This window comes from Topomyia yanbarensis, chromosome 1 (assembly GCF_030247195.1).
Source record: "Topomyia yanbarensis strain Yona2022 chromosome 1, ASM3024719v1, whole genome shotgun sequence".
In the NCBI taxonomy this organism is placed as follows: Eukaryota; Metazoa; Arthropoda; class Insecta; order Diptera; family Culicidae; genus Topomyia; species Topomyia yanbarensis.
This window is the reverse complement of record NC_080670.1, coordinates 799,496-871,584: the sequence shown is the minus strand read 5'-3', so window position 1 is coordinate 871,584 and position 72,089 is coordinate 799,496. Positions and strand designations below refer to the sequence as shown.

General features: G+C 32.5%; 6 protein-coding genes and 1 long non-coding RNA gene across 11 annotated transcripts in view; 5 read left to right on the top strand and 2 right to left on the bottom strand.

The window, feature by feature from the left end:
* Positions 1–1,986, top strand: part of LOC131676529 (dopamine receptor 2) — a 66,049-nt gene extending 64,063 nt beyond the window's left edge. For all 3 annotated transcript variants that reach the window (XM_058955610.1, XM_058955608.1, XM_058955609.1), the window contains exon 4: positions 1–1,986. This exon is cut by the window's left edge and continues 2,956 nt beyond it. The gene's annotated coding sequence lies outside the window, so the exon portion shown is untranslated.
* Positions 1,987–2,571: 585 nt separating this feature from the next.
* On the bottom strand, positions 2,572–4,239 carry LOC131676528 (palmitoyl-protein thioesterase 1). Its single transcript, XM_058955607.1, has 5 exons — positions 3,997–4,239; positions 3,780–3,925; positions 3,518–3,606; positions 3,016–3,451; positions 2,572–2,956 (listed from the first exon to the last, which is right to left on the bottom strand). Exons 1-5 carry the CDS (start codon positions 4,097–4,099, stop codon positions 2,837–2,839), a joined length of 894 nt encoding a protein of 297 aa, XP_058811590.1. The 5' UTR covers positions 4,100–4,239; the 3' UTR covers positions 2,572–2,836.
* A 25,767-nt stretch (positions 4,240–30,006) lies between these two features.
* Positions 30,007–37,789, top strand: LOC131676527 (retinal homeobox protein Rx-A). 2 transcript variants are annotated; one of them, XM_058955606.1, is made up of 3 exons: positions 30,007–30,375; positions 37,083–37,194; positions 37,259–37,789. In XM_058955606.1, the coding sequence occupies exons 1-3, from the start codon at positions 30,169–30,171 to the stop codon at positions 37,645–37,647; spliced, it is 708 nt and encodes a 235-aa protein (XP_058811589.1). In that variant the 5' UTR covers positions 30,007–30,168; the 3' UTR covers positions 37,648–37,789. The 2 variants fall into 2 exon arrangements, with proteins under 2 accessions (XP_058811589.1, XP_058811588.1); XM_058955605.1 differs by having other exon boundaries at positions 30,007–30,390.
* A 530-nt stretch (positions 37,790–38,319) lies between these two features.
* LOC131676525 (chitooligosaccharidolytic beta-N-acetylglucosaminidase) lies at positions 38,320–40,448 on the top strand. Its single transcript, XM_058955603.1, has 3 exons — positions 38,320–39,263; positions 39,322–39,993; positions 40,065–40,448. Exons 1-3 carry the CDS (start codon positions 38,321–38,323, stop codon positions 40,244–40,246), a joined length of 1,797 nt encoding a protein of 598 aa, XP_058811586.1. The 5' UTR covers position 38,320; the 3' UTR covers positions 40,247–40,448.
* On the top strand, positions 40,361–43,073 carry LOC131676524 (serine/threonine-protein kinase fused). Of its 2 annotated transcripts, XM_058955602.1 has the most exons (4): positions 40,361–40,591; positions 40,651–42,731; positions 42,786–42,915; positions 42,983–43,073. In XM_058955602.1, the coding sequence occupies exons 1-4, from the start codon at positions 40,481–40,483 to the stop codon at positions 43,046–43,048; spliced, it is 2,388 nt and encodes a 795-aa protein (XP_058811585.1). In that variant the 5' UTR covers positions 40,361–40,480; the 3' UTR covers positions 43,049–43,073. The 2 variants fall into 2 exon arrangements, with proteins under 2 accessions (XP_058811585.1, XP_058811584.1); XM_058955601.1 differs by having other exon boundaries at positions 42,786–43,073.
* On the bottom strand, positions 42,966–44,931 carry LOC131676526 (uncharacterized). Its single transcript, XR_009303200.1, has 3 exons — positions 44,611–44,931; positions 44,144–44,539; positions 42,966–43,041 (listed from the first exon to the last, which is right to left on the bottom strand). It is a non-coding gene; the product is annotated as an uncharacterized LOC131676526 (long non-coding RNA).
* Positions 44,932–68,852: 23,921 nt separating this feature from the next.
* LOC131676523 (cytochrome P450 306a1) overlaps positions 68,853–72,089 on the top strand; it is a 6,994-nt gene continuing 3,757 nt past the window's right edge. Inside the window, exon 1 of the mRNA XM_058955600.1 lies at positions 68,853–69,013. The gene's annotated coding sequence lies outside the window, so the exon portion shown is untranslated. The remainder of the gene's footprint in view (positions 69,014–72,089) is intronic.

Genomic DNA, 72,089 nt, shown 5'->3' with positions numbered 1-72,089 from the left:
CTGGATAATAAACGCTGTTAAAAATGTGCACGAACTGCCTAATTTCCATTTTTTCATATTCCTATTTTGTAACCATTAACAGAAGATAGAATAGCTCTTTATCGATCAAGTTGTTTTTAAATGATTCAAACAATATATTTAATAATTTTCTATCAATCAAGAATATTTGAATTAGTTTTAGTTTTGCGAACTATTAAAGAGCACGAACCACTCAAACAAAATCACACCATGGCCATACTGTACCGTTGTTAGGTTCTTTTAGACTGATACTAAAAGATAAAAGGTGTTTCGCTAAACAAATAATAAAGGCACGAAACTGTCATGTAAACTTCTTTTTTGAACTGAGCCCCTTAGAGGAACTTTGCATGATACGATTCGAGTTTATTTGCCTTTGTCGTTTATTCGCGAAACGTTGAATCAAATTTTTATTTCGATATTCATGGTAATCTAATTCACCTTCCCCCATGACTTCGAAAATATTTAAATACTCAAAATGAACGAAAAATCTCAAATTATTACCAAGGCAAGGTAATTTAAGGTATTTGATATGTTTCGCATAGAAATAGAAGTGATTTCGAATTCTTGTTGGTTATGTTTGATAGAAAAGCTGTTATGTTTGATGGAAAATTTTTATGTTTAAAATTTCTTTTATCTGAGATATTTTAAAACAGTTTGGGTTATTAGTTAAATTAAATTTTAATGACGATAACTGCTCAAATCGATTGCAGTTCTCTTTTTAGACCGACAGTACGACACATACCGATAAAAGAAAATCAATTATAGCAAACTCTATAAAACGAAACAAATCCTACAACTTAAAATAAGATCGAATTAGGATGTATTGATAGATTTACATTTAAGATACAAAAATAACAAAAAAAGACAATACGAGGTTAATTTGGATATCAATGTACACGGAGAAAATAACTCGATAAACGTCTTATTGGAGCGATAGAAAAGGAAGCCGAAAAAATAGAGGGTGTTCAACTATAAACCCAGCCTATTGCATCAAGAACCTTTGAAACTGGTACGAAAGGTTTTGCATAATGTAGAAAAGCGGTAATTCACAAAGATGTCAATTTTATGACTTCTCGACAGTCGCTCGTTTCCACACCACAATCGTCGCTTAGTATGTTTAAGACAAAACATCTATTCTTCCGCAATCACTATCACTAATCCCAACCTTTTAAATATTAGTTGACCTTTACATTAAACTATTTGGGACGGCACTCGAGGATATGAAAAAAATGTCGGTTTGAATTGTATGTTAGAGAGTATGATCGGCTAGGGGCACGCCTAGCGTAGTTGGTAAATCGATTGCCTTATATGCAGCTCGCCTGGGCGCGATTCCCAACTCCGCGCATAAGGTTAGAGATTTTTCCAAAGAAATTCATCTAACTCAAAAAAGTGGCGAATGACCCTAAAATTAAAATGGATCTATTATCGAAAAAAGAGAAGGCTATGCCAAATGAAAGGAAAAGTAAACAGAAACAAGAAAACCATCTATCTGTGAGTCCCAGCATACTACCAGAAGACGTTTTTAATTGCAAAACCGAGTCATTTTTATTTAAATATATACACGATCAACAAGAGAAGAGGAAACAAAGCGGAAACAATCTCTAATCATAAACCAACTCTCCAACTGCAATTATGATCAATACATTCGAAAAGGTTCCATTTATTTTGGATACCTCTGATATCATATATTTTCCTACGCAATGATTGGCCGAAGATAAATTATTTGAAATCAGTATGAAAAAAAATTGGTGATAGCTTCGAATGAATCAAAAAATCAAAAAAATGTTCAGTATTAAAAAGCTACATGGTAAATGCTTATAGCAAACTATTTTAAGGACTATAGTTGTATCAAGCCAAAGTTATAACATGGAATGAATGTGTATTAAAATAGCCCTGTCGATAATAGTATGAGGACGTCAGCAGATACTACTATTAGAAATTATAAGAAATAAAAATTATTCAATTTAAGACTTTGTTTTAATTTTAAACTTGAACGAGAACCTGCGACCCTTTGCTTTTAGATTGACCTGATTGCTGTATCTGATCGTAGATTCGGAAATAACTTGATTGATATGCCATATCGTTTCCTATCACGGAAAATAGTTTGCTGGATGTACTAATCGTTTCTGTCACGCGGTTTCGTTTCTTAAACACATCAATACACATGCTTCAATATTTTCCGTCCCGAAGGAATTAACCAACCAATCACTGTGCGAATACGCACGGTTGCTGGATCGTTTTGTAACATTAGATTTGTGGAAAAGGTTGTCAACAATTTTTTTATGCGAGATTTTTTCGAGCCGCTATGAGATTGTAGAATATTTCACTCAATTCTGAATGAATTGTGGGAAACGTGCAAAATCTTGTCTGAGTTTTTCTTACTAAGTCGTTACTAGATGTCACTAGTAGCATGAATTACGACCTCTACATTTTGATTCATTAACCAAGGAAGCGCTTTTTCTTATTGCAGTGATGGATGATCATTCTGTACTGTTACTAATAATTTATCTATTTATAATACAATGATACATTACACATTAAAGGAAAATTAGATTGGAAATGTACAATATCATTTTATTGTATTTATCTAAATAACTTCGTTTTAGGTGCACAGCATAATAAATTTCAAGATTAAATTATATTCGATCATAGTTAAAAATTAAAAGATTGCCCATTAGATAGACTAGTTTTTTCCGAAATTTCAACTGATTTTTCTCAGTCTTGATGTTTGGAAACACTACCTGCACCCGTACTTTAGGCTATATATTTGGGTGAAATTATATATTGCCCCTTCATTTTATATAGGAGGTCCTACGGTTTACAAGTAAGGATATACATTCTTTTTAAACCAATCTTTCGTGAAATGTAGATGGTTGCCTTCACATTCCAGGAAAACAAGTTTGTTAAGTTTGTGCATTTCCTGAAGTCCAAGCCGGTTCTGAAAGAATTCAATGAAACAGACTTAAACACTACTCAATAACTTCAGCAATCACCTACCTTCAGAAACAGCTCTGATTCTTCTAGCTTTTCGATTTCTTTATCCTGACCCGGTTTGTAGTACCCAAACCATTGAGATTCGATTGGTTGAACAATTTTATCTTTAGTAAATTTGACCATCACGAATCTGTTCAACTTCTGCAAATTGTCAATATACGTTTGATTGACTATTCGTTCATTATTAATATCGGCCAGGAAAGTGCTGGACTCTTTGTATACGAGCTCGTTTAGTGGATCGTGCCAATAGGTAGCCTGCACTAAATAATCCTGCAGCCACCGGGCATAGGCGGCATAGTTGAGCATCTGTCGAAAATATTCGCACGTCTTACTACTCAGCGAGGGACAATCTGGCAATCCAAATACGCCTTGATGCTGTCCTCCAAGTGTGATCAAGTTGTTCATTCTAGGTGTCGGGCAACGCTGAGCAACTGCTCGACTGAAATGGCAAAAAGTAAGCCAGTTAGGATGGTTGCCATGAAAGGATAACTCCTCATTAACATACAGAAACTGTCCCCCTTGCGAGAAACCAATTGCGTTGTACCCGTTGACCAGCTGAACATCATTACTAAGCTGCTGACAAACCTCATCAACCTAATCGGATATAGAATATTATTTTATGGTTAACGACACGAATACTAAAAAGTTGTGAATACAATACATAGTTTGACTTATAGTTGTAACGAAAATTAAACGTGAACGCGATAATCCATTGGTCATTGCACTTTTCTGCATTCATTAGGCTAAACATGCATGAAAATATTTACCTGTGTGTTTGGATGAATTAGATAACCACTTTTGTAGTCCGTTACGATCGAGTTTCCAATCTCGATCGACTTAACATACACACCGAGGTCGGATTCCAAAAAGGTTTTAAATCCACCCAGGCTGAATGGAAAACAGCAAGTATCACCTGGAATTGTTATAAATATTAAAAATTGTTCCGATATTTGTACGGTTTGAGCTCAGATATGTCGTGCTTACCCATTCCATGCCATAAAACAATAGGAAGAGATGCTGTTGAATTTGTTCCTACTACCTTACAAACTAAAACTGCGATTAGTACACTTAGGTTAATAAGGTACATTATGTGCAATTAGAAAAAATGTTCTATTATTTCAATCACGAACTTTCCACACTATTTGACCTGCACTCGACTTTACTGGTTGATTGCTTGAAGAAGTATAACAAAACAACCAATCGATTAACAGTGCATTTCTGCATTATTTATGTTTGAACTCAAACATGACTTTCTTTTTGTCAAATTTACGCTGCAATCTCACGAAGCATAAAAATGACAATACTAGCAAGAACAAGTGGTTGAAGGATAACAAAAAAATAACTCGAATGCGTTTCTGATTGCGTTTTTCGAACACGTTGTCTCAAGTTTCCAACAGGTGGCAGTAAAATTAAAAGCTCTTTAATGACTTGTTATATGTCAAACTTATTTAACAATTTGAAATTTTAAATTTTTTATATCATGCTACAAATAAGAAATAAAAAAAAATTAAAAAATATTTAATTTGCATTTTATACTATCAATTTCTTTCAAAAAATCTGAAAATATATTCATTTTACGCAAACCAAGTATGAAATCGATTTGTCGAATCTTTGATTTCGATTGTTTACCCGATCCCGTTATAAAAAGGCATATAAATCATAAAACAAATTCTAATTTGCAAAGGCGCATATTTATGTTATTTGTTCAAAACTGCAGCTCACACTAATAATTTGATCACCATTACAACCTAGAAGCTATTGTTGGATAGTAACAGCACTTTATCAAAAAAGAAAATACTGAAAATAAAAATTACTAAATTTATTACCAAACAAAAAAATCTTCGCATTTAATTCTTCGTTTTTGTGATTCAAGCGGACATTGTGTCCTGACCTGGCTATCCAATAAAAGAGGTAAGTTTTTTACAGGTTATAAAAAAGTTTTACACCAAATACAATTTTTTAGGGTAAATTAACATCTAAATGCGTTTTTTCTCGAGTTAAATAGTGAGATAAAATCAGGAAATTAGGAATTCAAATATTTAGGTTATTTTATATTATTTTGCTTCGATTGCAGACGTTTTAATCGTTATGGTGACTTTATGTGCGGGGTTTGGCAATCAAACACAGGTGAGCCGCTTACAGCCCATTCGACTTCGAACTCATTCATAAATCATGTCACCCAAAAAAAAGGCCAAAATTGAGATTACTTCACGTTCTAACTTATTCCCCCTACCCAATAGGCCACGAAATGTCATAATTTTCCCAAACCCCTCTACCCTTCCTCCAACAGCGCAATATCTTTTTTATTTTTTTGCGATGCAGAATTAGAATTTTTCTTCAATTTCCATCCAATAATGCAACAATTGAACAATATAAATAAATTTTCATTGCAAAATTTTAAAAATTGCGCGACCAACAGTGTATATCCGAAGACGACTCGAGCGAATCGTGTTTTGCGGGGTATATCATTTTGGGGTACTTGGGGTAGGTGGCGGTGTTATTAGTTTTCATTTTTTACCGCTTAGATTTTGGTAGATCTTGCAAAATAGAACACGTTGCATGAAAGGGCAGACTGTTGGCAACATCTTTGAATTTTGTTGGAATGTTTGATACATTGTCTCCATTTCAATATGTGATTCGGAAAAACCGCCAACTTACCGTAGTCCCGCGATAAGTTGGTGGTATGTATGGGGTGAGCTAGCGGAATGCCTTAAAACAAGCAATCAAATTGAAATTTAATTACATCAGTGGTCCTTAAGAAATATGTCGATTTTCTTTTGATTCAAACTGTATATTATTCCACATTTTGCATTATATTTCAGTCTCAATACCCCGGAATTTTGACTTCGGCGCATACTCCATATTCAAAAGAAAATTTTCAAAATTCTTCAGGCGATTGACCGAAGTAAATGTCCCCTGCATTAACAAAAGACATAAAACATAAAACATAAAACATAAAACATAAAACATAAAACATAAAACATAAAACATAAAACATAAAACATAAAACATAAAACATAAAACATAAAACATAAAACATAAAACATAAAACATAAAACATAAAACATAAAACATAAAACATAAAACATAAAACATAAAACATAAAACATAAAACATAAAACATAAAACATAAAACATAAAACATAAAACATAAAACATAAAACATAAAACATAAAACATAAAACATAAAACATAAAACATAAAACATAAAACATAAAACATAAAACATAAAACATAAAACATAAAACATAAAACATAAAACATAAAACATAAAACATAAAACATAAAACATAAAACATAAAACATAAAACATAAAACATAAAACATAAAACATAAAACATAAAACATAAAACATAAAACATAAAACATAAAACATAAAACATAAAACATAAAACATAAAACATAAAACATAAAACATAAAACATAAAACATAAAACATAAAACATAAAACATAAAACATAAAACATAAAACATAAAACATAAAACATAAAACATAAAACATAAAACATAAAACATAAAACATAAAACATAAAACATAAAACATAAAACATAAAACATAAAACATAAAACATAAAACATAAAACATAAAACATAAAACATAAAACATAAAACATAAAACATAAAACATAAAACATAAAACATAAAACATAAAACATAAAACATAAAACATAAAACATAAAACATAAAACATAAAACATAAAACATAAAACATAAAACATAAAACATAAAACATAAAACATAAAACATAAAACATAAAACATAAAACATAAAACATAAAACATAAAACATAAAACATAAAACATAAAACATAAAACATAAAACATAAAACATAAAACATAAAACATAAAACATAAAACATAAAACATAAAACATAAAACATAAAACATAAAACATAAAACATAAAACATAAAACATAAAACATAAAACATAAAACATAAAACATAAAACATAAAACATAAAACATAAAACATAAAACATAAAACATAAAACATAAAACATAAAACATAAAACATAAAACATAAAACATAAAACATAAAACATAAAACATAAAACATAAAACATAAAACATAAAACATAAAACATAAAACATAAAACATAAAACATAAAACATAAAACATAAAACATAAAACATAAAACATAAAACATAAAACATAAAACATAAAACATAAAACATAAAACATAAAACATAAAACATAAAACATAAAACATAAAACATAAAACATAAAACATAAAACATAAAACATAAAACATAAAACATAAAACATAAAACATAAAACATAAAACATAAAACATAAAACATAAAACATAAAACATAAAACATAAAACATAAAACATAAAACATAAAACATAAAACATAAAACATAAAACATAAAACATAAAACATAAAACATAAAACATAAAACATAAAACATAAAACATAAAACATAAAACATAAAACATAAAACATAAAACATAAAACATAAAACATAAAACATAAAACATAAAACATAAAACATAAAACATAAAACATAAAACATAAAACATAAAACATAAAACATAAAACATAAAACATAAAACATAAAACATAAAACATAAAACATAAAACATAAAACATAAAACATAAAACATAAAACATAAAACATAAAACATAAAACATAAAACATAAAACATAAAACATAAAACATAAAACATAAAACATAAAACATAAAACATAAAACATAAAACATAAAACATAAAACATAAAACATAAAACATAAAACATAAAACATAAAACATAAAACATAAAACATAAAACATAAAACATAAAACATAAAACATAAAACATAAAACATAAAACATAAAACATAAAACATAAAACATAAAACATAAAACATAAAACATAAAACATAAAACATAAAACATAAAACATAAAACATAAAACATAAAACATAAAACATAAAACATAAAACATAAAACATAAAACATAAAACATAAAACATAAAACATAAAACATAAAACATAAAACATAAAACATAAAACATAAAACATAAAACATAAAACATAAAACATAAAACATAAAACATAAAACATAAAACATAAAACATAAAACATAAAACATAAAACATAAAACATAAAACATAAAACATAAAACATAAAACATAAAACATAAAACATAAAACATAAAACATAAAACATAAAACATAAAACATAAAACATAAAACATAAAACATAAAACATAAAACATAAAACATAAAACATAAAACATAAAACATAAAACATAAAACATAAAACATAAAACATAAAACATAAAACATAAAACATAAAACATAAAACATAAAACATAAAACATAAAACATAAAACATAAAACATAAAACATAAAACATAAAACATAAAACATAAAACATAAAACATAAAACATAAAACATAAAACATAAAACATAAAACATAAAACATAAAACATAAAACATAAAACATAAAACATAAAACATAAAACATAAAACATAAAACATAAAACATAAAACATAAAACATAAAACATAAAACATAAAACATAAAACATAAAACATAAAACATAAAACATAAAACATAAAACATAAAACATAAAACATAAAACATAAAACATAAAACATAAAACATAAAACATAAAACATAAAACATAAAACATAAAACATAAAACATAAAACATAAAACATAAAACATAAAACATAAAACATAAAACATAAAACATAAAACATAAAACATAAAACATAAAACATAAAACATAAAACATAAAACATAAAACATAAAACATAAAACATAAAACATAAAACATAAAACATAAAACATAAAACATAAAACATAAAACATAAAACATAAAACATAAAACATAAAACATAAAACATAAAACATAAAACATAAAACATAAAACATAAAACATAAAACATAAAACATAAAACATAAAACATAAAACATAAAACATAAAACATAAAACATAAAACATAAAACATAAAACATAAAACATAAAACATAAAACATAAAACATAAAACATAAAACATAAAACATAAAACATAAAACATAAAACATAAAACATAAAACATAAAACATAAAACATAAAACATAAAACATAAAACATAAAACATAAAACATAAAACATAAAACATAAAACATAAAACATAAAACATAAAACATAAAACATAAAACATAAAACATAAAACATAAAACATAAAACATAAAACATAAAACATAAAACATAAAACATAAAACATAAAACATAAAACATAAAACATAAAACATAAAACATAAAACATAAAACATAAAACATAAAACATAAAACATAAAACATAAAACATAAAACATAAAACATAAAACATAAAACATAAAACATAAAACATAAAACATAAAACATAAAACATAAAACATAAAACATAAAACATAAAACATAAAACATAAAACATAAAACATAAAACATAAAACATAAAACATAAAACATAAAACATAAAACATAAAACATAAAACATAAAACATAAAACATAAAACATAAAACATAAAACATAAAACATAAAACATAAAACATAAAACATAAAACATAAAACATAAAACATAAAACATAAAACATAAAACATAAAACATAAAACATAAAACATAAAACATAAAACATAAAACATAAAACATAAAACATAAAACATAAAACATAAAACATAAAACATAAAACATAAAACATAAAACATAAAACATAAAACATAAAACATAAAACATAAAACATAAAACATAAAACATAAAACATAAAACATAAAACATAAAACATAAAACATAAAACATAAAACATAAAACATAAAACATAAAACATAAAACATAAAACATAAAACATAAAACATAAAACATAAAACATAAAACATAAAACATAAAACATAAAACATAAAACATAAAACATAAAACATAAAACATAAAACATAAAACATAAAACATAAAACATAAAACATAAAACATAAAACATAAAACATAAAACATAAAACATAAAACATAAAACATAAAACATAAAACATAAAACATAAAACATAAAACATAAAACATAAAACATAAAACATAAAACATAAAACATAAAACATAAAACATAAAACATAAAACATAAAACATAAAACATAAAACATAAAACATAAAACATAAAACATAAAACATAAAACATAAAACATAAAACATAAAACATAAAACATAAAACATAAAACATAAAACATAAAACATAAAACATAAAACATAAAACATAAAACATAAAACATAAAACATAAAACATAAAACATAAAACATAAAACATAAAACATAAAACATAAAACATAAAACATAAAACATAAAACATAAAACATAAAACATAAAACATAAAACATAAAACATAAAACATAAAACATAAAACATAAAACATAAAACATAAAACATAAAACATAAAACATAAAACATAAAACATAAAACATAAAACATAAAACATAAAACATAAAACATAAAACATAAAACATAAAACATAAAACATAAAACATAAAACATAAAACATAAAACATAAAACATAAAACATAAAACATAAAACATAAAACATAAAACATAAAACATAAAACATAAAACATAAAACATAAAACATAAAACATAAAACATAAAACATAAAACATAAAACATAAAACATAAAACATAAAACATAAAACATAAAACATAAAACATAAAACATAAAACATAAAACATAAAACATAAAACATAAAACATAAAACATAAAACATAAAACATAAAACATAAAACATAAAACATAAAACATAAAACATAAAACATAAAACATAAAACATAAAACATAAAACATAAAACATAAAACATAAAACATAAAACATAAAACATAAAACATAAAACATAAAACATAAAACATAAAACATAAAACATAAAACATAAAACATAAAACATAAAACATAAAACATAAAACATAAAACATAAAACATAAAACATAAAACATAAAACATAAAACATAAAACATAAAACATAAAACATAAAACATAAAACATAAAACATAAAACATAAAACATAAAACATAAAACATAAAACATAAAACATAAAACATAAAACATAAAACATAAAACATAAAACATAAAACATAAAACATAAAACATAAAACATAAAACATAAAACATAAAACATAAAACATAAAACATAAAACATAAAACATAAAACATAAAACATAAAACATAAAACATAAAACATAAAACATAAAACATAAAACATAAAACATAAAACATAAAACATAAAACATAAAACATAAAACATAAAACATAAAACATAAAACATAAAACATAAAACATAAAACATAAAACATAAAACATAAAACATAAAACATAAAACATAAAACATAAAACATAAAACATAAAACATAAAACATAAAACATAAAACATAAAACATAAAACATAAAACATAAAACATAAAACATAAAACATAAAACATAAAACATAAAACATAAAACATAAAACATAAAACATAAAACATAAAACATAAAACATAAAACATAAAACATAAAACATAAAACATAAAACATAAAACATAAAACATAAAACATAAAACATAAAACATAAAACATAAAACATAAAACATAAAACATAAAACATAAAACATAAAACATAAAACATAAAACATAAAACATAAAACATAAAACATAAAACATAAAACATAAAACATAAAACATAAAACATAAAACATAAAACATAAAACATAAAACATAAAACATAAAACATAAAACATAAAACATAAAACATAAAACATAAAACATAAAACATAAAACATAAAACATAAAACATAAAACATAAAACATAAAACATAAAACATAAAACATAAAACATAAAACATAAAACATAAAACATAAAACATAAAACATAAAACATAAAACATAAAACATAAAACATAAAACATAAAACATAAAACATAAAACATAAAACATAAAACATAAAACATAAAACATAAAACATAAAACATAAAACATAAAACATAAAACATAAAACATAAAACATAAAACATAAAACATAAAACATAAAACATAAAACATAAAACATAAAACATAAAACATAAAACATAAAACATAAAACATAAAACATAAAACATAAAACATAAAACATAAAACATAAAACATAAAACATAAAACATAAAACATAAAACATAAAACATAAAACATAAAACATAAAACATAAAACATAAAACATAAAACATAAAACATAAAACATAAAACATAAAACATAAAACATAAAACATAAAACATAAAACATAAAACATAAAACATAAAACATAAAACATAAAACATAAAACATAAAACATAAAACATAAAACATAAAACATAAAACATAAAACATAAAACATAAAACATAAAACATAAAACATAAAACATAAAACATAAAACATAAAACATAAAACATAAAACATAAAACATAAAACATAAAACATAAAACATAAAACATAAAACATAAAACATAAAACATAAAACATAAAACATAAAACATAAAACATAAAACATAAAACATAAAACATAAAACATAAAACATAAAACATAAAACATAAAACATAAAACATAAAACATAAAACATAAAACATAAAACATAAAACATAAAACATAAAACATAAAACATAAAACATAAAACATAAAACATAAAACATAAAACATAAAACATAAAACATAAAACATAAAACATAAAACATAAAACATAAAACATAAAACATAAAACATAAAACATAAAACATAAAACATAAAACATAAAACATAAAACATAAAACATAAAACATAAAACATAAAACATAAAACATAAAACATAAAACATAAAACATAAAACATAAAACATAAAACATAAAACATAAAACATAAAACATAAAACATAAAACATAAAACATAAAACATAAAACATAAAACATAAAACATAAAACATAAAACATAAAACATAAAACATAAAACATAAAACATAAAACATAAAACATAAAACATAAAACATAAAACATAAAACATAAAACATAAAACATAAAACATAAAACATAAAACATAAAACATAAAACATAAAACATAAAACATAAAACATAAAACATAAAACATAAAACATAAAACATAAAACATAAAACATAAAACATAAAACATAAAACATAAAACATAAAACATAAAACATAAAACATAAAACATAAAACATAAAACATAAAACATAAAACATAAAACATAAAACATAAAACATAAAACATAAAACATAAAACATAAAACATAAAACATAAAACATAAAACATAAAACATAAAACATAAAACATAAAACATAAAACATAAAACATAAAACATAAAACATAAAACATAAAACATAAAACATAAAACATAAAACATAAAACATAAAACATAAAACATAAAACATAAAACATAAAACATAAAACATAAAACATAAAACATAAAACATAAAACATAAAACATAAAACATAAAACATAAAACATAAAACATAAAACATAAAACATAAAACATAAAACATAAAACATAAAACATAAAACATAAAACATAAAACATAAAACATAAAACATAAAACATAAAACATAAAACATAAAACATAAAACATAAAACATAAAACATAAAACATAAAACATAAAACATAAAACATAAAACATAAAACATAAAACATAAAACATAAAACATAAAACATAAAACATAAAACATAAAACATAAAACATAAAACATAAAACATAAAACATAAAACATAAAACATAAAACATAAAACATAAAACATAAAACATAAAACATAAAACATAAAACATAAAACATAAAACATAAAACATAAAACATAAAACATAAAACATAAAACATAAAACATAAAACATAAAACATAAAACATAAAACATAAAACATAAAACATAAAACATAAAACATAAAACATAAAACATAAAACATAAAACATAAAACATAAAACATAAAACATAAAACATAAAACATAAAACATAAAACATAAAACATAAAACATAAAACATAAAACATAAAACATAAAACATAAAACATAAAACATAAAACATAAAACATAAAACATAAAACATAAAACATAAAACATAAAACATAAAACATAAAACATAAAACATAAAACATAAAACATAAAACATAAAACATAAAACATAAAACATAAAACATAAAACATAAAACATAAAACATAAAACATAAAACATAAAACATAAAACATAAAACATAAAACATAAAACATAAAACATAAAACATAAAACATAAAACATAAAACATAAAACATAAAACATAAAACATAAAACATAAAACATAAAACATAAAACATAAAACATAAAACATAAAACATAAAACATAAAACATAAAACATAAAACATAAAACATAAAACATAAAACATAAAACATAAAACATAAAACATAAAACATAAAACATAAAACATAAAACATAAAACATAAAACATAAAACATAAAACATAAAACATAAAACATAAAACATAAAACATAAAACATAAAACATAAAACATAAAACATAAAACATAAAACATAAAACATAAAACATAAAACATAAAACATAAAACATAAAACATAAAACATAAAACATAAAACATAAAACATAAAACATAAAACATAAAACATAAAACATAAAACATAAAACATAAAACATAAAACATAAAACATAAAACATAAAACATAAAACATAAAACATAAAACATAAAACATAAAACATAAAACATAAAACATAAAACATAAAACATAAAACATAAAACATAAAACATAAAACATAAAACATAAAACATAAAACATAAAACATAAAACATAAAACATAAAACATAAAACATAAAACATAAAACATAAAACATAAAACATAAAACATAAAACATAAAACATAAAACATAAAACATAAAACATAAAACATAAAACATAAAACATAAAACATAAAACATAAAACATAAAACATAAAACATAAAACATAAAACATAAAACATAAAACATAAAACATAAAACATAAAACATAAAACATAAAACATAAAACATAAAACATAAAACATAAAACATAAAACATAAAACATAAAACATAAAACATAAAACATAAAACATAAAACATAAAACATAAAACATAAAACATAAAACATAAAACATAAAACATAAAACATAAAACATAAAACATAAAACATAAAACATAAAACATAAAACATAAAACATAAAACATAAAACATAAAACATAAAACATAAAACATAAAACATAAAACATAAAACATAAAACATAAAACATAAAACATAAAACATAAAACATAAAACATAAAACATAAAACATAAAACATAAAACATAAAACATAAAACATAAAACATAAAACATAAAACATAAAACATAAAACATAAAACATAAAACATAAAACATAAAACATAAAACATAAAACATAAAACATAAAACATAAAACATAAAACATAAAACATAAAACATAAAACATAAAACATAAAACATAAAACATAAAACATAAAACATAAAACATAAAACATAAAACATAAAACATAAAACATAAAACATAAAACATAAAACATAAAACATAAAACATAAAACATAAAACATAAAACATAAAACATAAAACATAAAACATAAAACATAAAACATAAAACATAAAACATAAAACATAAAACATAAAACATAAAACATAAAACATAAAACATAAAACATAAAACATAAAACATAAAACATAAAACATAAAACATAAAACATAAAACATAAAACATAAAACATAAAACATAAAACATAAAACATAAAACATAAAACATAAAACATAAAACATAAAACATAAAACATAAAACATAAAACATAAAACATAAAACATAAAACATAAAACATAAAACATAAAACATAAAACATAAAACATAAAACATAAAACATAAAACATAAAACATAAAACATAAAACATAAAACATAAAACATAAAACATAAAACATAAAACATAAAACATAAAACATAAAACATAAAACATAAAACATAAAACATAAAACATAAAACATAAAACATAAAACATAAAACATAAAACATAAAACATAAAACATAAAACATAAAACATAAAACATAAAACATAAAACATAAAACATAAAACATAAAACATAAAACATAAAACATAAAACATAAAACATAAAACATAAAACATAAAACATAAAACATAAAACATAAAACATAAAACATAAAACATAAAACATAAAACATAAAACATAAAACATAAAACATAAAACATAAAACATAAAACATAAAACATAAAACATAAAACATAAAACATAAAACATAAAACATAAAACATAAAACATAAAACATAAAACATAAAACATAAAACATAAAACATAAAACATAAAACATAAAACATAAAACATAAAACATAAAACATAAAACATAAAACATAAAACATAAAACATAAAACATAAAACATAAAACATAAAACATAAAACATAAAACATAAAACATAAAACATAAAACATAAAACATAAAACATAAAACATAAAACATAAAACATAAAACATAAAACATAAAACATAAAACATAAAACATAAAACATAAAACATAAAACATAAAACATAAAACATAAAACATAAAACATAAAACATAAAACATAAAACATAAAACATAAAACATAAAACATAAAACATAAAACATAAAACATAAAACATAAAACATAAAACATAAAACATAAAACATAAAACATAAAACATAAAACATAAAACATAAAACATAAAACATAAAACATAAAACATAAAACATAAAACATAAAACATAAAACATAAAACATAAAACATAAAACATAAAACATAAAACATAAAACATAAAACATAAAACATAAAACATAAAACATAAAACATAAAACATAAAACATAAAACATAAAACATAAAACATAAAACATAAAACATAAAACATAAAACATAAAACATAAAACATAAAACATAAAACATAAAACATAAAACATAAAACATAAAACATAAAACATAAAACATAAAACATAAAACATAAAACATAAAACATAAAACATAAAACATAAAACATAAAACATAAAACATAAAACATAAAACATAAAACATAAAACATAAAACATAAAACATAAAACATAAAACATAAAACATAAAACATAAAACATAAAACATAAAACATAAAACATAAAACATAAAACATAAAACATAAAACATAAAACATAAAACATAAAACATAAAACATAAAACATAAAACATAAAACATAAAACATAAAACATAAAACATAAAACATAAAACATAAAACATAAAACATAAAACATAAAACATAAAACATAAAACATAAAACATAAAACATAAAACATAAAACATAAAACATAAAACATAAAACATAAAACATAAAACATAAAACATAAAACATAAAACATAAAACATAAAACATAAAACATAAAACATAAAACATAAAACATAAAACATAAAACATAAAACATAAAACATAAAACATAAAACATAAAACATAAAACATAAAACATAAAACATAAAACATAAAACATAAAACATAAAACATAAAACATAAAACATAAAACATAAAACATAAAACATAAAACATAAAACATAAAACATAAAACATAAAACATAAAACATAAAACATAAAACATAAAACATAAAACATAAAACATAAAACATAAAACATAAAACATAAAACATAAAACATAAAACATAAAACATAAAACATAAAACATAAAACATAAAACATAAAACATAAAACATAAAACATAAAACATAAAACATAAAACATAAAACATAAAACATAAAACATAAAACATAAAACATAAAACATAAAACATAAAACATAAAACATAAAACATAAAACATAAAACATAAAACATAAAACATAAAACATAAAACATAAAACATAAAACATAAAACATAAAACATAAAACATAAAACATAAAACATAAAACATAAAACATAAAACATAAAACATAAAACATAAAACATAAAACATAAAACATAAAACATAAAACATAAAACATAAAACATAAAACATAAAACATAAAACATAAAACATAAAACATAAAACATAAAACATAAAACATAAAACATAAAACATAAAACATAAAACATAAAACATAAAACATAAAACATAAAACATAAAACATAAAACATAAAACATAAAACATAAAACATAAAACATAAAACATAAAACATAAAACATAAAACATAAAACATAAAACATAAAACATAAAACATAAAACATAAAACATAAAACATAAAACATAAAACATAAAACATAAAACATAAAACATAAAACATAAAACATAAAACATAAAACATAAAACATAAAACATAAAACATAAAACATAAAACATAAAACATAAAACATAAAACATAAAACATAAAACATAAAACATAAAACATAAAACATAAAACATAAAACATAAAACATAAAACATAAAACATAAAACATAAAACATAAAACATAAAACATAAAACATAAAACATAAAACATAAAACATAAAACATAAAACATAAAACATAAAACATAAAACATAAAACATAAAACATAAAACATAAAACATAAAACATAAAACATAAAACATAAAACATAAAACATAAAACATAAAACATAAAACATAAAACATAAAACATAAAACATAAAACATAAAACATAAAACATAAAACATAAAACATAAAACATAAAACATAAAACATAAAACATAAAACATAAAACATAAAACATAAAACATAAAACATAAAACATAAAACATAAAACATAAAACATAAAACATAAAACATAAAACATAAAACATAAAACATAAAACATAAAACATAAAACATAAAACATAAAACATAAAACATAAAACATAAAACATAAAACATAAAACATAAAACATAAAACATAAAACATAAAACATAAAACATAAAACATAAAACATAAAACATAAAACATAAAACATAAAACATAAAACATAAAACATAAAACATAAAACATAAAACATAAAACATAAAACATAAAACATAAAACATAAAACATAAAACATAAAACATAAAACATAAAACATAAAACATAAAACATAAAACATAAAACATAAAACATAAAACATAAAACATAAAACATAAAACATAAAACATAAAACATAAAACATAAAACATAAAACATAAAACATAAAACATAAAACAACACAAAATTTCAAATTGAAGAATATATGAAACGATCTCACCGGTATCCAGAACGCCAAATGTATTCAACAATCTCTCACTCCAAAATTGCTTCTGATACCAGTGCCGGCGGTGCCGGTATATATTGTAAACAGTACAAATAAGTTTCCTGGTTTGAGTGTTTTTCAGCGGAAGAATACTAGTAGCCTTCCATTCACACAGAACACTACAAGTTAAACACGCACTTTCCGCATTCTTTTCCACATAAAGCTTAAAAACTTTGACGGGAGCAAAAAGCATTTGCGTGTTCATTCGTCGACGTTTGCTACGTTCACCGTATGAATGGCCAAAAAGGAGTAGATTCATAAACAGTCATCTATGCGCACTCCGAAGGGGTAGAGATAACATCTCCTTCCGATGATAAGCTTAAACCCCAAATGGATTCATAAAAATAACATAGGAGTTTAGATAAATGAGAAACAAAAAAACTTATTTTGCAACATTTACCGTCGGTTCCGACAATTTTTGGTAAAGCGGCTAATATCCGGTGTACACAAATGTTTATCAATATGAGTACAATATTTCTTGGAATTTGCCTCATCTTAGGCAGCTTCAAACGGCCTCAGATGTCCTGGAGTTGACAAACCTTAACTGAATATCAAATTTCTTTGTTATGAAAAGTTTACCTCAGCGGTCGGCAAAGAATCGATTTTCAATCCAAATCAACATGTTTGATAACCCCGACAATCAGTACCTAAATATATAACCCAACTGAGGTCTATAAATGCAGTCTAAAGGAAAATTAAATGAACTCTTTCTCCTAGACAGCTCAATTCACCGGTACGTACTTCTATTCAAATGGTAGCAGCTAACTAGCTTTTACTCGGTTGACCGGAAGTGGCTAGCCAGCAGATCAAGGCATTTGGTATGACAGGCACAGGAGAGGAGGTTCGGGCCGGTTTAATTCCGTAATTAACTTGTGTAAATTAATCAACCGAGCTAGCTACAGCTAAATGAAACGAAATGATGAAATTACATAATAGAGTTTATTTCGATACCGGACTGGTTGCTGGGTGCCAGGTGGGTGGCAGGATGAACTATGTTTTGTGAGTAGGTACGGTGGTAATGAGGGATGTTCCTCTCGCACTGGTTGTTTTGCACAGTTTTCCGTTGAAGGGTTCTTCTCTTTAACAGGGTCGGATTTGTGGCAACATATACTACACCTGTATCATGTTCACAACATTTTCTCTACATGCTTTGACTCTGGGCATCTGACTGCAATCGAAATCGCATGAAGTAACTTTTCCCATCATCACTGTGAGTAGTAATAGCAGCATCAACAGTCATCATTCAAACCAGGAAACGTGATATCCCATTGAAAGGATAACAGTGGCCAACAAAAAACAACACGTATAAACAAATTACCAAATGAAATTTTCATTAAATCCCGACTGAGATCAGTCAGACCAGGGGAAGCAGGAGCCATGGTGTGTTTTGGTTGGTGGGGTGGCGTTAGTCGGCGCTGTGATGATTAGTTTTCTGATCATCGTTGATTGGTAAATGCTAGTGCTTATTTTGTAAATAAATCTTGAGTTAATTGCTTTAAATATTTTTCGACTGTGTAAATAAAATTGTATCCGACAATTTACCGTAAACGATACAATATATTTGCACTACTGAAAAAAATATGTTTAGTCAAAATAAGGGCTAGAAATAAAATATTTATTTTCCTTTATAACAAATGCAAGTTTATCGATTACCACTTGCAATCTTCTTCAGTGTTCGTATCTAAATCGGTCATACATTGAAAATTATATTATATGATGTTTTATTATTAAGTGGATATTAACATTCATACACGCAAGAATGCTGTGTTTTCTGTGGAACTCGATGAACTTAGCATTTCGGAAAGGTTGAGTGCCTGCTTGAAGCTTCCATACAAAAGAAATGCTGAATGTTACATTCCTGTTCGTCTAAGCAAGATGCTCTTAACGGACGTATTCTTTCGAGTTTATAATCAAATATCATGCAACCGAATAGATCGGAAATTAGTAGTAGATTTTCCACAGACAAGTAACACTATAGCCATTTTCCTGTCGATGAGATCCGCTCAATAATAATACTAATTTAAAATAGATTAAAATGTTCATCCCAGTCATAAATTGTTCATCTATAAAAGGCCAAATATCCGTGATAGCTTGCTCCGGTGGACTCATACCGATGCCGTGACATACTTCTAATGTTGTTTTTGATCAGCAGCAGAAGATTGGTAGGAGTCAAGAAAATCATCAGCTCAATTGAATTTTGGATTCATAGCAAACAAAATAGCTTCATGAGTAAGGATATTTTTCAAGCTCCATATCCTTCCATATATTAATATATTCAATTCCATCATTCAGTAATCGAACAAAATCCATACCAACGGAGATCAAAAAGCTCGATTTTCTGTGAATCGAAAATGGTTTTGATTCGCTCCAATCAATGATCCCATTATGCATATTTTTTGAATGACGGAAACACGTGCAGCGGAGCATAAATATTTGGATGGTTTTTTCACCGCCATAACACCCCAGCCACTGACACTCCAGTTGCACAGTCTTGCACTGGAAATCAAAATTTTTAATCAGTTAAGTAACGCTCCCTGGTGATTCAATCTCCCGTTGCGTCTTTCTGTTAGTTCGGTGGCATCATCATTTAGCGCTATTTCGCACAGATATCTATCCTTTCTTCGTTCCGAGACAAAAGTCCTTGTTAATAGTAAAAATATTAATATTTATGCACAGTGGGACTAGTGAACTCGATGCTGGGTAAATAGGGTGAAGCAGCAGACCGCTGACATCGTCTTCTAATAGCCATCTACTATCCTGCTCTGTCTCATCATGTCCACAGTATCATCCAGCTCAGTTGTAGACCTACACAAAAACGAACAAGCATCACACTGAGAAAAACAATTGCAGATCCGCCCCGGTTTAGCGGAAGCTGGGGTGGGAATCAAAAAACAAAAGAAAGGTAAGAAAAATATTTCATTTCAATTTGTGCACTCTCCGGCTGGTGCATTCAGTGGTGGTGTTCCCGTTTGCTCACTATGACTGTAGCTATCACACCCTTCATAGTGGGACATCTGGTACCAACGGAGTTCATTGTTGAAGCTGCATGTTTAATTTTTTTTAAATATTTTCAAATGGTATGTGTTTTGACCCGGTGCATGACTATAAAGTGTTTGTTGACCTGTTCATAAATAATTCGATTTACCATTCCCAATTACATATTTATTTCGTTCAGAATGCTATGTTTGGACAACGCGTGTTTCGCAAGAATACTACAGAGTAATAGACCTAACAATGTTAATATCCTTAATCATTGCACTGAGTGTATCGTTGTGTAATTGTTACATTAAAGAAAATCACGGCCTCAATTTTCTTATCAGTAAATATTCAATAATTGTAGTTTGGTGTACGTCACTACACCGTCACAATGTTTTCTGGAGGGGTTCTTCTATTTGTCTATGCATTTGCTGCATCCATTTTCACCAGAAGAATAGCGGATAACAATAGTAGCACCAACGACAAGAATCATAACGGAAATGTTTTCCGTTGAGTCAGAGATACAAATGCATTGAAGCGATTTTTACGCATATTAAATTTTGACACCTTTTCGCGTTTATATTTTCCCCAACCACCGTCAGACTACGGTTCAGTCGTTTCCTATCGCAATGTATATTTTCATTTGAACGGAACGGAGCACAAATGGTGATATCGGTTAGATTCCTATCCTGTTTGAGATTGTTAAAACTAGCTCGCTTTCATGATGGTATTTTAGTGTGATGGGATTTTCATCGCTTCCAGGTTTGTGCGCATCGTGGTAAATAGTCTAGTTTCAGGAAAATTATTATTTCTGATTAACAAAAAATGAACAGGGTTCCATCGGTGACATTGCATCAGCCTTTAAATACCCTTACACCTAAATATTACATACATAAAGTTTCTTTAGTTTATTAAAACACAAAAGCGTGTAATTATGTATTTGCCCTAACCTGGAGTTGAGATAGGTAGGACTTATTGTGAGACCTGTTTAATTTCAATTTTTTCAATCCGAAACAAATTTATGAAGTGGGGGTTGTTTGTTCACACTATTTAAATATTTGTTGTTGGGTTCTGATAAGAAAAAAGTTGGTTCGTTTGAAAATTGCGAAAATGCACAGCGCCAGAACTGACAGGGTCGAACGAGACAGAAGTATAAAGCTCCAACATCATTTTGAAACATTGTTCCTATGTATAGTCATATCAACACAATGAAAATATTATTCTCACTCCCCGTTCGTGATTGGATAAGATTTTCTCATTTTCATCTGTTGTCTGCCGTCTCTGGGGATAGAGATAGGGAAAACGAAATAACTTCAGCAGAAAAAAGCAGCAACAATACTAACTTTGTTGAAATGTTTCAGGCATTCCTCTCTTTGCTTTGCATTTCCAGGGTTTTTCATTCGCTTCCCTCGTAAAACTCAAACAGAATTCATAATCGTAACACAATCTCATCAGACGCGTTGGGAACAGCAGCGGTGGCCAATGGGAAATCCCGACAGTGGGAGTTCAACAAAGGCAGCGCATAGGAGATTGTCCTACCTCATTTTCGAGAGGGGGTAGGGTAGAGTGAAATAGACTGACTGACTCGAGAATGGTTGTGAATATTTCATTCTTTTATTTCATTTTTCAACAGCCGTTTCGCTCTTCTTTGTCATCATATGAAGTAATTTTAATCATTTTGCAAAACAATAACAAACTCATGCACAGGATTATGATTATGTTCCGCCTCTCCTGCTGGTGCCTTTCCCCAGTTGGTGGATGTGATTGTTGTACGAAAGGTATAGTAATGTTTACGACCAGCATCCACCCTAAAACAGGCGCCTGTCTCTACGAGGTAGGAGGTGCAGAAGCATGTTTAATCAAAGTAGGCTCCATTCTTACTTTGCAGTGGGGAAAGAAGAGCACTGGTACGTCGGCGGTGGTAGTACTAATGAAATGAAAGCTTGAATAATAAAAAATATGCTTTGTTGTCCTTGGCGCGCACTAAGAGAGAAATATCGTCATTGCGGTTGCGGTTGGCTAGCGTAGTGATTCGGTAGAGAATGTTTCTCAGGATGCATTTCCATAACGGAATTAATAAGCGCAAGGAATGGGATGTTGACAACTGCTGCAGGTGGTTAGTAGAAACGAAGAGTTACATTTAATCATAAATAGCTGGCGGCAAAGTCAGTGAAACGTGGAAGCGGGTCTAGTATTGAAGCTAGACACAGGGCTGTATTTAAAAAAATGTTCATTCCTGTACGAGAAAAGTTATTTAATTTTTTCAACTAATACAATATGTTTTCATGATGTCAATCAATCAAGACCACGAAACGTTTATACTATTTTATAAATGAATAAAAATCTAACAATCGTACATAATCATCATCATTCCAATTTACTGGACAACTATGCTTATCATTTGAGAAGTAGAGTAAGGTTGTACGCAAATGAGACGTAGAAATAATCGTTGAGCAATCCGTGTCAGTCGATTCTCACGGGAATTTAGTAACCCTATTACTATTTTGTAATATTTAGTTACAGTAAGAAAAATATTAATAATTTTAAAGCTTCGTTACCAGAACGGATAAGGTACTATTCGCATAGAGCAAAATTATATTGCCGTGTTCAAGGGGTTCTTCAAACCACTGCAGTTGCCCGAAGTGAATTTGAATCTGTGAGCATTGGCATGCTCCTCGTAACAACCAGGACCGCTTTCCATTATTATCCTGACAGAGCTCTCATACCGAGTTGTAGTCTGCACATTTACGGGGAGCATGTAATACGTTTGCACATCATGCCTTTCAATGGAAATTAAATTCTTTTTGTTTATGTGCCGGTACAGCAGTTTTTCATTCAACTTTTCCCAGACCCAGCCACCCCATCTTCTCACTCATTCTTCAACAGCAGATTTTGTATTTTCATTTTTATTTCCATTTTCCACACATCTGTTGGCCGGAACGGGTTGTAAAAAGAGATGATTAAAATTAAAAACTCCGAGAAATTTTCATAATTAAATGCATAAAGCTGTGAAATTTTTTCGGTCACGTCCCACGAGCTCCAATCAAATAATCGGTATGAAATTGTTCAGCGAAATGGAAGCGACTGATGGTTGGCAGGTAATCAACCTCCAAATAGTTTATTGTTCTATTGCTATGACACAGACGAGGTTATCAAAATCCCGTTATGCAATCATTATCCCTTAGCTTGTCCCCTTTCAAAATTGAATTGAACGTCACAAATAATAGAACGGAAGACTTGCACTGAAAAGCGAACACCAGCTGTTCTGAAAATCGCATTAAGATTAAAAAAGCAAATTGCGGAAGGCAGAAAAACAGTCATCGACGACCGTACCGTACAAAACAAGGCCATATTCAATTAAACTGAACCTACGATTCGGTGGGCGTATATCACATTGTACTACATGTATTCACGCTGGGTATGTTTTGACTGGCTCTGATCCCCTTGACGGTGCAAGTGTTTTGGACGCGAGACGCTGGTTGCCGACATCGAAGCAATTATGCAACGGTTAACACTAGAGTGCTTGCATGTTCTGTGGAAAGAATTCGCCCTTGCATCGTTTAAATGTGCAAGAACAGCCCTATGATAAATAATTATGGCTGGAGATTATTATAATAGAATGTGTGGCTTTTGTTGGCGGCATTCAACGGCTTTGAGATAGGTTGATTGATTAAATTTTTATTGAGCGCGAATGTTTTAACCTTTGGTAGATATATATTTCTTCTTATTAGGAAATACTCTCAAACCATATAAGGATGTCAGACTTCACTGTCTACTAAATGTAAGCGATTTTTACATCGAGATGCGTAGTGAAATGTCGATTTTTGATTTTCTCCCATTTAAAGGCGTTGGTCGTCAATAATAGTAGCCAATCACACCGAATAGCAGAAATCGTTGCCAATACTATTAAAGAAAAACAATATGATGTTGTTTAGGTAACTAATTTGTAAGAAGGTTTATGACCTACAAGGCATCTACATATGGGTATTCCGATTATGGTAAGATTTTGTTGTATTTTTTTCAAACTTAGAGAATAATTAAATAAAAATTGACAAAAGAATTACGATACATTGATTTTTGGGGTTTTGTAACACGTCGTGCCACTGTGGAACGGGGTGAGTTACCGTATCATAACTATCTAAGTAACCAATTAGCATGGCCAGCGCTTTCGTTTAGGATCTAACGTCAATATATCGCTAAGTCGGTACCAGATGCTGATAAGACGTAGTTGGAACGCAATCCATGACTTATTAAATTAGGCAATGTACCCTTTCGGTACGTGTTTTTACCCAATTTTCTGCTTTGGGGGTAAAATTGTTTTTCCTAATTTTCTGCTATGGGAGAAATTTTGCATAGTATGAAATGTGTTAGTTGGTTGAAGGCGTACTACATCAGTGCTGGGACACTATTAATAAAATTTTATCAAACTTAAAGCATTTGATTCGTTTGTGCAGTTTTTTAGCAATTTATAAAATATATTTAAATTAATTTGCTGAGTGTCCAGGGTGGATTGGAGACGGGGAGACAAATAACCACAATTCTAATGTCGTGACTTGTGTTTACGTATACTGCGTTGTTCTACTCATGAGTCTCTCATTTAACTTCAGTTATTGCTGGATAGATTTCTTTAGACGACGACATTTTGATTTTTGTCATGGTCTTGTAAAGTAAGCATTCAATCGCAGCTCTGGTCAGAACTTTGTTGATTGTCAAAAAGATATAATAAAAAAAACCATGAGTGTTTCATAATACGCACAACGTTCTTAGTTAAAATTATTCAATTTTTGTTAGAGAAAGTCATGGAAATTCTTAGAATTTTGTGATTCGCTTAAATATAATTAGAAACCTTTTTAACAGCTAACAAACGAAAAAAAGGTAGTATCCTATCCAAGTTTCGGTAAAGGTTGTTAAATTAGCACCTTGCACAAACCAAAATTTGGTTCAGTGCGAAGCTATAGAAATTATTCTCAATAAATGGGAGTGTACAACGATAGAGAGACGGTATTCGAAGTGCGGTAAGTTTCTTGTGGACGAGTTTTGAATGCCTTTGTTTCTACTTATTTGGAGTTATTTATTTCGTTGCTCATTTTCCAAGAGATGTATTAGATCGATCCGATGATTATACCCTCAGAATGTTCTAGCGTATAAAGATTTGTGTATTGATATGTGCTCAAGGCACAACCAGACCAAATGGGATTGTTCTGGTATTTTCAAGTGGTGGTGGATAAAAAAATGAGTTCTCAAAATCTTGATGTTTCACGTTTCATTACTTTATTAAACAATAGATGCTGAAGAGTCATCTAAAAACAATATTCTAACTAATAACTAATAACAAACTTTTAAAGTATTCAAGATAAACAATTGATATCTTCAGCAAAATTGTTTTCAGAAGTGGACGTTAAAAATTTGTTGAAGACATCATCTTAATACACTCGTTGAAAGAAAATTAATATCTCACTTGTAAAGGATTAATCTGTGATAACATAGTATCAAAAGAAAGGGAAAATTTTATCCAATAGATTCACGGAAGATACTTATGTCCTAAAATTAGCTGTTTTGGTATTAAAAATTGGTTGGTATATCTTGGAAAGTAAACATCAGAATCAAAGCAAATCAATAGCATTCCGTCTGAGGGATCGGTCTTTTGTTTGTAATCGTTTTGGGTATGATAGGTTCAGCCATTGCTGAGAAACACGAATGGGAGTTTGCCACATACATACATACACAGGCATATTTGGATTCCATTCGAAGTTTCAATGAACTTGAGAAAACGACACATTTGGGCTTTAAGGGATTCTTTTAAATCCGGATTTCTCCACAAATTAAAAGTCCCTCATTGGAAATTGATTAACTATTTTACTGGTTGAAAGCCATTGTATATGGCAGATTTTTAATAACTCTGCACTATCAGAACAGTACGAATACCTGAATCTATTCGGTACGTAGTTCAGTTTAATTAACTCTTCATCGATATTGGTGCATCATATTTCACGTTATCACTGACGATTCTAGACAGGGTAACGGGAAGGACGTGTCCTTCCTCCACTATTCAGTCAAATGGTGGTTTAGTAGAAGTGGTTGTACTTCGTTCTAATACTGTGTTTATGATTTCTTGGTTAGAATCGCTAAACACTTCACCAACAGATATCTACACTAGCATCCCCACTCCCCAGTCCTCGTTCCAATGAGCAATGTACCACACGGATCAATCAACGAACATCACGTACCACTAGTTGCTGCCACAGCTGTCGAAATGAAAAGTGACGTCGATTTGGCAATCGGACGCACTCTCCAAACCCACAAGAAACCTCAACCTGGCTTGGTTTATATTCACAGCGTTTTTCGCGATGATTTTAACATTGATTTGTTCTTATCATTTTACCTATTTAGCATTTAATATTTATGTGACGAATCACCCCAGTTCTGCATAGAACTTTTTATACCATTTGAATCCTACGACAAATTACAAGAAGTGTTTGAGAATAAATTGAATTTATGAAAACTATATTCCAGACATCGATAATGTAGCCTGAAAACTTGATTTTTTTAGTCATATGACAATATAATTGACCTCGGCTTGAAATGTTTGTAGATTTTAGAAAACAAGAAATCACATGAAATTCAAAAAAAAAATATGACAAAGTTTAGAATATGGACGTTTCAGTATATGCCACATCTACAAATACAACCTGTTCGTTTGCTCTATACATACATAATGAATTTCGTAGTAATAAGCAATTTTCTTATTGTCACCCTGACATCACAACAGAAAAATTCATTTATCAAAATCCCTAATTTGTACTTCCCCGCCACGAGAGCCACCAGCTACAGCGCTCCTTCAATCCATTTCATATCATTCTCGCATTCGTATATCGCTATATCGTATTATGATTGGCCTCAATTTGCCCCGCCTTTTTAATAACGATGGAAGGACGAAAAACATGATAATAAACAACCGCACGTTGGCTGTAATATTTGTTGCATACGTTTTTGCCACCCTACTGATTTCCTAGCACCCGTGAGTATAACAAAGCATGGTTCGTTTTTCCTCTTCATTCCTCTGCACCAAATCCAGAAGGACTATGCAACAGTCTAGATAGGAGTGAAAGAGAAGAAGCATCAGCAACAATAACAATAGGAGCGCAAGCGCTAAATATAATTACATTGCTGTAGAGATAACCATGGAAAAGTGGGTGGAAATATAATCGAATTAAATATGCACTGGCGCGTGTTTTCCACTCTCTTCGGGAAAGTGTTGGTTGGTTAGCAAAGCAGGGTTCAGAGTTGGTATGGGAAAATTTGTTCAACAGCATGGCGTATATATCCATCGATTAAATCTGTAAATAAGATTTATAATAGTCTAAATTGCAATGTGCGCAGGATTTTCTGATTAATGATAAAATGGGTAGATAGCTAGCTCAATCCTATTTTGTTACTTTAAATGTTAACAAAGCAATTGATTCTGAACTTGAGATTATTAATGTATGAGGGTTCATTGAATTTTCATTAACATCTCCCAAAGAAAAACTATTTTTGGATCATTTGGATCATCAAACAATCAAAACAACTTCGCGAGATTCCACCTAAAAGACTAACCGAATTACAAGATCTAATTACTACTTAATTGATCAATTTGCTTTTATATGATGCCCCCGTAACGCAACCCGGTAAAAAGTCAGGATATAAATGCAAACTGGGAGGACGAAAAAAAAAGTTGAAATGAACCGCACATTTCTGGAGCGCATTCGTGCTCTTCCTCTCCTAATGTTTACAGGGAAGCAAAAATCATTTATATACTGAAGGGGGTGGCAATGTAGATTTGCATCAATTTTAAGGGATGTTTATGATAAAAATCTTCAGTCATATTGTAGGCTTCGAGTAGGTTGGTTGTGCACATCTAAAGAAAACCTTTACCAGCTTTGGAAATTTTAATCCTAGTTTTAGTAACAAGTGTGTTGGGTTGAAATCATCACATCCGAACCTATATAGCTTCGCTATTAAACTTGTGAGCATTTTTTGAGATTAGACAGATAGAATGGCTGGACCATTTTTATCTCCTCTGCCCGGTGACTTACTAACGGAGTATATGTTTGGACGTCGGCGCCAACGACGGAATAGAACCACTTTTACACCCCAACAGCTACAGGAATTGGAAACTCTTTTCCAGAAAACACACTATCCGGATGTGTTTCTACGAGAGGAAGTCGCCTTGAGAATTAGCCTTAGTGAGGCACGAGTGCAGGTGAAACAAAATCTAGTAAATAATTATTGATTTTATTTTGATTTAGCATGCAATGTGATTGATTACCAGAAGTTTTCCGCGCAACAATATTGACAATATGTAATTCAAAATGTTAATCACTTGGCAGTTAGCATGAAACTGCTTTGTAAATATCCTCTTTGTACTAAATGTCATCTGACCCATAGGTCATCGACGTGTTGAACGAATCATAACACTGTTGACTAAAGGAACAATTTGAGTGTTGATACCGCATTGTTTATCGAGAATTAGAATGAAAAAGATGAAAAATTGAATTTTTGTTTTGTCTTTAGCGCGTTAGGATTGGTTGTTGTACAAATTTGAATAAATCAAGTTGGGACTGTACATTTAAGTGGTAATTTATATAACGCGATTGGATTTGGTGTACAAGGTCTCGTTCTCAAGTTATGCACTTTTAAAGTTAAGAAAAGTTACATAAACGTTCAAAAACATATTTTTCCGGCTAAGATCAAATAATTTCGAAACCATCAACATTGGAGGCTAAGTGTCTTTTACAACATGTATTATGTTGTAAATCTACTGATAAAATCTTTTTGTTTAGTACACGGATTTTGAACATTTATTTCACTTTTCTTTGCTTTAAAAGTGCAGTACTTGAGAACGAGTCCTTGTATAGAAAATCTAATTCTGTTATTCAATTTACCACTTAAAGTTACACCATACATTGCCAATTATTTGATTTGTTTTTGTTAATTTCAATCCCACTGCACTGGGTGGTTATTTTTAAAATGATTGCCCAAAAAATACAAATGCTCATAAAAATTAATCTTGGCTTCATCTAGAAACTAAAAACGCCATTTTTCTGATTTTCCTTCTATTATCGATATCAGCACACTCAAGTTGGTTTTTATATATCAAAGAACATTTTATATTACAATTTACAAATTAACGCGCATTTTTAAGTGAATCACGTAAATATAGGTCTCCTGAGCCTCATTAAAATTATCTTAGTTTTATATTAGTTTTGAATTTTACACAACATTGAATATCATGAACTATGCAATATTACTAGTTTTTTACGACATTTTAAGCTATCCACAGTTAACAAACTCAGAAAACAGAACCAAATCTTTCATTTACTATTTACTCGAAAACTAAGTCTTTATTCCCCTTCTAAACTTCCAACTCTCCGACACCTATGGAAGAGTCGTCGTCCTTCGATTAAGTAGGTGAAGCATCAATACTTCTCGTAAACCCTATCCCTTCGCCGTGAACGATGGAGCTTGGACTGGTCGGTAATTTTTACTTACATTACGTTTCCTAATATGCTCTTATTAGAAAACACTAGTTTACACATTTTGGGGTATCCGCGACAAGCTAAGAAAAAATCATCAGCGTTTTCGAGATTTTCTTGAAAAACTTGTTTTAGATACTCTTCGTAACTATTTGTCATTGTATAAATCAAATATAAATTGATTAAGGTTTCAAGCGATCAAAGTTCAACAAGTATAATTTTCGATCATTTTATAATTATTCTTTTTGTTTCGGTTTTGGCAGCTTCCCGAAAATTTATATGTGATCCTCTCATATTATATATTTTTTAATAGGGGCACATTAACAGTTATTGAACTCTTTATTGATTGTATTAATCGGATAATTTTCTAATAAGCACAACAGAAAAAATAAGTTTTACGACAAATCTCAAAAACGATCCTTTAATAAAAAAACAATGTATATTACTTTTGTGCTCATTGACCTAAAATGAGCTTAGAAAATACATTTTCTCGCAACTTATTTTGTGAACCAGTGTAATCAGCAGATAAAGTTAGTGAGCTATTCGCCAAAATCATCGTCACGACGCAAGGTATTATCGTTTTTTAAAACGTGGATAGTTTTTGTCGATGCATACTGGAAAAAGTATCTTCTTGTTTGTAAAATGAAATGGAAAGCAGAATAAATAGTAATTTCGTGAATTATGTTTTACTACATCGCATCGTGTTTGAAAAATACGTCACATATTACATTTAAATATTTCAGTATATTTTACATGATACTTAGTCATAAGATCCGGTATTTGAAATCCATCCATGAAGATTTTTCAAATTTATTTTAATTAGTATATTTGCTCTTCAAACGTCCGTTAAGTTATTAGTGCTAGTTAGAGCCGCTTTAAAGGAATCCTTCATTCCATTAGTTGCTCTTTAATAATAAGTTATCTGTTTCGTTCCATAGCACCATGTAATAATGAATAAGCTATATTGTCCTGCACAATAATAATTGGCTGCGAAGTTCATCGAAATAGAAGGTCGAATTCCGCAACGCAAAGTAAAACCAAGGCTTTCCTTTGCTTTTCATCTGTCGAAACAGAATGTTCTGAGTTGTATAAGATTTGATACGACTACCTTAACTTAACGGATTCATGGATCAATTACATGATTAAGGCTGAACGTCGGCATATCATATATGAAATAAAAGTAATTAGTAGGGGTGGGTGTAGTGTAGTTGGTAAATCGATTGCCTTGTACGCAGCGCACCTGGGTTTCGAGTCCCGACCCCGCACATAGGGTTAGAAATTTTTCATAAGAGATTTCTCTAACCCTAAGAGGCGAATGACCTTAAGGTTAAAACCTCTGAAATCGAAACAAAAAAAGTAATTACATTAGGATTTTAATGGATGAATCAATTTAAAACAATGATACAGCTCAAAGGCCTTATATAGGAAGGTCCCAGAGTGCGTCAAAACATAAACTGCCTTTGTACTGGTATTTGTGACAGTTTCTTCGACACTTGGTACAATCAAACCACTTTTTATAGGATGCCTTTGTTCACCAAACCAACAATTTTGACACATGCTAGGACCATGTTTAGAGAGACTTTGGAGGCAGCTATATTTTCGAATTTAGAAGTATTGGCCTACTTTCAGGTACCTAGTGCAATGTGTTTGCGTGCATCTCATCTGACCTAGCTGGTCTTAATTAAATGCTAAGATGGAATAAAACCAATTTGAGTGAAATATCCAATAAAATCTTCTCAAGTTGGCGTAAAAACCTATATATTTTGAATTAAATGAGCAATAAAAAATTAAAAACAAATAAAATTATAAAAAAACAAACTAACTAACACAATAAAATCAACAAGATTCTAAAATATAAAAGAAAACGCAGCAAAAATACAAATTGAAATGTCATGGCAAATCAAAAACTCCTCAATAGTGGGTTCTTGAAGGTAGTTGATGTCACTTTGAAATCGAAATCCTCAATCATTTCGTTGAATGTGACAGGCATGAAGCGGATAGGATCATCATTATCTAAGGAGTTCGAATGTTCCTACAACAAAAACCTTCGTTGACGAAGAGCAGTTTGTGGTGCATAGATGTAAAGTCGGCTCAATACTTCCGACGAATCCGATTCTCCTAGAAGAATCTTAGTGTCGGAAACAGCTTAGACTGTTCGTTCTAGCATGTGCAGATCTAATCATCTACGTTGGCCTTCGTATAGCAAAACACTGATAGGGCCCTGCAACGGAAGGCGTTTTAATGTACAACGAACGAATTTTCTTTGAACTACCTCAATTTTGGTTATTCGGACACAATACTAAGGAGTTAGATTCTAATACCGGCCGGATGGGCAGCACAGTAAGCGGAGACAGAGAGAGTCGTTCAGGTAAAATAGAGAATGGGCAAAAATGGAAAACGAAAAAAGCAGTTTTTTTCCACATCGTGTGTTAGATCTTCATAAAAATCTGTAATAACATTCTACATAAGCTGATTGATTTTATGAAGATCTAACACACCGTGTGGAAAAAACTGCTTTTTTCGATTTCCATTTTTGCCCATTCTATGTTCAACCTTTAATTCAGTATAAATTTGAAATATGAATCCCATCTGCCGGTATGTCTTTTTAAATGGCACAGGAGCTATCTTTTCCCAAAATAGCGTTTTTTACGTATACTGGAATACTAATATTTTAGGGAAAAAAATAAAACCGACCCCTTTTGAAATTGAAAAAATGAATAAATTTTAGTTTAACTATTGTGAACAATTTATGCTTACCATGTCTTCAAAGTCGGTAGTATGGATATCTCAAGTGCTCAATAGGGATCTTTAATTTGGAAACATTGTGCCAGTTTTTCATATGTATTGATAGCGGGTGTCCTTACGAGTGCACTCATATCATTCTTAAACTTTATTATTTTCTGACCTTTAAATTAAAAAAAAACAATCTAAATTCAACCAACAAAGTGACAGTTGTTCCACTAATTGACGTATCTGCAAATATCTTGTTCGCCTCATTGTTAACCGGACAGCACCCCACACAGCATGATCTGGTACTTTGTCAATCCGCTAGCAGCCTGCCATCCCAAGTTTCATCTGCAAACTATGGTAGATCTGATAAGGCAACCTATAGAGTCGTGCAAGTCGCATGGGTTTGGATGTGTTATTGTCATAAAAGGAAACAAACTAAAAAAAATATTTTTAAATGATTTCGGGCCTAAAAATTGATAAAGGACTGAGATATTAACTCACGGTACTAATCTGCATCCAATCCAATTTTTTTGACCAAAAGTTTATTAATTTATCTAGTCTTTGACCCATTGTTGTTGGAAAATTTTAATTGTAAGTACTTTTTTGATACAATTAAAGACGATTTGGCGATGGAAAAAATATTTTTTTGTTCTAATGCCCACCATATTGTTTACAATTCGATGAATAGCCCAAGTACTAGTAACTAGATAATTTCATATGCTTTAAGACCCCTTTCGAATATTCAATGTCCGATGAACGTGCGAGTGCCAATCCATGGTATCGCTCAAGATGCTGATCTTCAATACACTGCCCATAAAAGCATAAGAGTAAGTACCATATAGATTTTGTCGAAAATGAGTTATCTGTTGGATTGTATTCTGTGTCACCACTGAATCATAATGCACAAATAGGATTAACAGGTTTGTTTAGAAAATATCGAAAAAAAAATCCAATACATAGTTGTCCCATCCATAAGGCTCAATAAAACAGTAAATCTCGAATAGCGTTTTCCTCGGCTTGCTGTTTTTCAATATGGGACTCTTGTGCTTTAATGGGCAGTACAGTAGTCGCATGAATAGAGCTTATACTTACGATAATATGATATTACACTGCATTCGTGAATACTAATTGTTAACAAGTTTAAAGAGCACCAATCATCGATAGCATCCAAGAGCTGTTATAAAGCAATCCCAGATTCTCTTAACGACCATGTATAATTTAACATCACTAGCGAAGCATATACGACACCCTGTTTTTTGGAAATAAATTGAATAGAGTTTGAATTTTTATTTTTTTATTTTGAAGCTACATCTTTTGAGTTTTAAATTGCTTTTTACTTTTAATTTTAAATACCAGCAAAAGAATTGAAGACTTTGAAATGTTATCGGTTACGTTGATGTTAAAACTGCGTGGGTCCCGATTAAGTAAAGTTGTGGCCATTTGGGTAATTTTTAATCAGAACATTGATATTTTTCATAATCATAGTTACGTTTGCTATATTTTCCCGAGTCAGATTGTTTTTATTTTGTCATTTTATTAAATATTTTCCCTCATTTTTGATACATATAAGACTATGAAAATTAAACAAAATAAAATTTTGCAAATCGTGCACGGGAAAACACATCGGTATGATTACTGAATAAATAAAAAATGATATTATTGAAATCGGACAAATACTTTCATGAAATGGCAGCAGTTTCAACACCAATGTAATCAATGCTTGTATAGGTTTTTTGTGGGCTTTGAAATTAATTTTTAAAGTGAAAACATTTAGGTTCAAAATAAAAAAATATATTTCAAAATCTGTACAGTATTTATTCTCCAAATACAGCTCAATTTCGGGTCACGAGGGAAAAATGACCCCCTTAATAAAGAGTGTGCATAAGAGGGAATTAAAGCTGCTTCTCTGAGAAACATCCGATTTGTTTGAAAAAAGAACAGAAAATACCTATCCAATTGTTACTACAATTTTGCGGTCTTTTCTATACGATTCGAACCAACAAATCAGACACTCTTATTAATTTCAGCCGTTCCAAAAGTATTGCGTTGTCAACTCTGTTAAACGCTGATTTCGAGTAGGTATGTACCGTATCTATCTGAGCACCAGCATTCGTATTACGTGGAGATCTTTTTGGGTTGAATACATGTAGGTCGGGGGAGTGTAGCTTTGATAAGATACAAACTTTTGAGCATTTCGACGATCTTCTTTTTAGAATACAGGAAATATAATTGGACTTTTCCAGCTAGAGATATTATGACACTGCCTGAATGAAATGTTGAATAGAGCTGTCGATAGAAACATTAACACATGAGCGCATTTCATAAGAACACAGCAAAGTTTTCCGTCAAGGCCAGGAGTAAATGAATAGGAAGTTTAGTTTGTTTACGTCGTTATTCATTCGTTCGGTGCAGCGCATTCATTCAGGTATTTTCGGTCTGAATTCAACTTCAGTAGCAGAAATACTATCCTAATATTGGAACATGCCTCCGCGAATGAGATCAATCCAACCGGTTCGTTTTTATCTAACACTCCTAACTAAACCCATCTCCCTTTATGTATTGTTAAATTTATCCCCCAAAACTATGGGAAGACCATTACGATTTTATTAATTTCAATCTGCGAAAGTCAAACACATGACGATTAAACTAAATAAAAAGTCACCCACTCACTTACAATGAAATTAAAAAAAACCTTTTCCGTCAGGTTTGGTTTCAGAATCGTCGGGCAAAGTGGAGGAAGCAGGCGAGGCTACAACTTTTGCAGGATGCATGGCGTATGCGTTGTTTGGGTATAAGTTCGTCTCAATTAGTAGTTGGTAAGATGACGTAAAAATTACTGATTTACCATCAACTATAATAAACATCCTAAAATTAATCTAGATTCGCAGAATTCCCCAGCACCCAACAACAATAATTCGGCTGGTAAAAAGCCTGACGAATCGGATTCCTCTCCAAAGGAATCTGAATTTACACTGATGCATCCAGCATTTCAAGGATCCAATAATTGCCTGAGTAATAACCCCTCCGACGAAGGAAAACGTGTCAATGCTGGTCATCCCATCTATCCATTAAATCATACTAACTTAGAAAGTGCGGCAGCTATGAGAGATAATCGTCCTTTGTATGACCCCATTCAAGCTGAATCGCGAATCTCAACGCATCCTGATGATTCTAACGGTAGCGATCTGTCGGATGGGTCGGAAGAGATTGACCTCACCACCAATGGGGGATGTATCGATTACTCGAGCAGCAGCGCAAACAAGAATTAGGTTATTCGTAGTATTACAGAGCATTTGTATATAAACACAGTTGAAAACAAGTACTTGTAGATTCAATTTATCTCTATCTTCAACTGGTTATCTTCAAGTGGAGTTATAAATAAACTGGTCTTATTTCCTTTCTTGACACAAATTAAGCGTTTCTTAAATATTTTTTTTTTCTGAATCTCTAAAAATGATAAAAAAAATTTTAACTATGTACTAGTACACATTTTTCAGCAAATGAATACAGACACTCATAGATAACGGAAATTTATCTTCGTGGCTCGATGTCGAACAAGTACCTACTGTTACTTTTGCTTATGCGTAAATGGTAGAATATATCAGAGCAATTATTTTTCTATGATCGCTGCATTTGTGCGTATTTCTTTCTGTGGTCGCTGTGTGCTGCAACATGCACAATAATCCTATTGAATAAAACAATATTATTACAGTTTGCCAAAATAGTTTCCATATTCATGTAAAATGCATGTAGGCGGTAATTTGTTTGCCCCAACAATCATTAGACCACGTATACACCGTTCACTGATGAATGTAGAACAAATTTGAAAAGGTTGGACTCACAAAAAATGCTCACAACTTTCCACACTCTACACTAGCTATGAGCAGTAGTAGTTATAAGAGGCAAGCGAACTCGTTGTAGTCAGTTCAATTTCGCGCTACAATGAAAACAGTCACTTCGGAAACAGGCTTCCTGTTGATCATTATCGCGGTTTCATTTCACTATGTGATGTGCACATTAGATGTAAGTGACTCGCTGTATAGGTTCCGATGCATTAAAGGAAAGTGTATCAGAAAGCATCGTGAGAGTCTGGGCGATACTGAACAATATATGGAAACACTGAACCAATGTAGGTTACTTTGTGGCGAATATGGACCGTTGTGGCCAATACCAACGGGACCGCTCCGATTAGGTCAGGAAACTAAAGAAATTATTCCAGATAATATTTCTTTCGACTACTCCAATAGTCCCGAGGAAGCAGAAGTAAGAAGATACCTGAATGAAACGCAACGAATTTTTGTGAAAACTTTGTTAAAGGAATGTAACCGCAATTGTAATCACACAACAACAACAAACCTCTTCGTTTTCATCAATATTCGTACCGGCGATACGACTCTTTCATGGTCAACAAATGAATCGTATGAATTGCACCTCAGAAGTAATGATGATAATATAGAGGTGTATATAACTGCTCTGACCGTTTTTGGAGCTCGCCATGCATTGGAAACCCTGTCACAGTTGGTAGCTTCAAAATACTATCCAGATGGAAATTGTTTGCTAATTTTATCCACGGCTCACATAAGTGACGGGCCTGTGTATCCACATCGTGGATTTTTACTGGACGCGGCCAGAAATTTTATATCCTTGAATGCGATCAAACGGCAACTCGATGGAATGGCTTCGGTCAAGCTGAATGTATTACACTGGCACATTACGGACTCTCAAAGTTTTCCATTGGAATTGGTTAGTTTTCCGCTAGTAACGAAGCATGGGGCGTATTCAGGCAACCAAGTGTACAGTCAGCAGGATGTTCGTATGATTTTTGATTATGCGAAACACCGAGGGATACGAGTAATTTTGGAGTTCGATGCCCCTGCTCATGCCGGTAATGTAATTGAAAACAATTTCCAAGTTTGGATATTAAATGACTCGTTTTTTAACAGGAAATGGTTGGCAATGGGCTCCCTCGGCTGGTTTAGGTAATTTGTCTGTTTGTGTCAATGAACAACCATGGCGCAAGCTTTGTATTGAACCTCCCTGTGGCCAATTCAACCCAGCTAATCCAAACCTGTACACGGTACTTCAGGAAGTATATGCTGATTTTGCCAATCTCATTCCGCCTGGAGAAATCCTTCACATGGGGGGCGATGAAGTATTTTTCGGTTGCTGGAATGCTACACAGGAAATTGTGGACTATTTAGCCAAACAAAGGAAAGGACGAGAGCAGGAAGATTTTCTAGATTTATGGGGTGAGTTTCAAAGCAATGTTCTCGAGCTTTGGGATCGGGCGCGTTTCGATGATGCTCCATTGTCAACGATTTTGTGGTCCAGCCATTTAACCGATCCAAATGTTATCGAAAAATATTTATCAAACGGGCGGTATATCATACAAACGTGGGTAGAAGGCGACAAAGATTTACCCAAACAGTTGTTGAAAAAGGGGTACCGATTAATTATTTCGACAAAAAATGCTTGGTATCTAGACCATGGATTTTGGGGTATTACAAGCTACTATAACTGGAGGAAAGTTTATAATAATAGGATTATCAACAACAGCTTGGTTCTCGGAGGAGAAGCTTGTATTTGGACAGAATTCATAGACGAGCATTCGTTAGGTAAGTAATTATGCATTGAATGAATGTATACGAAATCGAAACGTTCATGTTTTTAATTTCTTTAACCAAAGACTCGCGTACTTGGCCAAGATTAGCAGCAGTAGGCGAACGATTGTGGGCCAATCCAAATATCGACGCATCCAAGGTAGAAGCACGATTCTATCGCCAGCGAAATCGTCTCATCACGCGTGGTTTGAATCCAGAAGCAGTAACGCCTTATTGGTGTGTTCAGAATGAAGGAGAATGTCAATAAAATTTCAAGTTGGATTTTACTGCTTGATTTTCGAACATCGTGATTCCAATAAGAATGGTGTGATTGGGACTGAACATGAGAAAACGCAAAAGTTTGCGTTTGCTGACAGTTCTACCTTGGTGAAAAGCAGCTATGTGTTGTTGTTTTTATTAGCCATTTCGGCTTGATTGTCGCTGAAAAATAAATAGTGTGCAAAAAGTTAGTTGTGTTTAAATTTTATTCGGTAAGTATAATATGGATAAGTATGCCATCAATAACTTGGTGGGAGAAGGCTCATTCGGAAAGGTATACAAAGCAATCAATAAGGATACGAAAACGACAGTGGCTCTGAAAATTATAAGCAAGGTAATGATTATCCGATGCCGTCTGCCAGGCAATCAAAAATAATGGTTTTCAATTTTCAGCGGGGAAGGTCAGGTAGAGACCTGAAAGGGCTTCGCGGTGAGTGCGAAATACAACGTAACCTACAACATCCTAACATAATTCGTATGTTGGACTCCTTCGAAACTGAAAATGAGATTATTGCTGTGACTGAATTTGCTAGAACGGATCTACATAGCCTTCTTCGCGATGGTTCACTTGGCGAACCAAAAACTCAAAACATCACATATGATCTGGTGTCAGCTCTCTATTATCTGCATTCGCATCGAATTTTACATAGAGATTTAAAACCGCAAAATATTTTGCTGGATAGGAATATGACGGCCAAACTGTGCGATTTTGGCTTTGCACGTAACATGACAATGGGAACACACGTGCTCACATCTATTAAAGGTACACCTTTATACATGGCACCTGAACTACTGGAGGCAAAACCATACGATCATCATGCGGATTTGTGGTCTCTCGGTTGCATTATATACGAGATGTTGGCTGGCGAACCACCGTTTAGTTCCACTTCGATGATCCATTTGGTTCGGTTAATTCGAAATCAATACATAAAATGGCCAAGTTTCCTCACGGCTAACTGTATTTCGTTCGTGCAAGGATTATTGGAGAGAGATCCCAGCCATCGGATGCCGTGGTCGAAAATAATAACGCACCCTTTCGTAAAAGGACACATCGTAATTTTAAAAGAGGACATACCTGAATCACCTTTCACAAACCCGCTCACGGTGTCACAGAGCAATGAAAAAAGAAAGCAAACGAACCGTTTGATGTATGGAGATGCTTTTGATAATTTGCCTACTAACCATAAACGACAAGCAACGGTGACAAAAGCATCTAATGAAGACGATTTGGCTTCATCAAGGGATAGCATGAATGTAATTCTACAAAGTGACATGGAATTTGTGGAAACCGACGTCGAAGATTGCATGGTAGGCCCTGCAAGTTCTGTTACAACTTTCCACGAAAATGAGAAGAACTTTGCAACAGAATCTGAGCAAGTTAAAATTATCAATCCTGAATTCTACACCGTGGAATATCATCATCATTTAGGTGAAAACGCAGAATTTGTACAGGAAAATCCAAATCTGGTTGTGAATAATTATAACGACAACTTTCCTCTGCTGGATAAAAGAGGGCAAAAGATAATTTCTCCAAATGAGTTGGCTAATCGTTTAAATAGCATGAATCTCCATAATCAATCTTTACGATTTAAATCACATGAATTAGAACGTAGAAAACTTAGCCAAAATATTGATAACTTTTCAATTAGGTTAGAACTGGATCGAAACTCGCAAAGTGTCGACAAACGTTCCGTCGAAGAGTTTTCCGAAGTAGATAAAAAGACTGAAAAGATAACACCTGCTCTTTTGCCAGGTTGGGATTCCTGTGACGAATCGCAGAATCCACCAATAGAAAACGAAGAATGGTTAGTTTTCCTCCAGAAATCAATGCAGGAGATTCTCGACGGTGAGCTTGATTCACTGAAACAGCAAAACTTCGTTAGTATTATTGTGGCACCATTACGGAACTGTCGAGCAAGTTCTAAAGTGATTGAAAACGTAGCATATTTGCTAGGCCTCCCACTGGCGATAGATGCTCCGCCAGCTATCATTCATGATATTCTAAGCGTCTATGCGGAACTTAAGCTAGTTCCCAATCTCGTATACGCTTCCAAACTATTGTGCAATAAGAAACTGAATTCATCAAATAGTGAGAGTCAATCATGTGATGCACCAGCTATCCATTTGACTCGATCAGACAGCTCCATCCGACAGCTGTCTTCCCTGGACACCGATGAGGTGAAAACGTTAACAGCAGTCTACGATCTTATTTGCTTTCTGATACATTCTGGCGAAAACTTCCTGAACCAGTTTTGTGATGCCATTGAAATTCTTGGAGCGAAGGAACTTTTTGTTAGTTTCATCAATGCTGCGCGAACAAATGAAAGCTACGTTAGATTAAGCTGCTCGATTCTAGCCGTGTTGAATTGTGCTTTGCGAGAGTTGCCTGAAAATGCAGAGATCATTGAACAAATTGTATTTCACGAAAACGTGAGTCTACTGCATATGTTGAATCATGAGGACGCAATTTTGAGGTAAACCAGAACATTATTGCCAAAGCTTGTTGTTTCATTTGTATCTACCAACAGGCACCGAACGTGTATGCTGCTGCGTATATTGGCCAGATTTAGCTGTTTAGCACTGCAAAAACATTGGACCAATGAGATAAAAGAATCCGTGGAATCCCTTCTAGAAGATCAGACTGTGGAAGTGAAAACGGTATGTTTGAAAGCTATATATTTTAAAGTCACAGATAAAACGGTCTTGACCTTTATTGTACTTCCAGGAAGCCAGATGTGTGCTTGATGAGTTCAAGTACCTTTCGTTTATCGCTGCAGAGACTGCCTATTGAATAAAAAATATATTATTTTTTAACATGCTTTTTATTCACCTGTTAGAGTTAATTTCAATCTTGTAATTTTGAAAGTCCTGTTCTAGCCCCTACATTGTAAGATATTCAAATCACTAAAATTAAAATTATTCGTTGAAATTGGTTGCAATTAAGAAGAAAGCATAGTTATGGATTTGCTAAGACTGCCTTGAGTCGATTGTTAAGCCTATGCGTTATAAGGATGCCTTTTGTTAGTGAAACCGTACTGTTAAACGGTTTGCATATTAAATTACTCGCAACAAAAAGCACATTCAAATTCAACAATTCTAAGTACATGTTTACTATCTCCGCATCAGTAAATTACGAAATGAGCTCACGGATACGACTTCGGTCCGCTTTTGTCGCTTCTTGATATCAGATGTGTGAAAGTAGACACAAATGGCGTGGTTCAAGTTTTGGGTTGGGGTTCGCTGTAGGTGATCGATATTGAATTCACACGGTTCCTTTTATATTGAACAGGCGAAAGTTGGTAATACAGTAGACTACCGTGACCGTCCTACTTCTAGAACCACTCTACGAATCCAAACACAGTTGATGGTTTCTAATTTACTAATTATGGGAAAGGTGAGTACTTGTTATTTATTGCTGCTGCGAGCAGAAAACATTCAAAGACCAAACGAACCAATCTAGGTCCATCCGATTAAGGAAATGGTACAACTTTGCGGACATAGTCTACTTCAAGGTCAATGACCGCTTTCCCACTATGCTTGGCATCATGCTTGTATATGCCTGGGTCAAAACTGGATCGGTAATCATATTTAGGCGGAAGTAAATAAAGTATATCTTCGCACTGACTAGTAGTTGCAATGATTTTTCTCTGTATTTCGCAACATGTCGCAAAATTAAGAATTTCACCGAGTAGAATTTGAGCTTATCACAACCAGTGGCAGCTGTGAAAAACTTCCGTAATCAAAGGAAAATCCAAAGATGAACTTATCAAAAAGGTGACTAAGAGCACCAGGCAAGAAACTATTTGTGTGGGAATGAGGTTTAGAGTTCTCTATTCAAGTGGTTTACACTAATGATTCATGTTACGTATATATTTACACACTTTACCTTGAACACTCAACTTGGTCGTCCAATAACTTGGTTCATACCCTTCGCTCGCCTTGGTCTCCGTACGGCTTGCTTTGTTCGACAATTTATCTTTCCACATGCTTCGCAAAAGAAGTGAGGTGTACAAAAAATGCATCTATTGCAGTAAGCGACAAGTAGGCTGAGAGAGGTTGTTTTGCTCTCCTCCGTCTAATGTTGGCTGCTCTATGTATTATGCGGCTACGGAAAAGAAAACATTCGATTTCCTACCCCTCGCATGTGATCAATCTCCGTACGAGGCTCGTTTATCCGGTTTTTCTTCGGACTGATCACTCCGGAGGTTACCGTGAAAAGGCATTGGGGATGGTTGCATGTTGTTTTGTTGTTGGTGAAATGCCAGCCACTTTGCAGATCTCGCTACGGTCACATAAAAACCATTTTAATATAGTTCCCATGAGGTATACAATGTGGTATTTCTAATAAAATACCTGTTCTGATAGAAATATCAAGAAATAGTAATAATTTGATTTATTGTTCAGTTTTTTCGCACAACCCTACTGACTGGCGATGTTTGTTTTTCTCATTATTCTTCGTCGCTTTTCCGAAAGATGGTGCAAACTTTACGCCTTTTTATTGCTTTTAACTCGCTATATGAATTTCCCCTTCTCGTCTACAAGCAGCTAACTCTCCGTCGGGTTTGACTGTTGTTGCAAGCGGGTCACCGAATGAGACACAAAGTCGCCCTTCTTGTTCAGTTATTCCATAAACGTGCCATCAACTGCAACTTTTCTTCTCTTCGCGCCGCTTAGTTCCTTAAAACTGAGTTACAACTTACAACCACCCACTGAACGGACAAGAAACTAACATAATAGTGAATAACGACCTTTCACATAATTATAATAACTCAATATTATCTATTACACCTCCACTCAGTCTATTACATCTACCGCTGGTTTCGCTCTGAGTAAAGTAGTATTGGTGGATTGTGGAGGCCCGTCTTAAGGTCGGCATAAAAAGGGCCAGAGGATGAAAATCTTCGGCAGCTGCTTCTTACGGCAGAGCAACAATAAGGGCCGCCTCATGCTGATCAGCCAATCTCTCGGACAATGTCTAACGTATACCTTGGACGGGTTCCTATTACGATGGATTGTGGACAAAGAAGACATGGAAGGCATGCTAAAACGAGACATGCGAAGGTTTCCAGCGGCAGTAGAATCGTGCGGTTTCATCTCTCTCCTTCTCGGTGTCAGTCGGTCAGTCGAATCGAAAATCTAGAACAAGTTTACCTAGAGTTCAGTGAACTCAACCACGTGCAAGAAAGTTAGGCCGGGTAAAACGTAAGACAGCCACTTAGTTTCTCGGCATACAGTAGCTGCGGAAGTTCCAATTGATATTGAACAAGTAACAATATATGGGATTGATAGAAGCATGTACTGAAAATGAAGTTTTATTGTAATGAACTATGTAAACGCTCGTTGTGGGTAACACTCTGCTGCCCAACCTCTTTTGGCGGGTTACGGGAAATTCGTTCTATCATACTGATACATTGTTTGGCCGTTCAAACCATCATGTTAAATAAATTCGGCGTAAAAGTTTAAAATTTGAGAAAATCAAATAAAACTATAACTAATATGTAATTGATGTTTTTAATAATAGATTTTGATAATAGATCACGAAATTGCATTTCTCGGTAATTATAATAGATAGTAGATTCTGATAATAGATCCGAAATTGTACTTCTCGGCAATAATCTCCTATTAGCACAACGCTAAAAAGTGTGAAATGTTTAAATTCAAAAGCTGAACATATGAATGCATCACACAATACTAATAGTTTTGCAATATGTGTCCACATCGTCTCTGTTCGTATGTGGGGTAAATCAGTTGATTTCTGTAACGAAATAAAACATCCAACTACTATTTCGAATCGTTTTCCTTCATTTTTTAAAGAAATTTGTGCTTTTAAAAATCCTTATTTTTTAACCAAATATAACGAGTTTTCAATTTGTTTCGCTCGGAACTTGAATTAAGTCAAAATATTATACATTTTATTTTAAGGGAACTTAAGACAAATATAGAATTTATCTTATTTTATTTTGTTTTCAACGATTGAATCGTTGGCTATGACTGTTACAGATATCTTAATAGTTCTAGGTTCATCTATATGTATTCATCTAGAAAAAATCGTATCAATTTACGTCTCCGGACCCTGACATATACGAGCATCAGAAATGACACAGTTTTACGATTCATTTTAATTTTACACGACGTTGAATTCAGTGAATCATGCAGTTTTACTCTATCATGTCGTTTATTTTAAATGCTGATAAGTGCAGTTTTATGGCACTGCGCCTGGAAAGTACATCTTTCATGTAAAATTAAATGGGATACAGTAGCGGATCCAGAAAGATCCGACCTCCCCCCCCCCCCCCCAAATTTTTGACTTGTTGAGAAATTTGAAAATTGTTTCTATTTTAATTTCGTTCTAAACTCAATATCATTCCAAAACAGGGTCAACCACCAAAACTGACTTTAATTAAATGAGGTTATTACATATTATGCATTGCACAATATACATTTCAAAATAAAAATTTAAGACCCCCTCCGATTTTTTTTTCTGGATCCGCCCCTGATGGGATACATCTCGTCAAAGAATTCAAAGATGGTACCAGGAACAACCTACAGACTGTACGATCTTGGCCAAATGACGTTTTATGTGCTAACATGCCCCAGTATTCCATCGGCTGCTATACGAACAAGTGGGTGGGAAAATCAATACCCAACTTCCTTCATTCTTTGAATGATGTGCCAAACCATATTATATATTTTTCAATAAACTATCAAGAGAAATGCTATACACTTTTAAAGAATCAAAAGCGTTTTTTGTATTGAATATAAATTGATGGAACGTGAAGAATCCCATATTTTACATAAATGTGACATAGGGAGAAATTCTGAGTGTTAGCTATAACCGTTTCTGGAATGAGTTTTATTATCTTGTCATTATTATGCATCCTACTATTAGGGGTTTCTTCTTATTGCCATAAATATAATAAGTCCTTGTTTGGGTGTTGGCTTGAAAGAGACCCCTTAATAAGGTATCTACAAATACAGATTCCAACTGTGTATCCGCAGTTTTTATCAATTTTGAAAACATTGATAATTTAGGTACAGTTAAACCAACGCAACATTTTTACCAAATAAACAGAATTCTTAAAACAATATTCGCAGTAATTTAAGGTTCTTCAGAGCAAATTCCAAGGATTTCCGTGCTTATCATTATTCGCCACTTGAACAGCTCTGAAATCTATAAAAAGATGCTATTGATTCGCTGTGTGATAAAAAAATCATCCATTCGTTGATTATTATTAAAGTTCAAATGACATAAAATATATTCAGTGATATTTGATTTAAATTCTTTTCAATAAGAGGTCATGCATACATGACGTAGTATTTTGGGGGGTAGGGGGGTATACCAAATTTGCGACGGAGTGTGATGAGGGGAGGGGTAGAAAGTTGTGCGACGTAGCATTAAGTTTAAATTTTTTGGCGGGCATCAAAACCCATTGATTAGAGAAAACAATTTAATGTTCCTCCATTCCCAAAAGAAATAATTTTAAATTCACACAAATTACTTTTCATGCGGTTTTTATGTGGAAAAATTTTACGATTCGCGGAATTACAAGATCGCAAAAAAACGAAAAGATTTTATATGTTAGCTAATGCTGCTAACTAGCAAACTTAGTTTGGTAGTTGAATTAAATTTTCAACTAAACAAAATTTAGTAATTTAAATGAACGTATGCTTCTTAGAATCATTGGCAGCTGCAGAATTGTGAACTGAGAAAACTTCTCTTCATGCTCCATGACTTATAAAATTCAAAAGAAACTATCAACACTCTATTTGTCATAAAATGGGTTTCTTTTGTACGCAATTTACTGTTATAATGAAAATGTTGTCAAACATTTTGTAAGGACATGTATTCAAAAAAAAAAGAAAAACGTAATTTTTTTCTTCATCTCCCGGCCGCGTTCCGCAGGAGGGGGAGATAGGAAAATGATACGTTATTTTCAAGGGGGAGGTTAGAATTTTGCGACCAAATGCTACGAGAGGGGACAAAAATTGCCGAAAAGAGCTACGTCATTTGTGTACGGCCCCTAAGCTATTGTTGTCACCATGTACAACATATGATAAAAATCTCACCCCAGAATCGTTTTAGATCAGTTATTTCCTGTATCATGGTTCACAATCGTATGGAAATTGTACGAAGGATACCGCACGGTACATTGTACATTTTCTGTATATTATCATTGTCAGAAATAAAAACAGGAATGGCAATGATAATCATACATAAACTGTACGTGGCAAGAAATGCGCGAAAGAGACCAACGCAAGAGACTCTACTAACTGACTGATTGACTTTGGTATCTTCATCTTCCCCGGAAAGAAGCATGAACGCGGAGGGGTTTTTCTTTTGTTTTCCATTCTTTCTGCGGCTTGTTTCGTTCCCAGTGATGTGTCTATTTCTTCACTTCTTTTTGTCACACTCATGCTGCTCTTATTATCGGTGCTTGTAGTTTGCTTTCTTTCTTTTTTACTGCCTCTCCGCTTTGCTCGTGCTTATTTTTTACTCGTGTGGGCAAAGCTGTCACCTAGTGTTCTACATTTTGGCTCGAATATGGGTCAATGGAGGGGGCGAACCTTACAGTTCAATGACCGCGCGCGAACGAGAGAAACGTCGTCCGCGTCATCGTAACCGTTGATCGCCGTCGATTGCGTGTGTCAGATGTATGCGCTTGGTGTCACGGGTTGGACACTGGCGGTTGTTGGGCACGTGCTAATGGCTGTGTGTATGTGAGTTTAGTAGTAGCACTCCGATGGTTGTGCTGTTTGGACGCTACTCTATACAGTTATTTATCTGCAATCAATTGAAACGCGGAGGAGTGGTTCTTCTCAGAGCGTGAGTGACCGTGTTGACTCTCCACGTCCCATCTCCCCACTAGCTGCGAATGTGTTGAGTTTGGCGGCGTTAATTCGTTATTTATGTGTTGTAATTCTATTATTCATTAACAGTTGACTAGCACTAATCAGGATCTTATTTTTGTAATATGTGAATTCACACACCGAATAGCATTTTTTTATGACACATTGTTGTGTTTTCAACTGTCGCCACCTCAAAACTACGTATTTTGAAATACTCAATTAGAGTACTTGTATCATATTCTTGCTTCGCTTCATGATCTATTGTAAGTCTATTATTATCACAGTAGTTTACATCAACAATGTCACTGAGAATTAAGAGGAATATTGAGCCTGATGCTGCGCTACTATCAAAAATACATGCATACAATTCTCTCTTATTAATTATTTAATAGCAGTCCAAAATGTTTCCCAATCTTTGCTTTAATGCAAATAAATTATTTTTTCACCTTTACCGAAGATAATCCATTCATGCTATTATTATTAACACAACATTAACAAGAATGTGTTAGTTGTTTGCAAATAAAAACATGCGTGCTTCTTACAGGTTATGCACAAGATTCAAAGCCCCGCTGACACACTTTCAGCTTGGGAGATTGTACATTCCTATGATTGCAAGGAAGTGCTTTTATATGCTGAACCGTTAAATGCAAATTTTGTAGACCATGAAAAATAAAATGTGATTTGGCTTTATACTACGGAAAGATATTAAATTCTAGATTTTAATTTGCTTCCTTGGCATTTATTTTAAAATGTTGTATTGATGTCGAAGGGGCACAGAGCAATTAAACACTCTCCAACAAGGCCGGCGAGTAACAAAGATAGTAGGTATGGGCAGTAGACTGGTTCAATTTTTGACTATTAGCTCCACCAGAGTCTACTGATTCCTTTTATGGCCCTTAGTAATTGTGCAAATGCAAATTCAGTTTATTTGTGCTTAGTATGGATAATCGGTTAACATTAGAAATAAATTCTTTAGAAATCACCTCATCAATTAGTTAATCAGAACACCATATATTTCTAAAGGTATTCTTCTAATTAACATATTCGTGGAACATTGTAAGTTGGGCAGTACTACCCACACGAAAATAGCCGAGATGGTAATTACCCACTTGAAACTTTGGAAGAAACCTAAAATTTAAAATCTGCCACGCATGTGTGCGTACACTATGCGTGCGTCTGAAATTCTCAATGTACCATGATTTCATTTGCAGAAACGCAGCGCAAGTGATTTCGTCTGATTCTAATGCAAGCGTTACTATTACTAAAATGCGGCAAACCTCTAGTAATGAACTTAATCGTCACCCTATGCTTATCTTACTACCCACTCGGGTTAAATGTGTGCCGCCATGGAAGTTAGTACGAGAGTTGAAAAAGAAATTTTGAAGTGAGGTTTATTGTTTGAGCCTATTTTCTTGAAGCTGTGGTTGTGTTCAACCTTCAAAATATTATATCAAAACTGATATACAAAAACTTAAGTTTTAAATCGTGAACTTTGAGGTAGCAAGGCAAATAACGTCCAAGTCTTTTTATAGTCTTCGAGTTTCCTCAGTCAGCTCGAAATCATATACTTAATATTACCACTATGTTGTAGTTCATTTGTCCTTAATTTATTAATAGAGTACCTAAGTAACCAATTATATAATATACTACAAGATCAAGAAAGACTTAGGGTCGATTTATTCACCCTCGCTTATCTTTTAAACAAGGTTCACCAGTACGTTTAAACCTGGCTTAAGCGTTAAGCGAGGATGAATAAATCGGCCCTCAATAATGTGTACATTTATACCAAGAGTCTCCAACTGTCACCTAAGTAGAGATGAATTAATAAATAGCGTTTTTGTTTTTACATAGTACTACACTCAAGTTTGAATGAGTTTAGGCACCGATTACACCGGTTAGTGCACTGTCAAAAACCGAAAAGCCATATGACACCGTTTGAGATCAAGTACTCATTTCAAATTCTTCATTAACATTTAGCCATGCACATAAACTGAATCCGTGTTCAACCACATGATCTATTTATAAATCAGAGTAACGGTACTGGTGATCAGTTGAATCAGTGCGACAATCATTACTAGCCCACATCACTGGAGTTGATGGGTTCAAATCGCCTTCGGTGTTCGAGTTGGAGATTTTCTCGATAACCGTCAGCATTCATCTCGGATGCTGTACATAATCTGCACATACGTGAAGAAATTTGGAATTATTTAAACTATCCTCGACGGAGATGCAGGCCATGTGTTTCAGTTAGAATGTTGAGATAGACAAAGAAGAAGATGATGAATATTGTGTAATATCCAAACCTCGTTCTTAGGGTTCAGCGGAATATCAATCATTAATTGCAACACATGATCAAGTTTTTAACGGTCTCCACCACGCACAAATTACTAAAACGGGTCCGACAGTTTTATCCGGATTTTATCGTCTTGACCGTATAGAGCCCTACGTTGGATGGTATGAATAGGTATTATGGGGCAGCCAGACGATTACGGCCATGGCGAAAACCTTGTTGAAACATAAATCGAGTCGCCAATCGGAGCATTGCCCTTCCTTTGGTGTTACGTTATAGGCTTTGTCCAACCAACAAAAAGTCGAAACACAGTAATGAAATAGGTTCGATCAAAAGGTATCTTTTGCTGCGTTGGAAAGAGGTAAATGAGCAGCAGATATAACAGTTGATGGAACGTCTGTCTGGCCTGGCTTGGCATTTAGCATCAATTTTCATGCGTATGCGTGCCCCCGCAGCCGTTGTTGGCTTAGCACACTAAAACTACCTCCAAGAAACCGACGGAATGGGGCCCTTATTTGAATACAGACCAGCTGACTGGAGAAAGTCTGGACGAAATTCGTGAGTTCATTAACCGAACGTTACCTAAAGCAAAAGTCTGCGCCAAGTTTCGCCTTGCGTCTTTCGCCGATGTTTATCCCTTCTTTTTCTTACTGTCTGACGTTATTTTTCGGCTGCCTACTTGGTCTGCTTTGGGGTTTGGTTTATTGCGCTTTGCTCAATCTTTCGTCTTGCGTCTGCGTCTTTCTCTTGTGATTCGTTAACAAAATATTTCAGTCTGTCTGTGTATTCAATTTTGGCTTTTGTGTACACCGGGACACGTCCAGCCGAAATTTAAGAAGCGGAAAAAGAAGAGGCCAAATTTAAAATAGTTTTGACTTGCTTTTTAGATAACACAATTTGGTCATTCGTTGCGCGTCTGAACGGTATTTGATAGAGTGAGACGCCGAAGCAACCTCATCTTTTTCGGCAGTTTAACTGGGGAGCAGCCCTACCCCCACAGTCTTCGTCTTCGTCATAGACACGCATATGCGCAAGTGGGCGCACAGACGGTGTCTCGATGGCTAACTCAATCCTCCTGTTTCCTCTCCCCAAATCCTCACCCAAACTGGTGGTTTTATGTGGTTTGCTCACACGTAATACTGGCTTTGTTACGAATCAGCTGATGGAACTGGATATCGGGCATGGCTCAGTCTCGCGAATCAGAACAGAAATCTTATTTTTTGTTCATTTGTAGTTTTCCCAGTTACCTAGATTTATTCTGTACCTTTTTGGGTTTTTCTGCGCGACTCTTGCAGCTGCTTTTATTGACGAGAATTTACGATTCACAGGTTTTCAAAGGTTGTTTTAAGTAGATATGAAATCTACACTTGGTTAAATTTCATTTGTACGCTGCAAACGTTACAGCGAATAGTAACGATTGTCAAAATGCCATAAGACGAAGAATAATACTGAACAACGTCACCCTCGTAAAAAATAGGTGCTTGTCTTGCGCTTCGAGTTGGGAGGACTTGCATGGAAGTAAAACGACAAACCTGGTTATTCGAAATAATTTTAAATTGTCAACTGTCACAAACTGTTTAAATACTTTAATTCATTATTGTATTTTATTGCTTGAAAATTAAAAGGCACATGTTTTGATTTTGAAATATTCGCTAATTAGGAACTTTTTTCCAACAAATTTAATCATAAGACCCACCGTTTTTTGCTTCCAAAATTTACATAACCATCGAAGGAAATACCCTTTTGTCAATTTCAATCCGCCCCTTCCCCCTCTCTCTTGCATCATCTACTTTGAACAGTTAACCCAACTGAAAGTATGACCGCCAGAAGACGGGTTTGTCAATGTGCGTGAGCGTATTGCTACATAGCCACGAGTTCGATATACATTCGCATACGCAACTTGTCCATTCCGACGATTTCAAGAAAACGCACCATCTCCAAAAAAGGTGATCAGGTTTACAGTGTCTTCACCGCTCAAGCCCCTTTTGCTATGATTGGTAGTGCTACTATTCGTTCGCGACCTCATACAAGCAATCTAATCTTTTTCGTGTCGGTTCTCTTTCGTCACAACTCACATTTCGCAGTTTCTAACTCCCTTTCCGACAAGCACCATCCGCCCAAAAGCATAAGTAATAGCATAAGTAGTAGCGGTGCTGGATGGGTGAAATGTAGCTAAATGCTCGTATGACGGTGCTTATACGTATTGAAATCGATTACTTAAGCAACAATCTCATATCCACAGATTGAACGCATGTGCTTAAGATACTACTATTACAGGATGCTCTGGAATTAAATACGACATGACGAGAGCAGTCTTTCACATTCAGCTTTTTAGTTGAATTCTAGATAAATCAGTGAGAGGCGGAGGTGCTGAAAAATGGTGCGTAATTTGTATTTTCAAGTTTGTGCTATAAATGAGAAGCTAGACCTTTTTTTACTTTTCATATCAAAACATTATCGCTATTACATATACAAATTCAAAACTTTGCTATCAGTCACTAAATACCACTTTGAGAGTGACTTGTTTTTTCGCTACGTGTAAGTTATACGTTTTGATGTAGAAACCAAATTTCGGGATTTCTGATATTTTTATGACGATCTATGACGTTTTGAATTCGTTTACATTAGTCGGGGTTTTAGCTGAAAATTGGACTTACCAGAGCTTCGATACTTACCCTCGTGAATGGATTTTAATACTTGTTTTCGTATGATGCTGCAACAAAATTTTGTCTATAATGCTTTTTATTTCATTGTTATCCGGATGACGTACGGTACTAGTTTCAATGTTACGGATTGTCATCAACACCGATCCATTCCATTTCCTCTGAACCTATGTCCAAATGAAAGTTTGTTTGCTGTTAAAGGGTGTTACGATCAAGAATTGGTCAAACAAGAATGTGTGTGAATCGTTCAAGTTTGTTACCAAATCAAATCGAATCATATTTCATTTGCAAGTTAAATTCATACAGAATTAATAAAAAATATTTACGCAAGCTACCTTTTAGCGAATTCCAGTTTGTCATGAACTGAATCTAGTTAACAGCTAGCTTTCACGTCTGAGGTTCCGCTTGACGATTACAGAATATTTTTCTATTGGGCTGACCTCTGACGTATTGGGAGGGTTTATGTCCAGAAATAATTGTCACCAATTAGTTGTAATCAAATAAAAATCAAAAGCATGTGTTTTTTGGATTTTTTTGTCGAAATCTACTTATTGTTAAAGAAAAACTTAGTATTGTAATTTTTTTCAGTCGAATTTGCATATTTTCAACCATCTTGGCATTGTAAACAAACGAGGTATCATTCGTAACTAGTACAATCTAGCAATACAATCTGACCAATGCATCCTAGTGACGTGTTAACATGCACTACTCGAAATAAGAGTAATACCGGTTCTGTCACTCGCTCCGTAACGATTAATTGCGTTTGTTTGCCGGTTGCAGTACTGGAGGATTGTACAGATGGCTACATGTGTGGTAAACTTGAAATTACGGTTAATTTTGCATCCACATGAAGGTTACTACCATCTGCAATAGAGGTGGCTCAGATTGAGCGGGAACACGATACTCACTCTCGTAATTTGTGACACATATACGTTGTTATGTGGGCAGGGGAAAGCAAAGAGTCTGAGGATTAGCACAACCATCTCCCCTCCAACCCTTTGAGGTAGAACCTGTCCCTGAGATTGATGAACAGGTGGGTATGGTCAATAACAGTACCTTGCGCCAGTCAGTCAACCCAATCAACCAAGGCGAAGAGCAGTATAAAGGCATTGATATGCACGGCATGTCCAGAACGCTGCACTCCGTGCAGCGATCATAAGCAGTAGCACAATTCTGTATGAAAGCTCTTGGGGGAGAAGGAAAAATGGTAGGCAAAAAATCGTTACAAGAACTGGAGAATGACGTGAGTGCATGCAGTGTAGTGTGCCATTGGAGTTCGTATACCTTTGAGAGTGAAAGTCCGAAGACTTTTTTCTTATATGTATTTCTAAAGAAGTCTTCAGCTGGAGTTGTGGAGAAATGCGAAAAATGCTGAGAAGGTAATGTTTATCTAAATTCCGTCGAGAACATGGAGTAATCTTTTTAGAGATATTCTTTCTTTTTGCGACTCCATCTTTTAAAAAATCGTCAGTAAGGTTATTTTTAAGTTAACCTGATAGGCCCGGTAATAATAAAATTTTAGATCTAATTGAAAAGCTTTTCGATCAGCGTGAAAAGATGAATTCGCTCTCCCTAAATCGATGTTTTTGAAGCAAAGTACAATTTTAATTGCAAATTTAATCCTAACTTTTCGCTACAATAGTCAACACTCACACTGATGTATCATATTATCTTCGTCTTGTGCAGGCTAGTTGGCTTGGCACTCGTTTATTCGTGGCGACAACTGACGGGTTTCTTTCCTCATGCTGCAACCTCGTTCTCGTGTCTCCCCGCAAAAAGGTGGCGCATTCATGAGCCGACTGGAGCAAAAGAGAACGAAGCTTTAAATCCGGTCATTGAACTTTTTGTTGACATAAATTTTTGTGCAAAGCTACTACTCGTGGCTATACGACTCGGCCTGGTAGCATAAGTAAGACCGCCACTGGGGCTTGAAAATAAAGTAAATGAATGAGCACATTGAGAAAAATATCCATCACCTACACACTAGCAGACAAGTACAAGAGCACTGAACCACCCTGGACTGGCGGTACCGGAGTATGGTACGGGTCTCACAAGCCCATCGTCATATATGCGAGCCTTAACCATTAAAGATTCTTAGTGTCAGTAGGATTGTTGTGCTTCTTTTGTAATTGTCTTGTACGCTTGGGGTCCTAGAATGGTTGTATTAACAAGACTTTGGGTTTAATTAACAAGGTGCAGTAGAAAAGACACTACAACACTTTAGGAGTAATATTTGTGTTACAGATTAGTAGCAAAAAATTTATTTCTTATGCAAATGTGTATTATTGAGACCTGTAACATTGCAATATGGGGTGGTCACAGTTTAAATTTTTACAAAAAAAAAAAACATCTGCTCAACGTTTAAGGAAAACTAGAGTCAACATTTGAACATAGAGATAGTCAGGCTCCCAATGTTGACGTTTGAAAATCAGCAAAAATTAAGTGAAAAGTGATGAGAAATGGATAATGGAAAGTGATAAAATTATACAATTAGTGAGTTTTTTTGGTTTAGACGTAAATGCCAATACTTTATTAAAACCGTTTTTGGTGGTATCAAACGAGGAAAACAGATCAAAATGATGAGTTGAACGAAAGCAATTATGTGAAAAAATCACCCCAGAGGTAGGATTTGAACCTACAGTCCTTGAGACTCCAGCGCGATGCACAAACCCTTATGTTATTCCTGGGTTATGACGTATCAGGAAGAACATGATTATCGCGTTGGTGACAGTGATCGTACCACTGCCTCTAAAGCGAAATCACACACAACCGCCGCAGCCACCCAACACATTTGGTCTATTTAATTTTCCCGCTAGATACCAAGGCCGGGGGTTTTATTATCGTCTGGTGTCTAAAACCTCGGTCTGCCGCCCTTCATACGAAAATACGAACAGCACGACAGAGTCAATAATTTATTGATTATTAGAACTAAATCACGACTACGAAAAATAAAACATTAACAATATTCCAAAAGTATATAAGCTAGCTCACGTTTAAAAATTTGCTCGAAAAATAGCTGACACGAAGTCTAATAGCTGTAACACGGCGGATTCGAAAGTTTGCAGTTATCTTTCAACAAAGTCAATCGAAGCGGTCTTTGATCAATTCCGAACCCTTTTTATAGTAGGACCTGGCATCCGATGTCCCAAAATGTATCTGTTATGCGGTCATGACTTTATCATTCGAGTAAAAGTAGCTTCTAAAATAGATAAAGGTCACGCGTGACCATATACTGAGAATATGTTGCTTGAGGAATAAGTTCATGGCCAAATTCAGTCTGCACAGTGCGACGAGCACGAACTTAAGTCCATATATGAAGGTTCCGCGATATTCTCGCCAGTTTTTTTTCTCATATCAACTAGGCCATCAGAGACATTTTAGCGAAATTTTAGGTGATTGGAACGTAAAATGAATTTTTGACAGCTTTTTGCAGGGCATAACTCAAGTATTTTTTGCATTATTTGACCATATGAACTACATTCCGTTATTCTCGTTTTTCAAAGAAACGGCTGATTTTATGCATTGCTTTACTTCACCAAAATTATCCGTGTGATGAAATTACATCGTAAAATCGCCAAAAATAAGTCTCTAGTTGGTTTAGTTACTGCTTAGATAACTGTTTGTCATTAATCTTTGTTGAATTCGAACTTCTAATGCGATAACAACAACGACGTCCGTGAATGCTGTGAATGTTCGAAAGCTTTTAATTTTCTCTTTAAAATAAGTCTATGCTAGTTTTGCGAAAACTTGCAATAAGCAGTCAAAATAAAAAAAACTGTGAATGGAGACGCATGGTTATTACTGATATTGAATTTGAATAATCACTTTGTATCTAGACTAATGACACGAATACATGCACAACTTTCAGATAGCGTTGAGGAGCCCAGTGGGAAGTATGTTTTTAGATGGTAAAGACATTCAGAATGTTTAAAAATCAGTAAATATTATTTTATTTTTCTTTATTTTTTTATCAATAAAGGTTTTAACCGCAAGGGTCATTCGCGTTTTTTATAGATAATATTACAATTCAAAAGAAAAAAAAATCGAAAAATTATTGCGATCTTCTATCTTGGGCGCACTGCTTACTGTTGCTGGAGATCTTCCTTGGTGGAGAAGTGCTATTGACATTATTCCCTTTACCGTTTGCTGCTTGTTGGTTGATCTGACTGCCGTCTCCCTCGCTCTCGTGTACGTCCATGTCGTCATCGCTAGAGTAGTTGTTGCTTTCGTTTCCACTGATGGTTGTTATTTGATGCTTCTTGTGTTTCTGAGGGACCTTGGTGTGTCCGTGCCAAATCATGTAAGCGTGTTTCAGTAAAATTTTGATCGATATAGACGGGGATCTTGGTTTTAATGTTATTGTATTCGATTTCGTGTTGCATGACGTTCACCACGCTAAAGTATTCTGTTTCTTCTTGGTGCTTGAACGTTATTAATATTACGTTTTTGCCTTTCTCATATACAGAAATGCAATCACTGAAAAAATCGACTTATCAACCGAGGCCCGCAGGGCCGAGCGTCATACACCATTCGACTCAGTTTGTCGAGATCGGCAAATGTCTGTGTGTATGTATGTGTGTATGTGCGTGTGTCATTTAAACTCTCACAATTTTCTCACAGATGGCTGAACCGATTTTCACAAACTTAGATATATCTGAAAGGTATAACGCTCCCATAAGCTGCTATTGCATTTTTAGTTGATCCGACTTCCGATTCCGGAGTTACGGGTTGAAGAGTGCGGTCACAAAGCAAATTCCCATATAAACTGGGACAACCATAAGAATGGTATGTTTTTTGTAAAAAATGTTGTGCGACATGAAAATTGTTTCTTTATTACTTTTGAATATACAGGTTTTGACCTTGGGGTCATTCGCCTCTAGAAAAAATCTCTTTCTTTATGTGCGGGGTTGGGAATCGAAACCAGGTGAGCCGCGTACAAGATAATCGATTTACAAACTACGCTATTCCCGGCCTCATGAAAATAGCTATTTCTTTGCGATTTTTTCATGAAAAATGTGTAGATGGCTCAACATTTTTTGTATTTCGAAACAAAATTCACCTTTACGTCCAAAGACATTTTGATCAAAAAAATCGGTCGAAAATGGCGGAGTTATTCAATTTTTCCTAAATTAAGAATCTCTCTGGTAAACTCGTCGTCATTGTTACTATCTTCCTCGTCTGTTTTTAGGGTTCCCGATGCTGTTTTTGCAGTTGACATTATAGCCTGCATAGCTGCCACAAATTTAGCAACCGTTTGTGATTCTGATATGGGTATTGAAAACTCTGTTTTGATTTGGTTTGCCATACATGAGTGAGCAATCGGTTCTCCTCTTGTGGTTTGTTTAGTAATAGTTTCGCGAGTTTTGAATCGTATAGCCAAGTAGAAGGGAGTAGGCCTTTTTTCCCGCATCCTCATCACAAGAATACAGTTAGAAATACCCGGGATAAAGTTTCTCCTAGTATTAGGTGTAACGAATTCTACTTCTCTTATTGCGACATGTAATTGGCTCAGCAGGGATACGCGGTGAGAGTTCATGCAGCCTACCTCTTCATTGTCATTTTCCATAAACACGGGAATCTTATTTCTATCGTTTTAAGCTGTTCTGTAAAAACGTTCAGCTTGGGCTAAGGTATTGAATGATATCAGTACTGCATTGCGGAGATGCTACTGAAGGCGACTTACGTAAGCCTAAACTCCATTTTCACCTTCAGAAAATATTCTACTTCGTGAAAGTCAGAGCAGTGATTTTTACTCAAATTTACTCATGACTGCAAGAATAACTACAATGTTTCATTTGTTCTCGAAATGATGTGCATTAGATGGAGAGGCTGTTTGTTGTCGTTCATTTTGTTTGATGGTAGGTCTGTCTCGGGCAGAAGTAGAAAGTAGACTAATGGCCGATTTCTTCACCTTCGCTTAGCGCTTAAGCCAGGTTTAAACGTACTGGTGAACCTGGTTTAAAAGTTAAGTGAAGGGTGAAGAAATCGGCCCTATTGGTGTCAATTAGCGCTAAGCTGATTCAGATTCACTGCCACGATCAAAATAATATGTCTGCATCCAGCACATACAAAATAATAATACCAAAACAAACCAAAAAATAAATTAGAAAACTTATTGTAATGAAATATTGAGTATATATAATCTATTATTTCAAGCTCTTTTTTTATGAAAACTTGTTTATTCTTTATCGAAAATGTTAAAACCCGTATTATATATTTGGTGGTTTGAATGTACACATGTGACATAGTGTCAAGGGGTGAGTCGCTTAGAACAATGTGCTATGCACACTGTATCACCTACGATAACACGATATAAGATTACGATTCACAATAATACACGATCATTTCACTCGTTACCACAATGTGTGGCACACTGAGGCACACTTCTGACAACTCGAAAACTGTCAACAAAGTGTAGTTGAATAATCATAGCAACCATTGCTTTTGTTTTACTGAACACCATGGCACATCGTGGCACATCTTGGTACATTGCGGCACGAGCTACCACGCTGTTTGTTTGTGAGCACAATTCGATTTGTGCTAAGCGACTCACCCCTTGCATAGTGTAGTCCAGAATATTTCCATGTTTATGCATATGATAACATCACAAACTACTTTCTCGTATTTTTATAATAAAGTACAAGAATATACTGTCGTCCTTAAAGCTAGAATTTTTCGGGAATATGATAATTTTAGAGAACATTTAGCAAAAGCACTGAATACGATAAGAATACTACTGGTCTATTATATTTTGACAACGAAGGCACGACCTCATCATCATTTTAGCGGTTGCAATTTTTTAGATAATTTTTAATGAGTTCAAGTGAAATAGAAATTATTGTATTGGAACATTTTCATTGCAGAGGAACTTTAAAAAACTTGTTGATAACTAGTTTACAATAAATAATCACGTGTATCACTCGAGTGAAAATGCGGTTTGTCGTGGAAATCTTGCAGTCTACTAATTACTCCAAGCACGTAAATGTGCTACCGCAGCCTTGTTTGCATACGCTAATGGCAAATTGCCTCAGATTGTGACCATTGACTTAGCATGCAGGGAAGTTTATTGACAATTTCTATACAGCTGTTGCCATTACCATGTTGTTCAGTGGATAGTTGCCAATTGCAGATCGCTGCCGCAAAATGAGAACACACGCTTACAATGCACATTCTCACCCGCGAACGAGGTGATAAGTGTGTAATACACACCTCTTCTCCTCGTTGCACTCATCGATTACTACTAATACTGACATTCTTTGGAGCAGGTTCGTCGGTCGGATTGCGACGCTGATTTGCCATATTGTAAGAGAGTGGGGACCCCAGTAGCAGATCGTGTGCGGTTTTTATAAGTATGTAGAGAAAAAAAAATGTAACCGGCGAGTTCATTGACTCGTATGGAATTCAATTTATTCAAATGTCAGCGCATACAGAGATGTCTTGTTTGTTTTGATATTATATAATAGTGTTTCTTCGATTTAAGTCTTTTCTTTCATCTTCTTTGCTGGTGCTGTTACTCTACCTCCTTTGAAAGGACCATTCCGTAGTTGGATATTTAGTTCACTTACTTGCGCTAGTAATGTTGTTGAGGAATTTGGGACATCGTATTTGGGTATTCTGGTTAATTTGAGGCTATTAACGGCGTGATATCCTTTTATGTGTATTCAATGTGGTATTGACAGTGATCGATCAAATTATATGTAAAGTGCACAATACGCCGTTTTTTTTATTTCACTACCGGAAGTATGTGTAACGTTTTGAAATGGAAGTTAAAATGAAATTAATTATGTTTTAATTAATCGTCTAGTAGCTAGTATTGGTATTTCGAATCGCTTCGTTGTAGTTATGAAATAATGCTGCAAATTTTCAGTTAAAAAATTCTTATAATTTAATGTTGATCATGTCGTTTATGTGTTTATAACGAATGTACATGAAATTTTTGTTAAAATAAACCATAACATCGGAACCGCTACGAAACAAATACAGGTATTATACAGAGATGCTGTTGCCAATGAAAACCATACTTGATTGTTTCCTAGAAACTGTTGGTTTGTGAGACATTCTCCTTATATTGTCACCTCTAAGCATACTGAAATAAATATAGCCAATGCTTAGTGTTGTCGTATTACTATTTCATTTAAATGAAACAATTGTCAATGCCAAAAGGCCTTCAATATTGACACTATTCGTATATTCAAACAAAAGCCGCGCTTTGTGTGCCTTCAGTCAAAACCGATATCATGTAACATATTCAGAGAGAACAAAACTTTCCTCTTGGCTATATTCAATTCTTTGCCGGTCATATTATATAAATGAGAGTCAAAGGTCCGGGATAAATATAAATATTACCAGACTATTGCATGCTACGTTCAATATAGCGTTAAAAAGATAGAAGAAAATCGTCGTTTTCGTTTAGTTGTTGCATTGGAGTAAAAGTCACTCGTCTAGAAATGGGAAAAGATTAAAAGAGCATGGAAGAAAGCACTGAAGTAATAAGAAAGATAATTACGAAATATGTAAAAACGTAAGAATTGGGCACGTTTTACACATCCACGCTGTTCATGGTTCATCTGTTGCACCAACGTCTGTTTTCAAACGGGACATGGTAAAGGCCGAGTAGAAATAAATGTTAAAGTTTTGGTTTAATTTTTGATCTTTACATAGGGAAGAATTTTTAAACAATTGAAAGAAAAAAAAACAAGCAACATTGAGTGAATAGCAAAAAAATTAACAAAACATTCATTTATCCACGAGGTCTTGCGAATGACAAGTTGTAATTTTCGATTGTGTACGCAAAGTATAGGAACACAAATAAATATAACAAAACCAAGTAAATTTATGGAGGCATGGGGCTGTTAAATTTACATTGTGTTTAGGCGCTTGATAATGAAATAGAAACAAAGACCGAAGCATTCGTACATTGAATTAATTTTCTATAATTTTTCTACCATCTAATTTTACTCGGGTTTCGTGCTGACGGATGAACGGATTCCAAACAGACAGGTTTGGCGGGAAGTGACGGGAAACGAGACAGAGAGCCTACAGCCTTCTTTCTGTTTCGCACTCCCAACTACAACTTTGCTCAGTGGGTCACTGATGCCATCGAGTCGTGATCTCCTGGGTCTTCCAACTGGGACGCAAGACCCATTAGTGTGACGGTGCAGCTATTAGGGTTCCCGCTTTTATCCACTCCCTTTACGAGTCGACATTATTTCATGTTACTTTCAGAAGAGCAGGATGAGCGGAGGCAAACATAACACTTTTGAGGTCAATTTTGTTGCCATTACGACATGGGATGTGGTGAGGGAAGAAGGTTGCAGAGATTGAAAGAAACATAAAATGCGCGAGATGTGTTGACTATTGTTTCTTATTTTTCTTCATCGTGGTAGCACACTTTCAGCGAACATGGTTTGTGTGTGTGGAGCTTTGGGTTTCCGTAACCCAGAAAACGATCGGTTGATAGTGTGATGTGGCAATCTGGTTTGCAGAACTTTCGAAGGCTGAAAATAAGGGATAGGAAACATTTATTTTTCATGTATATTATTTTTGACCTAAATAACAGTCTTATATTTTATCTAATGATAGTCAAAAACCTTTTTTTTTTTATTGTATACATACAATATTGTGTCTCTTTAATTATTAAACTCGGTTAAATGAACGGGAATAAAAACCGACAGACAGTTGTACACGTTCATAAATAAAAATTTCAGTGAATTGAGAACAAGTAGTATAACATAATCCCTTGGCAATCTATGGAATAGACTATGGGAATTTTTTAAAAAACTCAAATGTTTGTGAAGTTTTATTAGTGTCACTAAAATGGTTGAACCACCTTTGCAAGCAAATAAACTTCGAAATGTCTCGAAATGAAAGTTACATGTTCCGTAACCGGATGTATTACCAAGGAGTTACATTGCATAAAACGATCATATTTGATAACCAAACCGCAACATAACAATTCTCATATTCGAAAGAGTATTTTGGTGAAGTCTAAACTCCTATTCATTTCATACTGAAATCTCGAAAAATACATCTGGTTGCAATTCTTGCTTGAAATGACAAGCTTTTTTCTATGCCAATTTGCAACAATACCAATGTAATTTTTCATTTCTGAGCTTTTTTGTCGAATGGATTTCATTCTTTCAGTTGCGCACAAGTATTCAAATTCACCCCGAATCCACCGACTGAGTATGGTAACGAAGCATACTCCCAAAATGTTGCAACGTTTATCCTGCTCTCGACGAATCCAATTTGGAAAAGAATCAGACCAGACCAGGATCATTATACTAAAAAGTTTATTGCCTCCAAAGTGACAGGCGTCGGCAAGGAACATGATTTCGCCAAGAGTTCGCTGTCCGGTTAGGAACGTTGGTTTCTTTCAAAGAAGAGACGTTGCCCCTTTTTGATCAGACCAGACCTAAAAGATCAGAGGAAAAAGGTCAATGGATTGAGGCACGTCTGATGAGGACAACCTCTTGTCGGATGAATCTACCTAAAAGTTTATGAGCCATGTTGCAGCGATATTCGAATTGGTCGCAATCCTTGAGCTTGGTAGCTGCGCAGATAACATTACCTGATCCCATTGATAATATTGGAAGCATAAACAGTGGTGATGGTGAATATCAAAGAACACATAAAATGTAGCTCTGACTGGTTGTTCTCGTTCGGTTTACTATTGGATTTTATAGGTGGTATTGGAATTGTTTGATTTTCTAATATAGTCAAATATATGCGAACATTAGTTTTCTAAAAAATCAACTAAAAATATTAACCATTTTTTCGCCTTTCTCATCAATAAATAATTAAATCTCTTCAAAACAACTATTAAAAAAATAGTAAGTTGTGCTAGCGAGATGTTGCTACTTAGACGAAAATTATAAAGTACTACTGTTAAATATTCTGTCACTTTTGGATTTTTTGTTTCATCAGTCATTGGGAAGTACACAAAAACTAGCCTAACAAAATCAGATATGATATGCTTAACCTTGACCAGCTCTATAATTTTTTAATTGTCATTCTGTCTCTTTATTGTTTCTGAGGCTATGCTAAATTGATTGTGTCCTAATGTAATAAGTAAAATGCACACACCTAGAAAATATCGTGTAAATTTACGTCTCCTGACCATGACATATACGAGCATCAAAAATGACATAGTTTTACGATTAATTTAGATTTTACATGCCGTTGAATTTCGCGAGTCACGTAATTTTACTTCATATATGGCGTTTGTTTAAAATGTTGATGAGTGTAATTTTATGGCACTGCGCATGGAAAGTACATCTTCCATGTAAAATTAAACAGAACACTGTTATATTTCGTTATTTCGTCAATTATGGTTTGTTTGATTGTGGCAAATTTAGAATTACGTCAACGATAAAATTCAGAATTTTTTGGCGTGCAGTTTTGTTTAGGAATTACGATGTACACATTATGTTTTCAGAGCCAGTTTTTCCAAAGTGGACACCTCCTTCTTCGAGAGGTCGTATTTATGGTCCGATTTTGATGAAAATTTCAGCGTTTGTTTGTGCATATGTGGGATAGACTTTGGCCAAAAGTCAGCCTATATCTTTAACAGGAAATGGAGTAATACAAGTCGAACTTTTAAAATTGCTCTAAAACTGGTTTAACTTGACGAAATCTAATTCTGTTTAGTTTTTCTGGAAAGGCTTTGGAAGTGGTTAGTATATGCTTATCGATTTGTAATCGATAGATTGAAAAGCACCTTTAACGATATATTGAAAAACAACTTTAACCTTTAAAAATGAAAATTAAGAAAACGTTATATCTGTTTGCAAGAACCTAGTTGATGGTAGGTTAGTTTGTATGGATGAGGACTAACTTAGGACTATAGGCGAAATATTATATTTTCGCAAAAAAAAAATCAAAATGAGTAAAATTTTTGGATTTGACCAAATTTTGTGTACAAACCCTAATTTAAAGGTATAGTTTTGAGTGCTTCAGATTCTCCTCGTCATTAACTAACAACAACATAATACTAGTTGAAAAAGTCTAAACCAGCATCAAATTAGCGCTAGTAAATTTTAGTTTGGTACTGTTTTGGATTTACCGAAGTAGCGTTAAGTTGGTGTTAGTTTTTGACGCGGAGAATCCGAAGCAATAAAAACCAAACTTTTGTGTATGCTTAGTCCAAAAAGTTTGTGAATTTATGCATAGTGCCGTGCGTGTGGTTCTTATACCAAACGACGGTTTTGGTATTTAAGTTCCTCTTCGCCAAATCAGAACCTCTGCGCTTACTACCGAGACATTACTCTGTACCAGTCAGATGTTGAGGCGGTCATGCAAGACGTGTGACTTTTTGTATTTTAGTGTCCAACTAGCACCAATTTGGTGCTGGTTTGGGTTTATCTTACTAGAATTGAATTGATATTAGAATTCTAAACACTAAAAAACAAACTCTTTTTATATTAATTTTTCAGAAACTTCTTATTTTCAAAGTATGTTTTTACTGCGGGCCCCTTTCAAAATCTTTTACATTTGAAACTCTTCAATTTCAGATTTCGTAGGCAATTCTACTCCAATTTGATGTACTACAGTCATATATTTTGTCGAAAAATCTTGATTTCAGAACAATCGAAAGACTTTCCTTTGTAAAAAGTATCAGTATACGTGATATAGAACGGTCTTTATTCACACATATTGCACATTTTTTGATAGGGCAGATCCTTATTTTTCGAGCAGTAAGTTAGTTACGCCGATCGGATGTTTTTACAAGATATTGACGACTAACTGTGAACATGTTTTTTTTAATCTCGAAAACGCTTCTTTGAAACAGTAATAGTTGGGTTCCTAGCATAATGCGATTACCCCAAATCTTATTTCGGCGTTTATACTACTAATGGAGATCAAATAGATATATGCACATGTAAAGATATGTGTGATAAAGATGGTAATTCTACCAAAAATTGAATGAAAAATTATAGCAAAATCTATAACGCACGCGTTGGCGCTTTAACCCTCAAACCAAAATTAATTTAATTGATGAACATAAATCGATGCTGACTAACTTCATCAAATATTGTAAAAAATAATTTTGGAAGTGTACTGTCCCGAGATCCCGCAATCGTCTTCATTAGATGTTTAGTGTTATTGAAGAATTTAGCAACTTTAAACAGCACATCTTCCAATAAAATAATTTTGGCGGTTATGTAATTATGAAGAATGTCATCAGCTAAGTTTTCGCAAATGCTATTTCAAACAACTTTGTTGAAGACATGAAGACTCCGTATATTCCAAGTATTGAAATATTAGACTATATGTGAAAGAAAGCCTTTGAAACAAGTTACTCTGATTTTACTGTATGTAATAAATCTATTCCATAGTTTATAAACTATAAAATTCCCATTCTATTCAAAGTATAGGTATCTAGACCGTTGGAAAAGTTTTCGAACATTTATTCCACTTGAAAAGTGCACATTTTTTACTTCATTTACATATTAAACTAGAAAATAATCTATAGAGGTTTGAAAACTGTTCAAAATTAATTATTCTTGTTTGTAGACTGGAATGGCATCCATCGGACAACTTATGTTTCTGGATTTTCAATAATTTATCAAACTTACATTCAATTTAAGAATTTTCGAAAAATCGGCGATTTCCAGCAAATCTCCTCCTCCTAACCGAATTTCTAGCTACGCCACTGTACGCCCGTAATATTCGGATATGATGTGCAAAATCAATAACTTCTAGCATTGCCAATTGTCATGTCTTTTTTTGGAAAACCTTAAAAAAATGTTTACTCATATCATTACCTACTCCATTGGTAAACCGATTAAAGGTGAGCATCTGAAATCTTGTGTACACTGCAATCTGATTAAATCAAAGTCCTGTAGTGGGTTTCTTCGATTTTATTTTCGCACAGGTTCAATTGCGTCGGGTTGAACTATAGAATACAGATGCAATCATACTCAACAAAGAGCGCAGGTAAATGCACTACGGTGATAATACAAACTGTACTGTTTCGAACAACATATGATGCAGAGTTCACTAAAGGTCCTCTGAAATACTTGAAAATTTTCCAATGAAATATCATGTTCAGAACAGTATCCCCACAAGATTAACCATATTTTAAAATTTTGATTCGAAATGAGCGTGTGTGTGTTTTTGCTATTCAGTTACTCAAAGACGCTGAAAATCACACCAAAACTCAAAATATTTCCCCGACGAGGAGTATATTCCCGGCAGTAAAATGCCTACAACGTTCAGTGGGCGATCGGCCAACCGCAGGAGACAAGTTTTATTTCCCGTATATGCGAATTGAGGTTGTGTTGTGGCTCCCCCTCCGATTTGGCACCGTCCCTTGCACCATGCCAACCAGATCGTTCCGAATGTCGTCGTGCAGCCAATGCATTGCAGTCACCGCTTACCGCCAAGTCAGCTAGGTTCATTGAACCTGGCAGATCCAACCCGTGCTGCAGCTCACGAAATTAAGTTGATCACTCGCAACCTCCGAGCAATGAATATCAACTCGGCTTGAGCACAGCGTGGCTAATGCTTTTTCCGCCTTTTTGTCTCGGGTTTGCGCGAGTAACGCAGCGTTTGAAAATGTAGCGCTTGTGACAGCGTCTTGCCCAGTCTGATCGAGTCAAATGGCTGCACAGCAAAAGCAATCTAGAATCCTCGAGAATCTAATGCTTGATACGGCGGTGTTTGTATCAGATTCTAATAAGAAATCCGAAGCATCGAGAAAGCTACTTTAGCCATCTTCGAATTTCGAAAATGGCTTGATTGATCATCTGTCAAACATTCGGATTAGCACAGAAAAGTATTGGTCCGAGCTCTTCCAATTGAAGTGATATAAATGGATCAAATTTGAAAGTATAATCAATTTGTTAGTTAATATTTATCAGCTACGACTTAAAACTCGGTCGATCGGTTTGTAGCTACCGAATGGAGTGAACTTTTAGTGTTGCTTTAGATTCAGTTCTGTAAAAACGTAATCGTGAGTATATTTCATTTCAACTATATTATTGCAAGAATATTACTACATTAAAGAGGTATATGTGTGAATGTATATATACTTATTACTTGATCATTATACAAAAGTAAAGGGCCTAATCATTAGGTAGTAGTGCTCGGTCTAGTCTTTTGACATACACTTACCTTCCCTTACCTTACCTTACCTCACCTTCTTTGACATAAATTGTAAAGTTATGTGAGAAAGTGTATGCTTTTTATAGGGTAACAGTACCCTAATTCATCTTAGCACCTCTACCTATTTGAACACATTAGTTAACGAAGTATCTGCTATTTCTGCTCAACGCATTGGTTTAAATAGTAGGATGAATAAGAGAGTGTTGAACTCGACTGTTCACTTCGCTTTAACGTGAATATTTTCCAGACCAGAATGTTCATTGTATTCTTCGGAACAGCAAAAATGCTGGATTAAGTGCGATCTAGTGACAGTTAACCGAGGTATTAACTGAATAGTGTGACAAGCTGACTAATGAGATAAATAAGGACTCGCCTACCCTACGCTACAATAACGATTGTTATACATTAGTAGAAACGTACAAAAATGTGTCGATGGAGAACGAAATAAATTGGCCTGAAATCAAAATAAGCGCACACGGAAAAAAATTCCTGATATATATTCATGAAAAAGCATGACTTCGTGAATTGAACGATTCCCGAAAATCGTGACAAAGTTTCCGAAATTATGAATAATAAAACTCGTATTCATGAAACGATTTGTATTTAAAAAAAAAACTAGTTCGTGGTAAAAATATACATTCGAATATTTGGTTGGGTTACTGAATTTGTTCCTAGAATATGTTTGGTTTTTGTTATGATTCTTATTCATAATTTGGCGATATACTGGTTTGCATAAACTATATCAACTGAAAGAGTCGATAGTTACACGATGTGCATGGTTTCAGGATCTTAGTTACGAGTTTCCTAATTTCTATTCACGCGTGAAAAGAGTGTAAGTGCAAATGACGGGTTCTTTTTGTTTATTTTCTCTTCAGTCGATAACTCGACTGCTTTTCCGTTTATTCCTTAACAGTTAGCATAATATGCTAGATAAAATCAGAGTCTTTCGACATATATTGAAATTTTTTTGAAAAGTTTAATGACGACACCATAGTAATCGAAAGAGAAAGCAAACAGAGAGCACGTATTTGTTCACATTTTAGTCGCGAGCAGGACGATTTGTGTTATTGATTTCATGATCTCAGTCTCAATTCTTGTTATTTTAGTCACAAGTAGTGTGATTCATGTTCATATTTGCTATTATGAATGATTACTGAAGTTGCATGCGTTATGGAAGGGATATTGAACATACTTGTAAACACGTAATTTTTGTTCATGGTCCTGATTTCGTATCGTCGAGAAATGTACACCAGTGTTGTAATAAATTTCAAAGTATGTATAACTTCTACAAAAAAACGCAAAAACCTCTCTATATAATAAAGGCAAAAAGGTTCAGGGAATTTAATGTGTAATCTCACTCTTTATTTCATAACTTTGGAACCAAAACTCCGATTCAAGTGAAAGTCGACAGTGGTGAAGAAGGATGCTATACCTTTTATTTTAGACTAAGTTTGTGAAAATGGAGTAAGCCATTGCGGAAAAAGAGAAGTGTGTTTAATTCAGAAATTTAGTCACTATCTCTAACTTCCCAGTACCATCGTAGGTGACCAAAGTGGTCAAAGATAGAGTGTCAATGAGCCACAATCACAAATCTAAGCAATTTAGAAAGTATTGTAATAATTTGGCATCGTTTAGAAAGCAAGGTAATATCGGTTTATAGTGGAATTTGATGTGTAACCGCACTCTTTATCTCGTAACTTTGGAACCAGAACTCCGATACAAATACAGCCAAGGCGATCTCTGTGAAACATGAGTTAGATTATTTGACACTCACACACATAGACGTACACGCACAAGCAAACACACAGAAATTTTCTGATCTAGACGAACTGAGTCGAATGGTATGAAAAACTCGAGCCTCGGATAAATGTCGAAAGTTCAAGTGATTACATAACTTTTCTAGATGAGAAAGACAAAAGCAAAAAAAAGTGTCTAAAAATCAACAGAAAATGTGTAATTTTAAATACACTAATAAATTCATACAAATATCACAAAGTTTTGAAAGGGCACATCAACGCCTTTTGAGCTGTATGTTGATTTTATCGTTAGAATTATTTGTGCACGAAATATTGAGCAATAACTGAATAAAGTACGCAAAACATGTTTTGGGGAAATTCTTAAAACCGCTTCTTTGAAACAAGAAAATGAGTATGATTATTACGTTCAGCGACTCAAAATTATCCTAGAAAATACTTTTTCTCGCAATATTTTTTTTTGTAAACTAGTAAAACTCGCTGCCAAAATACCATGCGTCTCCATAATGTGTTCTGCTATGGAGACGCACGGTATTTTGGCGATGGGAATTTGCAAAAAAATATATCCCTGATATTTAAAAAAAAATTGGCCGTGATATCCAAAGAGACAAATATTTCATATCAAATTCCATAGTTTTCCCATTTGAGTCTGGTTTTCATTATATTTCAAAGTAACACACATTTTCGAATATACAACAACAGCAAAATATTATCTGTAATTACTGCAATTTCATGTATATGTATTGAAACGGCACCAAAATGGACTTTTTTGGAAACACCACTAAATCGAATTGGCTCCAGAAGCTCTATTCCAAATACCAACTTGTTTGGATGCTTCTGGTTACTCACAAGAATTTTTAAGTTTGTATGTTAAAATTTATTAAATATCGACAATGGAAACAACAAATTCAGTAAAAACTGCCACCATCATCTTAAAATTCTCAGATGTATAGCTGAAGATGAAATGATCAATATTTCAGAAGACTGCACCTTTGTGGTAAAAAGATAATCTAATGTAATGTATGCTGTTTCTCTTTCTCGCACATCCTTAGAATAGGACATTTTCGAAAGTTCTTTTGTTCTTCAAAGCTAAATAACTTTGTCTGGTAACCTCCAATCATCATGCAACTTTCAACAAAGTTGTTCGTTATTTTTAAAGCTACACTACCT

What these genes read in the sequence shown, in the direction of transcription:
- LOC131676528 (XM_058955607.1), bottom strand. Translation starts at nt 4,099, where the DNA reads ATGTACCTTATTAACCTAAGTGTACTAATCGCAGTTTTAGTTTGTAAG. An exon ending in TCGCAAGGGGGACAGTTTCT is followed by an intron (nt 3,452 to 3,517) that starts GTATGTTAATGA and finishes TTGCCATTTCAG; the next exon opens with TCGAGCAGTTGCTCAGCGTT. An exon ending in AATCAGAGCTGTTTCTGAAG is followed by an intron (nt 2,957 to 3,015) that starts GTAGGTGATTGC and finishes GAATTCTTTCAG; the next exon opens with AACCGGCTTGGACTTCAGGA.
- LOC131676527 (XM_058955605.1), top strand. Translation starts at nt 30,169, where the DNA reads ATGGCTGGACCATTTTTATCTCCTCTGCCCGGTGACTTACTAACGGAG. An exon ending in TGCAGGTGAAACAAAATCTA is followed by an intron (nt 30,391 to 37,082) that starts GTAAATAATTAT and finishes CTTTTCCGTCAG; the next exon opens with GTTTGGTTTCAGAATCGTCG. An exon ending in TTCGTCTCAATTAGTAGTTG is followed by an intron (nt 37,195 to 37,258) that starts GTAAGATGACGT and finishes AAATTAATCTAG; the next exon opens with ATTCGCAGAATTCCCCAGCA.
- LOC131676525 (XM_058955603.1), top strand. Translation starts at nt 38,321, where the DNA reads ATGAAAACAGTCACTTCGGAAACAGGCTTCCTGTTGATCATTATCGCG. An exon ending in CGATGCCCCTGCTCATGCCG is followed by an intron (nt 39,264 to 39,321) that starts GTAATGTAATTG and finishes GTTTTTTAACAG; the next exon opens with GAAATGGTTGGCAATGGGCT. An exon ending in CATAGACGAGCATTCGTTAG is followed by an intron (nt 39,994 to 40,064) that starts GTAAGTAATTAT and finishes CTTTAACCAAAG; the next exon opens with ACTCGCGTACTTGGCCAAGA.
- LOC131676524 (XM_058955601.1), top strand. Translation starts at nt 40,481, where the DNA reads ATGGATAAGTATGCCATCAATAACTTGGTGGGAGAAGGCTCATTCGGA. An exon ending in CTCTGAAAATTATAAGCAAG is followed by an intron (nt 40,592 to 40,650) that starts GTAATGATTATC and finishes TTCAATTTTCAG; the next exon opens with CGGGGAAGGTCAGGTAGAGA. An exon ending in CATGAGGACGCAATTTTGAG is followed by an intron (nt 42,732 to 42,785) that starts GTAAACCAGAAC and finishes ATCTACCAACAG; the next exon opens with GCACCGAACGTGTATGCTGC.